At 47.9% G+C, this 60948-nt stretch overlaps 2 protein-coding genes and 1 non-coding gene across 3 annotated transcripts; all 3 read left to right on the top strand.

The window, feature by feature from the left end:
• Positions 1 to 611: 611 nt before the first annotated feature.
• Positions 612 to 6835, top strand: ECHS1 (enoyl-CoA hydratase, short chain 1). The gene is made up of 7 exons (XM_060240993.1): positions 612 to 1550; positions 2075 to 2202; positions 3020 to 3119; positions 5107 to 5211; positions 5650 to 5769; positions 6162 to 6229; positions 6430 to 6835. Exons 1-7 carry the CDS (start codon positions 1460 to 1462, stop codon positions 6493 to 6495), a joined length of 678 nt encoding a protein of 225 aa, XP_060096976.1. The 5' UTR covers positions 612 to 1459; the 3' UTR covers positions 6496 to 6835.
• Positions 6836 to 12470: 5635 nt separating this feature from the next.
• CHUK (component of inhibitor of nuclear factor kappa B kinase complex) lies at positions 12471 to 50559 on the top strand. The gene is made up of 21 exons (XM_060240989.1): positions 12471 to 12605; positions 12766 to 12860; positions 15618 to 15732; positions 17881 to 17950; positions 21851 to 21939; positions 26482 to 26571; positions 26715 to 26839; positions 29537 to 29644; positions 30270 to 30405; positions 30992 to 31186; positions 32049 to 32151; positions 33871 to 33994; positions 35499 to 35650; positions 36462 to 36523; positions 38509 to 38618; positions 39450 to 39499; positions 40077 to 40173; positions 40920 to 41067; positions 42172 to 42296; positions 47158 to 47257; positions 49832 to 50559. The coding sequence occupies exons 1-21, from the start codon at positions 12474 to 12476 to the stop codon at positions 49856 to 49858; spliced, it is 2253 nt and encodes a 750-aa protein (XP_060096972.1). The 5' UTR covers positions 12471 to 12473; the 3' UTR covers positions 49859 to 50559.
• A 4846-nt stretch (positions 50560 to 55405) lies between these two features.
• On the top strand, positions 55406 to 55512 carry LOC132574528 (U6 spliceosomal RNA). The gene has a single exon (XR_009555608.1). It is a non-coding gene; the product is annotated as a U6 spliceosomal RNA (small nuclear RNA).
• The last annotated feature ends 5436 nt before the right edge of the window (positions 55513 to 60948 follow it).

The following is a 60948-nucleotide window of genomic DNA, read 5'->3' as shown; positions in this document are numbered from 1 at the left end:
TGCCGCTCGCTCACAAAGGAGACTTTTTGCTCACAAGACCCTGGCGGGCTCCCTTCTCCCCCTTGCGCCCCGCTGCCAGCAGGCCGGGCAGTAGCTGTGCGTGTCGGGGCTGGCGCCGGCTGCAGCCTCCCGGCCTCCGCTTGTGAAAAGGTCCTTCTGCAGCAGCCGGAAGGGGGCCCCGGAGCTGGGCGCAGGCCGCTTCTCGCCTCGGAGGCCCGGGGAGGGAGACCCGCACCCGGGAGGGCGAGAAGGAGCCCGCGGCTGAAGGGGGCTGGGCGAGAAGGGGGCCCGCGCAAACAGGCTGGCTCCTCCCCGGAGGCGGCAGGCGGGGCCAGGCTTGCAGCTCCCCTCCCGCCATGGCCGCCGCCGCCGCCGCTCTCGCCCGCCCGGCCTGGGCCTGCTGGGCCGCCCGAGCCCCGGCCCCGTGGAGGCCGCCGCTCCGCCGCTTGCTGGCCGCCGGTGAGCCCTGCAGGGAAGAGGGAGGGAGGGAGGGGGCTGCAAATGCGGCCTTGGTGGGCGACGCGCTGCTCTGCTGGAGGGGAGGGGAGGGGCCCAGGGGAGGCACACCTGGCAGGTGTGGTTGGGGCCTCTCTCACGACATGGCTGTTCCTGGGCCCCTCCCCCTTCAGAATGAACAGAGCTGAGGCTTGGCAGGTTGATGCAGGGCACTGTTGCCCAGGTGGGTTTGAAGCCAGCCACCCTGGCAGTGGGGCTGGGCTCTGCTTGCTGCTGGCCACTGGCAGCCCTGCGGACAGTTGCCCACTGGAAAACTCTCAGGAAAACAAAAGACTTCACGTTAATAATTGACTTTTGTCCTGGCAAAGACAGCCGCCTTTCTCACTGCCCACTCTTGTGTCTGATGTACAGAAGTTTTACAGGCCCAACATTTCTCTTTGGCTTTGTCTTAATCCAAGAAAAAAGGTTCAGCAGCTTACTGGGCTGCTGTTACAAACCTTCACAGCTCTTTTTGCACAGTTGAATCTTAACTGGCTCTTGAAGAAGAAGATGATGATATTGGATTTATACCCTGCCCTCCACTCTGAATCTCAGAGCAGCTCACAATCTCCTTTATCTTTCTCCCCCACAACAGACACCCTGTGAGGTGGGTGGGGCTGAGAGAGCTCTCCCGGAAGCTGCCCTTTCTAGGACAACTCCTACAAGAGCCATGGCTGACCCAAGGCCATTCCAGTAGCTGCAAATGGAGAGTGGGGAATCAAACCTGTTTCTTCCAGATAAGAGTCCACACGCTTAACCACTACACCAAACTGGCTCTCTTGGCTCCCAGCGTCATGCAAAGGGGAGGCAGAGTTTGAAAAGAAAGCTGGAAGTGACTGATTGTTTCTCCTTGGCAGGCGTGCAGTTCCAATACATTGTGGTGGAAAAGAAGGGAGCCAAACAGAACGTGGGGGTGATCCAGCTGAACCGTCCCAAGGCCTTGAATGCGCTCTGCGATGGCCTGATGAATGAAATCAACCAGGCCCTGAACTCCCTGGAGCAGGACCCTGGCGTGGGGGCCATCGTCCTCACGGGCAGCGAGAAGGCCTTCGCAGGTAGGAGGGGGAGCCCCCACCCTGGACCGGGATCCTTTTGGGGGTGGGGGGGTGGCATGTTGGGTTTGCTGTGCTGGGCAGGGCAGGGCTGGGCCACCTGCAGCGAGTGCTGCTTCTTGGCCTGGGTGACATTTTGGGCAGCCGCACTCTTACAGCATGTCAAAGAGAGCCCTTTTCCGGGCCCTGACTTCAGGTTGGGATGATGCATTTGAGAACAAGAAACAACAGTGTAACTTCATTCCCCATATGTGTACCTTGAGGAGTCCACATTATCCCATTAGGAATGTCCTTGCCACAAACTCCACAGGAGGTTTTCAGCAGTCTCAGGAAAGCCGAATCTGAGTTCAGGGGTGCTTTCTTGCCTCCCCCCCGCCCCGAGCGTGGCACTCTTCCACAGCTCCTTGGCACAGGTCCATCCCCGCACGGGCAAAGGATGGGAGCCGAGCGGCTTGAAAGCTGCCTGTTGTGCCTCTTGAGCCACTTCCTGCTCTTTGTGTGAGATTGAAACCCCAAGCCTTTTGTAGCTGGAGCAGATATCAAGGAGATGCAGGACAGGACCTTCCAAGAGTGCTACAGCGGGAACTTCCTGGCTCACTGGAACAAAGTCTCCACCACCAAGAAGCCGGTCATAGCCGCTGTTAATGGATATGCTGTGAGTTTTTGCATGGTCTTCTTTCAACCTGACCTCAGCCTGCAATTAAGGAGATTTCTTCTTTGAAAATCTTCTATCTTACAGTCAAAGGTTGTTTGTTTGTTTGTTTGGTAGATCTCGGCGGGCAGCCATGTTGGTCTGAAGCAGGGGTGGCCAAACTGTGGCTTGGGAGCCACATGTGGCTCTTTCACACATATTGTGTGGCTCTTGAAGACCTTCCTTCCTTCCTTCCTTCCTTCCTTCCTTCCTTCCTTCCTTCCTTCCTTCCTTCCTTCCTTCCTTCCTTCCTTCCTTCCTTCCTTCCTTCCTTCCTTCCTTCCTTCCTTCCTTCCTCTCTGTCTTGCAGCTCTCAGCCATCTGACATTTATTCTCTATGGCTCTTATGTTAAGCAAGTTTGGCCACCCCTGGTCTGAAGCAATAGAACAAAGTAGGAGTCCAGTAGCACCTTTAAGATCAACAAAGTTTTATTCAGAATGTCCGCTTTGGTGTGCATGCAGACTTCAGATAAGGAATGAGGCACAGTGAGCAGAGCTACATATAGCTGATGGGCAGTGGTTTAGAATACAAAGGGGTACAAAGTTAAAATCCAATGGCAGGATAGTAAAATTAACAAATTGAGAAAACCTTTGATTTTTTTTTTTGTTCCCTCCTTCTGGCCCTTCTTTCTGAGGCATCATCCCATCAGATAAGAAGGCGGGGGAGGGGGGTTCATGCAACTTCTAAAAGAGCAGTTCGTCACGGAACGCTGCCACCTTGACTTTCTTCTTAGATTATAGCCCTTCTAATAATATATATATTTTTTAAATGATCCAACAGCTTGGTGGTGGCTGTGAGCTGGCCATGATGTGCGACATCATTTATGCAGGAGAAAAAGCACAGTTTGGGCAACCAGAAATCCTTCTGGGAACCATTCCAGGTAATGCTCCCCTGGGGGAAGAGTCAGAGTCACAAGTCCCCCCTTGGTTTCTTATTTTGTAATCTACGTTTAAAACATTTGTTCACTCCAGACACAAGGTGGACAACATCTGGGCAACAGCTATAAAAGGGCAGCAGAACATTGGCTTGCCTCCTGCCAGCCTGCCCCTGCTGGTGCCCAGCACAGAATCCCTACCTAATTGCTCACAAGGGCAGGGGGCGGGGCTTGTGTCACTCTCACTGCTTCCAGGCAGCTTCACGAAGGGTAGAGATCTGGTGCTGCTGACTGCATTGTGTGCTCTCTCCTCCAGACTGGGGAGTTTATAGATACGGACCTTTCCACACTTTCCTTCAGACTTGCAAAGCCGGGCACAAGCCTGTAGAAAGAGGTGTTTATTAGAGGAAAACAGGAAAGTCTTCTCTTTGGGAAGGGGCTGTGGCGCAGTGGTGGAGCATCTGGTTGGCACGCAGAAGGTCTGCGGTTCAGTCCCCAGCATCTCCAGTCAAAAGGTCCAGGCAGGAGGCGATGGGAGAGCTGCTGGAGAGCTGCTGCCAGTCTCCTCAGTCTGAGATTGATGGACCAAGGTGGAGGGCTGTGGCTTTGAAGGTTAATATCAGGAAATGGATTCGGTATGCTACAGGCAGCCAGTGCAGCGCTCTCAGCACAGGCTGAATGTGCTCCTGACGAGGAAGCCCCATTAGAAGTGGAAAGGTCCATATCTATAAACTCTCCAGTCTGGAGGAGAGAGCACACAATGCAGTCAGCAGCACCAGATCTCCACCCTTCGTGAAGCTGGCTGGAAGCAGTAGAGTGACACAAGCCCCGCCCTTGTGAGCAACTCGGTAGGGATTCTGTGCTGGGCACCAGCAGGGGCAGGAGGCAGGCAGGCAGGCCAATGCGCAGGATGCTGCAGCCAGGCTACTCATCAAGAGCACATTCAGCCTGTGCTGAGAGCGCTGCACTGGCTGCCTGTTGCGTACCGAGTCCGTTTCAAGGTACTGGTATTAACCTTCAAAGCCCTATATGGCCTAAGACCTACCTATCTGCGGGACCGCCTTGCCCCACCTGTTCCCCAGAGAGCACTGCGAGTAAGTTCTCAAAATCTTTGGGCTGTCCCTGGGCTAAAGGAGGTTAGGCTCAACTCCACCAGAGCAAGAGCCTTCTCGGTTGCGGCCCCAATACTTTGGAACACCCTCCCAGAAGCCATCAGGGCCTTGCGGGATTTATCGCAGTTCCATAGGGCCTGCAAGTCTGAACTGTTTCAGATGGCATAGAACATCTAATGTGAGAGGGCTGCCACCGCATCTGGATCCATAGCACTTTTATTACTAACTGCCCAGGATCTGTGCGCACGAGAAAGAAAATATTATATGATCTGCCTGAAGTAGCACCATTGCTATTTATCTGACTTTTATTGTTTTATTATTTTAATATTGTTTTGTTTACTGTCTATTTGATGCTGTTAGCTGCCTTGAGTCTGTATGGAATGGGCGGGATATAAATATAATGTAAATTAATAAATAAATTAAAAGGTTCCGTAGAAAACAGCTTTGCATGTATTTCATGGCTTAGAGGGAGAGCCTCTGCTTGGCATGCAGAAGGTCCCAGGTTCAATCCCCGGCATCTCCAGTTAAAGGCCCAGGCAGGAGGGGATGGGAAGGACTTTTGCCTGGGACCCTGGAGACCCCTTGTCAGGCTGAGTAAGCAACACTGCCCTTGATGGACCTCTGTCGACTTCTAGGAGGCAGCTTGAGCTGCGTTTCTGGCCGCAGCAGCCGCCCTGCACTGGAGAAGCCCGTTATGCCGGCCAGTGTTCCCAGGGCGCAGAAAGTGGTGGTGGGTGTCAGTGGGGAGGACAGGAAGGCAGCCCTGCGTGTGAAACCAGGCCAAGCCGCTGTAATCCTGGCTGGCTCTCCCTCTAGCTCCTTGTGCACACAGCCCTCTGTAGGGGGGTCTTCACAGCGGCCCCCGCATTCCTCCCTCACAGGCGCTGGTGGAACCCAGAGGCTGACCAGGGCGGTGGGCAAGTCGCTGGCTATGGAGATGATCCTCACCGGGGAGCGAATCTCTGCTCAAGAGGCCAAGCAGGCAGGTAATGTGGGCTGTTCGGCTCTCATCAAGTTCTCAGGAGGCTGGAGGAGGTCAAGACCTTGCATGGGCTAAGCCCCGTCACAGTCATCAGCTGAGCAGGTGGTGCATTCCTCTCATCCTGGGACCAAACCTTGTTGGCTTCTGTGCTGGGCAAAGTGCAGAGAGCTTCCTGGATGTGGGTTTGGCCTCTCTTGGCCATCCAGTCTGTTTACGCTTCCATCTGGTAAATCTCAGGCCCAGCTGTCGCTGCCATTTCTGCATGCCAAGATGGTGGGGCAGCTGTGGCTTCTGAGCTGGTTAGCGCACATGAGATGCAGCGCACCTTGCCTGCCTGTCACAATCTGGATTGTAGGGAAGGTTGCTGAGCTTCTTCCTGAGACCTGCTGGCACAGAAGCCCCCTGCTGCACGGGTGTTAACTGGAGCATCCCCCTTCCTTAGGCCTCGTCAGTAAAGTCTGCCCCACGGATAAGCTGCTAGACGAAGCCATCAGCTGTGCAGAAAAAATTGCAGGGAACTCCAAGCTGGTGGTCGCAATGGCCAAAGAAGCCGTGAATGCAGGTAACCCCCCGGGTGTTAGATGGTGTGGAGGGGCTGCTCGTAGGTTGAGGGGCTTTGCCGCAGGGTCCCACGGGGTCACTGCCAGGATAGGCGCCTGTGCTTGCAGTGGAACCTTCCCTTCCTGCCCTTAGGGGCACACAGGCAGCGTTGCCGGGGAGCACGAAGGGCTGCAGTCAGTTCTGTCGCTGGCCTGTGCAGGCTGCTAGGGGGGTGTCTGTGACTGGTAAAAGGTCACCCAGCAAGAGCAGGGACTCGAACCTGAGTCTCCCAGATTAGCAACCAGCACTCTAACCATTTCTCTCTCTCCTCCCTCTGGCAGACAGAAGGGGGCCCTTCTAAGATCCGGATTCCTCTGAAAGCAGCAAGGTTAACCATCCACTTTTGCTTTTCAGCCTTCGAGACGACACTAGCCGAGGGGAATAAGAGGGAGAAGATCCTCTTCCATGCTACATTTGCCACAGTGAGTAGTTTCACTGTCCACAGCAGGGCACAGGAACAGACTCCCTTGTTGGTTTTGCTGCTGGTTTCCAGCCATGCTTCCCTCAACACTCCCCCCCGGGAGAGAGCTGCCACAGGCAGGCGTGTTTCCTCTCCCTCCTCCCCACCGCCCGCTGCCTTGGTTCCTCCCCTCCTGTGACAACTCCTGCTTCACCGTTTCAGGATGACCGGAAGGAGGGGATGAGTGCCTTTGTGGAGAAGAGAAAGGCCAACTTCACAGACCACTGACCCTGTTCGGCAGAAGGAAGGCCGGCTGCAGAGGGGGCTGCTGGGAAGACGTGGGGCTGGCTGGCAACTGGTGCTCTTCACTGAGATCGTGGCTCACTCTCCTAGCACCTCTGGCCTCTTCCAGGCCCCACAGGAGGAGCCAGCCTGCAGACCCTGCCCTCCAAGGGCTGCCTTAAACTTGCTGGGAAACGGATGTGTTCTCCTGAGATCAAGAGAGGAGATGTGGCAGATCCGTCGCCTGTAACCCCAATGATCTGCTTCATCAGTAAGGAAAGAATTGGCAAAAATGATTGTCCTTCGTTGCCATTAAATCAGCTTTCCAGGAATGGCCTTATCTGAAGATGCCTTTGCCTGTGTCACTGGCTCACCTTGGGTGTGCGTTTGTGTTAGTCATATAGTAGTAAATGTTGCTGTGTTAAACACAGTGGCAATTGCAAGGAGTTATAATGTGCATTCCCATGTAACTTCCTGGAGTGCATTTGGAGTTTGGGTCTTTATTTGTGGGGGGTGGGGAGGCTTGCTTCTGGTTTCTGGGAGCAGCCATAGCTCAGTGGCAGAACATCTGTGGAAGGACTGGGCTGAGACAGAGACTGCGCTCACAGACTGCCGGTGGAGGGTGAAATGTTTGACTCCTCTCCCATCCCAAGAAAAACTCCCAACTGAAGGCAGAAGGTTCTAGACACAATGTCAGGATTCAGATTTCTTTCTTCCTCATGAGTCACCCTTCAGTCATTGCCAGAGCTTTGTGCTCTCCCAGTCTAGTGCTTAGAGCGTACTTTTATCCAGAAGCACGAATCCACTTGGCATGCTACAGAAAACACAACAGAGACACAGCGTGTTAAGTCAGAAAACAGCTAGTTTTTCACTGAACAGAGGACATGGCAAGAATTCAGGGGTGCAGCACTTAATGACAGGGCCTCTGCCTTTCTTTCCAGAGGTGGCCAAGTCTTACACTATCCCTGAAACGCTGCCTGCCTCCTGTTTCAAAGCCATTCCACATGGGACATTTGCAGCTTATGTTGGTTTTTTGCCTATTGCCAGTTCCACCGTTCTCTTGGTCTTTCTTGCGAAGCTCCACAGTGACTGAGCAATGGCGGAGACGAAAGGAAGCAGCAGATTCTTTGCTGTCACAAGGGAAAAGGTCCTCTTAACCCCTCACCAGGGCTGTATGAAGAGAGGGACAAATCAGTAGTGATGCTGCTTTTGGACGTTAAGCGAGGTTGGCCACAGTTAGCGCTTGGGTGGCAGACCACCGAGGAATGCTGAGGCTGCAACAGCAACCTGCCTCTGCTCCCCTTTGGCTTCAAAACCCTCATGGCCCCTGGGGTCACAAGTCAATCGCAACTTGACAGCACAAAATTGTTATTCTACCAGGTGGGGCCCCACGAAACGGGGTGTGTGTGTGTGGAAAATCCCATCCTCCCTCCCCATTGCTGAGCCAGCACCTCCAGGCCCCGCCGCTCCCCTTGGGAGTCTCTCCAAGCCCCGAGCAGCTCCCAGCGTGTGCCATGGCAGCAGCAGGGCCCCCCAGTGGCTCCCATGACCGGGTCCAGAGCAGCTCTCGACTGCCCTGGTCACTGCAGTTCACTGCAGCCAGCTGGGTGACCTTGGGTCAGTCACTGCTCTTGCAGAACTCTCAGCCCCGCCTACCTCACAGGGTGTCTGAGGTGGGGAGAGGAAGGGAGGGCAATCATAAACTGCTTTGAGAATCCTTGAGGTAGAGAAAAACCAACTCTTCAACTTGCATCTGAAATAATTGGTAAGGGGGCGGAATCTATCCCAAAAATGGTGATGTAGGCCTGCCATTTTGCCTGATTCTGCCTCCACCACTGGGTTCATGGATTGCCTCACAATATAGCTTAGCCAAGGGCATGTTTTTGGGTGACGTAGATATGATAAAAAGGTGCCTCATTATTACTTTCAATTATTTCTCATTTCTCCTCAAAGTTGTAGATGGCTGCTTTTTCAGGAAAGGGGCTGTGGCTGAGTGGTAGAGCATCTGCTTGGCATGAAGAAGGTCCCTGGTTCAATCCCCAGCATCTCCCGTTAAAAGGGATCGGCAGGAGGTGACCCTGGAGCAGACAACACTGCCCTTGAAGCTGCCTTATACTGAATCAGAAAGTTGGCCCATCATGTGCTCGTGGTTTCCCAAAAGTAGAGCAGGCTTGACTACTATGACTTTTATGATATTGTAAGCCGCCCTGAGTCCGCTTGCGGAGAGGGCGGGATATAAATATAAAGTAATAAATAAATAAATAAATAAATAAATAAATACTAAAAGGCAACTGAGCAGAGAGCCCTGGTCTCCCCAAAGGAAGGGCCAAGCCATATATGGCCAGAATGCAGCATGCGTTCAGGTCAAGCCCCTGTGGGAGAGGTGGGAGTTCATCCATTTCCTGTGTCATTTTCATGGTCCAGCTGGCTCGTGTCCCTCTTTGCTCTGTGGGGTAATAGATGCAGGTGCTTCCACTACAGCCGGATCCTGATGAGAACAGCACTGCATTGCCGGTTTCTGGGATGTCTAGGCTGCCGTTAGCCATGGGCTAGCTAGGGAAAGAGAGGGCCAGGTATGCTGGGCTGCGTAAGAAGCCAGAGAGAGAGGGAGGGCACAGACAACCACTGCCAGGATGCTCCTGAGTCCGGAAATCTTCCATGACTAATTAACCACACAAGTGCCAGTAGCTGCTGGGGCCCACTGGCCACTTTCGCTCCACAGTGACAGAGTGGATACAGCAAGTTGCTGCCCTGAGATCCCCCAACTGCAGCAGTGCTCTTGTGTTGTCCCCAATTGCAGGGCTGTCCTGCCTGCTGCTTCTAAGCTAATATCCTGAGCAGTGGCTGCAGAGAGCATCCAGTTGTGAGTGTGTATTGCCCTTGTTGGTGCTGGACAGAGAAATGGGTGCCCAAATCCCTGTGTGGCCATGAGGCTGTTGTGAAAATGAAACGTGATCACCCTGAGCCCGGGAGGGAAGGCAGAACACAGAGAAATAGAAGACTTCTTTTGTAACCACTCCCACTGGGCCAGGGAGAGGCAAACCACCTTCCTTGTTTTGTCTCTGGGGGAGATCCTGAGCCTGCAAGACGTTTCTTAAAGGGGAAGCAGACGGCATCTTGAGTACACGTGTGTGAAGGCAGGCACATGGCCACAAAATGCTGGTTCTCTTGCCCTCCTCTGTCCTACAAACACTGACTGGGCTTGCTGGGTGGATATTCCACCACAAGAATGAGTGGATCCATTGTGAGATTCAGCATTCGGGTTTCTTTTTTACTACTTGTTTTTTAGGGTCAGCTTAATAAACGGCAGTCGAGGGAGAGCTTTCAGCCATACGTGGCGGGGGAGTGCTGGGGGTTGCTGTGGCAACAGTTCTGGCTTTGAAATAATCCGTGTCCTTGTTTTTAGTGATGAAGTTTTGATTACAGCAGCAGCATTTAATCTGCTGTTCACAATGTACACAAAATTCAGGTCAAATACCTGCTCCCCCACCAGCCATGTGTTAACAAGTAGAACATAAACCCCAGCATTTATGGGGGTTGCCAACTCTGGGTTGGGAAATTTCTGGAGATTTTGGGGGTGGAGCCTGGTGAGGGTGGGGTTTGGAGAGGGGAGACCTCAGCGGGGTATAGTGCCATCCAGTCTACCTTCCAAAGTGGCCATGTTCTCCAGATGACTTGATGACCTCTTGCCTGGAGATCAGTTGTACCTGGGAGGTCTCCAGCCATTAACTGGAGGCGAGACCCAGACAGGGTAAGCAGCAGCAGAATGGTTCAGGACTATTTATTTAGAACATTTCTCTCATGCCTTCTTTCTTCAAGCACAAGGCAGGATTGTTGCCAGGTGGGGCCTCTTGTGGTTCCATCTGTACTACTTTTCTAACCAGATCCAGGTGGGCAGCCGTGTTGGCCTCAAGCAGTTGAACAAAGCAGGAGTCAAGCGGCACCTTTAAGACCAACCAAGTTTTATTCAGAACGTAACCTTTCATGTGCTCTCTAAGCACACTTCATCAGACGAGGGGATCAGGTATACCTGTTTGTGACATTCATGGAAACTGGACCTTTCCCACTGTTTTCTTTGAGCACTTCCACATTCCTGCTCCCACTGCAAGAAGAACCCACTGGATGAACTTCTGCATCCTGCCTGCCTCCCCCCACTCCCATTGGGCCTGCTGCTGTGCTTTGCATTTCTACTCTGAGCCGCAAACGTCTTCACAGCGAGCTTCTTCCACAAACAAACCAGTCACAGAGGGTTACTTCAGTTCTATAGATCAGGGCAATTGTTCTTTTCAAGCAGCAAAATTCACCCATGGTTGCTGAAGCAGCCAAAGAGACTGTAACTCACACAGTTCTGCAGTGGAATAGTTGAGGAAGAAAAAAAGGGTGGTACAGGAGCCAGAGTATAAAAAGGTCAAGGTAGTGCCTTGCGCAAGCACCAGTCCTTTTCAACTCTGGGGTGGCGTTGCTTTCACAACATTTTCACGGCAGATTTTTTACAGGGTGGTTTGCCATTGCCTTCCCCAGTCATCAACACTTTCCCCCCAGCAAGCTGGGGACTCATTTTACGGACCTCGGAAGGATGGAAGGCTGAGTCAACCTGAGCCCACTACCTGAAACCAGCTTCCACTGGATCGAAGTCAGGTTGTGAGCAGAGGGCTCCAACAGCAGTACTGCAGCTTTACCACTAGGGAGCCAGATAACTTCAGTTTGCTTGGAAATTTTATGAGACCCCACTCTGCGGGACATGTACATCCAGCCAGTCTTATCCTACTTGCTTGCCATGTTTGGATCTGACCATGCGCACACGTCTCCTTGCCAGATTTTCAGAACACTCAAGGCAGACATCCCCTGGTCGACCAACCTGTATGCATTGGCTAGCAGTAACTGCCTCGGGTAACTGCCTCGGTAGTAGTGTTTTTCATGCAAAGGAAATGGATCATCACTGAGTGGGATCTATCTTGTGGAGCTTCACAGTTCTATCCTGCATGCTTTTCAAGCCCTTAGGACAAATCATTCGTAGCTTGGGGCTGGATGCCATCAATATGCAGATTATACCCTCTCTGTATATTATCTCCTGTTGACTTGGTAGCGGTCCCAAATAAAGACGGGCACAAACCAGGAAACAGCGAGTGTTTATGGCTGAACCCCAAGCCCCAGGCTTATTTACAAACCAAGTTGTAAACCCCGTTGACTGTGGTTCCTTTGAATGGGGTTTGCAGAAAGCCCAAAAAAACAGCCGAGTCTTTCAGCTCCCTGCAAAAAGCCTTGGGGAGCTGAAAGCAGGGTTTCAATGGCTCTGAGCCATTTAAACCAAACAGTGGAGCCGCTTGGCTGTTATCAGGAGCTATATGGACCCTGCATATTAGTCCCATTCTCCTGTCACTCCACTGTCTGCCCATCATTTACCCGAATCAGCTGAAGACACTGGTTATCATGGCCTTGGACCCTCCTATCTGCGAGACCGTCTCTCCCCCTATGTTTAGTTATTCATATTTATCTATCCATCCCACCTTACTCCTTAGATTTAGGGCAGAGAGCATCCATTTTGCAATATCAACACTGCAAAACTATACAGTTAAAATAGATCAGGCGATCCTGGCTGCTTCCAGCCAGTCTGTTTCCCTGATAGCGCCGCCACGCCAAGGGCCAGTGGGAGAGGCAGGACGAACTCCCTTTGGAAGAACTCAGTCTGCCTTTCAGCCTTATCGGTGCCTTGGAGAGAGCAGAAGCAGCGGGCCAGGGCCCCGGAGGAGCCGCAAGGGGAGCCAGCCCAGCATTTCCACAGAGAAAGCGGCGCCTGCCTGCCTGCCTCTTCTCCCTCCCCCAGCTGCCGGGAAGGGCGGCCCGGGCCACGGCCTCGCAGGCGGCGGCCCCGGGGATGGGGGGGGGGGGCGCGGCGGGGGGCGGGGCGGAGGCGGGCCGAGAGCTCCTCCCCTTTCCCTCCGTGGGCGGCGCCTGGCGGGAGCCTCGCGAGAGTTGGCGGGCGGATGGAGCGTCTGCCGGCGGGCGCCGCCGTGGCGGTGGCGGGGGGTCCTCCGGGCGCCCCCTGCGGGCCCTGGGAGATGCGCGAGCGGCTGGGCACGGGCGGCTTCGGCAACGTCTCCCTCTACCAGCACCGGGTGGGTGAGGCCCGCAGGGAGGGAGGGAGGGGCTTGCCAACTCCCGGGGGGAGGGCCGCTCTCGGCAGCGTTCGACTCCCAGGGTCTCCAGGCTCCTCCTGGGGGTTGGGAAGCGCGGCTGCAGGCGTGTGACCCCTCTCTCTCCTCTCCCGCCCGGCAGGACGTGGGGACGAAGCTGGCCATCAAGGCGTGCCGCCTGGAGCTGAGCCTGAAGAACAGGGAGCGCTGGTGCCACGAGATCCACATCATGCAGAAGTGAGTCGGTCGCTGGTGGGCAGCGGGAGAGGGGCGCTCGGGGTCCCCGCGGCTGGGCTGATGATGGGCAGCCTGTGGTCTGCTGCGAAGAGGGGCAGGCGTGGGAGCAAAGCGCATCCTGCACTAGTGTTGTTTTCAAGGGGAGGGTTGCTCAGGCCAAAAGCTCACTTTTCTAGATATAGCCACTGTTTCCTCTTTTTTCTAAAGAGAAATTTCTCTTTCGTTCCTCCTTGTAGTTTTTGGTCACACCACATGGTGGAGCTCTGTGCTCCCGCTTGAAAAGTCATCCTTTGCAGGGTTTTGCTTTTGTTTTTTTTAATACTGTGCATCACAAGAGGGTGGGAAGGTTCCGAAGACTTGTCTTTCCTCTGATCATCTGCTAAGTGGAATTCACAGAACTTCCCTCCCTGCCTTTCCCTTCTTTTGATCAAAGCAGAGTTCTCCCCACACACATGCTGCTGCCCAGAGACGGATGCCTGGGGACATGGGCATGAAGTGTGTTGGGGGGGGGGGGCAGGGAGACTGGCTAGACACAGCCTAGTTCTAGTAACTGCATTTAATGAGGACAGCTTGAAGAAAGAAAAAGGGGTCCTTCACCTGCTTGAGCCAGTGAGCACCTTTAGAAATATGATAACACATAACAAAAGGGCTGCTGCGGGAAGTGGAGTTGGTCTTAAAGCTGCTCTTGTCTGCTGCACAGAATGATTGCCACAGCCACTCAGGGAAGATCCCTGTGCTAGAGTGGCAGCTGCTGCCAAAACAGCATTTGCTAAAACCTGCACAGCCAATAAAATCTCCAGTAGCTAATCAGAAAGTAACTTGCTGGGCAAAAGCTACTTTCTAAGAGCTCTTGGGGCTCCAGTAAAGATGTTGGCTTGCCCCATGGCATCCACAGGCACTACATTGGGGGGCCCTAACCAGTGTTCCCTCTAAGCTGCAGAGTCATGAGAGCAAAAATTCCACTTTGTGAACTAAAGCTGTGAGCTGCTGGCATTAAAGTTGTGAGTTGCTGCATAAATTATTGTGCTCTGGGGTCATCCTTTCGAGCTATGACAGAAATGTGTGAGCTGGAGGCTAAAGATCTGTGAGCTAGCTCATGCTAACTCAGCTTAGAGGGAACACTGGTCCTAGCCTATTGCCTGAGCAAGAACAGGTGGGCGTGGGGCAGAAGGCACCATCTGAAAGAACAGGCCTGCTTTGTGCAGCTCAGACAGACTTCGGTTCTGGTTGTGCAGTCAGAGTTAGTGTAATAACTGCAGCATCCTCATAGATGAGATGCCTGGAAGAGAACCTGCCGTGGGCACCCTGCCTTCTACAGTCAGGCCACAGATCAGCCATCGAAGAATCAGCAATTGCATGGCATACGTGTCTCTTGGGAATGACCCTCTGTACATCCAGGAAGTTCTTTTTGGCACGTTACTGACATTCAGTGCTTAATTTTCAGTTTCTGTTTCAGGGAGCCATGACAACATTCAGAAAGGGATTAAAGATAGTGCAGCCGGTATTGTAATGCCCCTACAGAGATCTATGTGGTCTCACTTGCAGTATTGTGTATAGTTTTGTTCAGCATAGAGTGGGAAAAAGCACAGGAGAGAGTAACCAAGGTGATGATGGAGTTGGAGCACCTTTTCTATGAGGGAACTTTAGAAAAAAAGTTCCCACAGTTAGATGTTTATAAAATTATACAGGGGGTGGAGCATCAGGGCAGAAAGAACATAAGAGCCCTGCTGGATCAGGCCAGTGAGGGTCCATCCAGTCCAGCCTCCTGTCTCACACTGTGGCCAACCACAGTTCCTGTGGAGGGACAACCACAGGGCACAGAGACCAAGGCCTTCTCCTGAGAAGCACATAAGAAAAGCCCTGTTGGATCAGACCAGTGGTCCCTCTAGTTCAGCATCTTGTCTCACACAGGGGCCAACAACTGAGCAGAGAGACCACTGATGTTGCCTCCTGGCTCTGGGATTAGTGCCTCTGAATGTGGAAGTTCCCCACAGTCACCACTGATAGAAAACTTATTAAAGAACTGATTTTCCCTCCCCCATAATGCTAGAACTTTGGGGTGGCCAATGATGTTATGGTGCAAGACAGTCAGGAAATATTACTTCACTCAGTTAGTAATCAAATTCTGGCATGCACAGCCAGTGGACATAGTGGTGACCCCAAGCGTCGATGGTTTTGGCACAAACTGGACATTGCATTTTACATGCTGTAACAGGCCCCTCCCTATTGCTGTTTTAGAGAGCCAGCCAGTGTAGTGGGGAAGTGTGTGGACTCTAATCTGGGAGAACCGGGTTTGATTCCCCACTCCTCCACATGCAGCTGCTGGTGTGTCCTTGGGTCAGGCACAGTTCTTGAAGAGCTGTTCTCTCAGAGCTCCAGAGGCCTCCATGCACGAGGCAGGATGCTGGGCCCTCTCTGGTCTGATCCCACAAAGCATAAAGGCATAAAGCGTAAAGACTTGAGAAAAAAGTTCACTCCTTTTTTAAAAGCACTACCTTTCACAGGAAAGATAAGTAAACTGCAGATTTGTATTCTGCTAATTTTGCTTTTTCCATTTTCTTAGGAAACTGGTAATGCTGTCATCCTGCTCAAAATCAGTTTTCCTAAGAAATACTAGTGTGATTTGTGGAAAGTGGAAATAACTGTTCCATTAATAATCCCATCAGCAAATCACCACAGACAGAATGAGCCTGGTTCCCCCTGCTCTTTGTGCAGAATTGAGCACCTGTGCCTTTTTCCCCCCGCCCACTTGCTTAGGCTGAACCACCCCAATGTCGTGAAAGCCTGTGATGTGCCTGAAGAAATGAATTTCCTTGTAAATGATGTCCCCCTTTTGGCTATGGAGTATTGCTCTGGAGGAGATCTGAGGAAGGTAATGGTGGTCTGTCTGTTTGGCCTCGTGACTGGCGGGTTTGGACTCTGAGCTGGTCTGAGTTTGCAGCTATGCAGAAGCCCAGTGTCACTAGAAAGGGGTCCTGTGTAGTTTTCCATTTTGATCCTGGCAGCCTTATTGTGCAGAATGCCGAGCCTTGCTGGAGTAGGGGGGGATGTATGTCAGAGCCAGGCTAGGTGTGATGGAGCAGGCATGTAGGTTTGGCTGGCTGCTCCACTGACCTGTAAAGCTGGGGGTGAGGCTTAACTTAGCCCTCCAACAGGGCCCATAGATGAGGGGAGCCCAGTCCTCCTTTCGCTTCCTTGTCTTAGCTCACCACAGGCTGTTGCTTTCAGTTGCTTATCCCAGTCCAGCTCTGAGACCAAGCAGGATTTTGGGGTGAAGGGATTTTAACACTATTATTTTGTTCATTTGTACTATTACTGTCGCTTTCTTCATCCGTGGCCCTCCCTCCCTTACTCAAGAGGCTTACACCATTCTCCTCACAACATCAGACTCTCTCCCTGTCCCACCCACAGCTTTAAGTGAATGATTTTTTTTGGTCAGAGACTAGCTCAGAGGTCTACACAGGAGTGTGGTGTGTGTGAAGTGCCAACAAGTTGATTCTAACTTACAACCATCCTCTGCATTAATGACTTCCAGAACATCCTATCGTCGCTTGGGTCTTGCCAATGGAGGGCCATTGTGGCTTCCTTGATGGGAGTCCATCCATCTCTCTTTTCCTGCTGCCTTCAGCTTTCTCCAGCATTCTTGCCTTTTCTAGTGACTCTTGTCCTCTCATCATGTGACCAGTATTATGTGGATATATGCAAATACAATCCATTAGGCTAATATGATAGGCTCTAGCAGCTGCCCAGAAATTGGTCTCTTTATCTTCCAAGGCTCATTGTCTGAAAGGAGAAAGGAAATATAACGATTCTTCTGATGTACCTGGATGTTTTGGGGTAATAGTGTAAGAGTTGGCCAGTTACTGATCCCAGTCAACTCAGTGCATATCAAAATGGTTAGAAGTTTATTAGAGATCAATACAGAGCAGTGGATCTTCATGCTATGAAGCCATTGCCGAGAATAGAGTAAGATTCCATTTGAGATATGAGCTGTGTCCAGAATATTTTTATTTATTTTTATTTTTATTTATTTGTAATTTATATCCCGCCCTTCCCACCAGGTGGCTCAGGGCGGCTTACAACATAATAGAATCTAACATAAGAGTATAAAATTAAGCATAAAAGTTTAAACATTTCACAAACATAGTTAAAATCTAAACATTTCACACAGTGAAATGTGAATAGTGTGGAAATGGGGTTCCATTTTTCAGCGGTATAACTGATGAAGAATTGTTATGAAACATCTTGTATACTTGAGAAGGACGTATCGGCTGTAGAAATTTCTCTGGGACGTCCTCTGCGTTCTCTTTGGACTTTAGGAGGTCTTTTGGACACTATTATATGAAGGAGCACAGAGGAGTCTCTTGTGGGACTCATGTTTAGTATTGAAGAACGTTTCTTGTATTGAGATATTTATTTCTTACTACTTGTATCCAGAACTTTTTTTTGTAGAAAAAGCCCAGCAGGAACTTATTTGCATATTAGGCTACACACCCCTGACATCACCATTGTTTCACACAGGGCTTTTTTGTAGAAGAAGCCTAGCAGGAACTCATTTGCCTATTAGGCCACCTTTGAAACCAAGCCAGATGGAACTGTGTTCCTGCTCAGAAAAAGCCCTGCTTGTATCTGAATTGTGACTACCAACTCTATTTCACTATCTGTATTTACTGTTATTACATTTCAATAGACTGATGTCTACTAGTACTTGTGAATTTTTGAGGGTTTTTTAATGGTCTACCCTTGCATTTTCCATATTTGCACCTTATAGGTGAACGGGGCAGAAGCATGAGCCATAGTGGGGAAAACTAGAGAAAAGGTTAATGAAGGAAAATAACAGAAAAAACCCCATTGTGTTCCCCCCCTCCCCTGAATGTTCCATTTTTTCTTTCAAATAACTTGTGTGCTCTCCAAGCAGTAGTTTATTCTAAAATGTTTAGGCGTAGGAAATGTTTGCTTTGTAACATCTTAGTAAGACATTTTTGCTTTTCATATTTAAATGTGCTGTTCTTTCTTGTAGCTATTAAACAAGCCGGAAAATTGCTGTGGACTCAAGGAGAGCCAGATTCTTTCTGTTCTTAGTGACATTGGTACGTCAGCCACTTTCTTTGGGGCCTGCTGACCAGAACCCTTTATGTTGCATTTGGTCTGCTTGTGACCTCAGAGATTTGAGTTTTAAAATACATGCTGTGGGGCTGAATGCACTCTGAATGCAGACATGGTTTTAATTTTGTGAGCATTCCTTATCACGTGACTATCGTTGTTTGTGCTGTTGATTCAGATTTCGTTATTTGAACAGAAATATGTTTGGGGTTCAGAATACTTGTTATGAAGGGTGGGAAACAGGAGTCTTTATCAAAAGATTCATGCAACAGTTTTGACACAAGACCTGGTCACCATTAAGGAGGTGTCGAGAGTTTCTTCATACCTGGTGTAAACCTTGTTGAAGGACCCTTTCTGTTGATTCTGGCAATGCAGTGTGTGCCTTTCTAGTGGCAAAGTTTAGAAGTATGAACTAGTAAATTACAACAGAATCTTAGTAAGCCACATTAATGGCCCTGCATTTATGCACGTGTGTGAGAGAGAAATTAGCAAGATAATCTGAACTGTCTTAAATCTTCTGAGTTTACTTCAATTATAGTAGTTTTATGTTGATTTGATTGGTTACTTATTTTTAAGGCCAATATGAACTGCTTCCACCATTAAGTTATAAGCCTTTTTAGAAATTCCCCAGTAGCACATAGAGGTGGATGGAGTTGCTGCTCATTACTTCTGATGGCATGGACACTGTCCAGTCAGTTCCAGTAGAACTCATCCCAGATGTCAACCCAGTCAGTTCTAGTGGAACTCATCCCCGTTACTTGTGCGATGCTAATTTAGAGGGCTGATCCAAGAGAACTGTGTTTTCCCTGAAATGCTTTGGGGATTCTGTACTGGGGACATGCAGGATCGTTGCAACAAGTGTGCTACTTTCAGGAGAGACGCATGCATCCCATGCAACTCTGAACAAATGTACTTCTAAAAATCCACCTGGAAAGGTTCTACAGACATGAAACACTGGTTTGAATGAGCACTGTATTATCCAAATTGAAACCTCTCTTGCTACATTAGAGGGATCATGTTGCATGTAGTTTTTGTGAGGGGAAGGCAGACCCATCAGCAATGAGGATCCAGTGCCAAAGAGCCCAGTTCCTTTTGTTGTATCTACTAAATTCAGCAGATAGAAGGAGAACACTAGTTCTGACAGCGTTTCTCAGCCTGTGGGTCACGAAGCCTCTGAAAATGAGCCAGGCATCTGCCCTCCCATTGAGCTCATTTGTATCTTGGAAACCAAGAGCTGATCCTGGAAAGAATATCTTCAATCTCCTAGATTAACTGTATATTTTAGGGGGGGGGGTCTCTCTCTCTCTCTGCACCTGGAAGGCCAGAGGATATTCCGAAGGTGGCTGAATAGAGCCTGCCCCTGTCCTCCTGACTGCTGGTATTCCTTTGGAGGTCTCCCATCCAAGTACTTGCCAGAGTTGGCCCTGCTTGGCTTCCAAGATCTGATGAGATCGGGCTTGTCTGGGCTATCCAGGGCTCTGTAGGGGTTTTGAATGGGCAGTCTTATCTTACATTCCTGAAATGAAACGAACTGGCAGAGACTGACCAAGAGAGAGATCTTGGGGTCGTGGTAGATAACTCACTGAAAATGTCGAGACAGTGTGCGATTGCAATAAAAAAGGCCAACGCCATGCTGGGAATTATTAGGAAGGGAACTGAAAACAAATCAGCCAGTATCATAATGCCCCTGTATAAATCGATGGTGCGGTCTCATTTGGAATACTGTGTACAATTCTGGTCACCGCACCTCAAAAAGGATATTATAGCATTGGAAACAGTGCAGAAAAGGGCAACTAGAATGATTACAGGTTTGAAACACTTTCCCTATGAAGAAAGGTTAAAATGCTTGGGGCTCTTTAGCTTGGAGAAACGTCAACTGCAGGGTGACATGATAGAGGTTTACAAGACTATGCATGGGATGGAGAAAGTAGAGAAAGAAGTACTTTTCTCCCTTTCTCACAATACAAGAATTCGTGGGCATTCGATGAAACTGCTGAGCAGTCGGGTTAAAACGGATAAAAGGAAGTACTTCTTCACCCAAAGGGTGATTAACATGTGGAATTCACTGCCACAGGAGGTGGTGGCGGCTACAAGCATAGCCAGCTTTAAGAGGGGATTGGATAAAAATATGGAGCAGAGGTCCATCAGTGGCTAGTAGCCACAGTATGTATATATGTGTGTGTACACACACATATATTGGCCACTGTGTGACACAAGGTGTTGGACTGGATGGGTCATTGGCCTGATCCAACATGGCCTCTCATGTTCTTATGATGGCACCAGGTGTTGGGCCTTGGCATTCAGCAGAAAGTTAGGGCCCTGAGTCAGCAGCACAGCATCTGCTTGGTATGCAGAAGGTCCCGAGTTCAAACCTGGCATCTCCAGTTAAAAAGACCAGGTGATATGAAAGACCTCTGCCTGAGAACCTGAAGAGCCATAGGCTGTCTGAGTGGACAAATACTAACCTTGATGGACGGACAGTCTGATTCACTATAAGACAGCCTCATCTCTACATCCTGGAGTGCCACTGAACTGATTTTGAGGGACCACCAATTCCATGCAGTCTGCCCATTCATCTCTCTGCCTTCCAGTCAGTATTATGAATGCAGATGCATTCAGAGCTTTGGGCAATTGTATGTGTGTAAAAATGTGGCCTGAATGGACAAATACTGACCTTGATGGACCAAAGGTCTGATTCAGTATAAGGCAGCTTCATGTGTGTTCAGAAAATCACCATCTATAATAGGAAATGTGAACAGAGAATGGCTTGGTTCTCATGGTAAACCTCTGCTAGCAGAAGAGATCTCCCGTTCGGAGAAAGGGTCTTTCTTTCCTGCTGCTGCAACTAGATGTGGTGCTCACAGGGGAAACATGAGGTCTGCAGTGCAAGGGAGGGGAGAAGGGAATGTAAATCACTTACTCAGAGTCAACTCCAGGATCCAGTTTGGCACCAGGAACTCAAATGCCAGGCTTCCTCCCAAGTCTCAAAAGGCCAGAGGCAGCTAAATCCTTCTCTAGAAAGTCTGCGGTGAACACCATGGACTCCCAGGGCAGGTGCACATGAGAACCAGGCTGCCGTGCATAAAATGATATTATGTCTATTCAAAAGAATAATTGGCAGCACATGGCTCAGAAGTCATACAAGACAGAAAATAACAAGGCTAGTTTCAACAAGCTAACACTGTCCAGAGCTGTGCTAGATGGCACCCACCTTCGTTTCAACAGGAAGGCCACAAATCAGCATTGTCTGCCTCTCTAGCAGTTGCAGGTCATGGTCCAGGCCTAGAGGCCATGAAAATCTCAGCTAGCTTCTCTCTAGGACCACAACTGCATTACAGTTTTGGCCCAGCATGTCAGGCGATGATGGCATCCAATCAGAACGTATCTCTGAGAGAAACCTCTGGAAGATTATATCACTTCTCCCAGTCTCCCCTCTCCCATCACTGAGCACAGGTTCTCATGAGAAACGAATTAACTCTTCCATCTTTGGCCTTGAGGCTGATGAGAAGCCTGCAGGCCAGCTCAAGCCCCTCACTGTTCCTTAACCCTTGGGGGGGGGGCTGGTGGGGAAGATGCTCTGCTTCACAGCAAGCAACAAAAGAATCTCGGAAGCATGGAAGGGAGAGTTTCAGCAAGAGAATAAAATGAGCTATATGGCCCCTTTTCCCCCTCTCTTGTCCTACTAATGAAGGCCCTGGGAAAGCAGTAAAGATAGCGCAACACCCACTAGTAATTGCAGAACTCCATATCAATGTGGAGCACACTAAGGAGAAGTGATTTCCCCCCAGCCTTACCCACTCTTGTTTTGTTGTTTTCAGTATTCTTTGGCAAATCAAAAGCAAAACAGATCTAGATCTGTCTAAAAGATCTTCCTCCAACACTTTTAGGATCTGGCATCCAGTACTTGCATGAAAACAGAATCATACACAGAGACCTGAAGCCTGAAAACATTGTTCTTCAGGATGAAGGAGGAAAGGTAAGTGTGGCCCAGTCCTGCCTCTGGGTCAGAGCTCCTGCCTGGGAGGTGGCAAGTGGGACTCCACAGTCTGTCTTTTGCAGGCACATTCGGGGGGGGGGGGGGGCAGGGGAGGAAACGAGGGATAGACCCATAGACTGGGTGTGGCCAGGGACCCATCATGTTGGGCATGGTTGGCTGGCATTGTCCGTCAGACGTTGGAGCTCAAAGTAAACGGACCATCATTTGTTGCAAAAGTAGTAACGTTTATTTGATATCTCAAAGTTCTGGATAGGCAGTCATTGGAACTGATAGCTAGCATTGAAACATACATGGGTTTTAAGGCCTTACATCAAAGCATTCATAAACAATCCTACATTCTCACACTCTAATGTCGCAAGTAACACTCTCCCTACTCCTTATCGCTTGCGGCTCCCTTTCTCACGGAGGAGCCCTGCTGGCTCTCCTTGAGGCTTGCTATCTTCAAAGGCCCATTGCTTTGTTAGTGTTATGCAGAGGAGTTCACAGCATGGGTTAGTAACATTTCTAAGACCGTTTGATATGCAAGGTCTTTTGCTTTACAGTTAGTATTAGGAATTCAAAGTGGAGTTAGTCATGTCAAAGAACCAGCTACAGAATACATCTAGCATAATAGCGCAGTGATACTCTCCAGTGTCTGACAGTGTCTGCAGCCCTGGGTGGGGAGGATGTGCCTTTGGGGTGGTGGGTAGGCCAGGCCTCTGGGGCAGACTCAGCTGTTAGGGAAGGTCTTCAAGGAAGGTGGAGGGAGAAGCCAACGGAGCCGGAGGCTGACCAGCAGGAGCTGGTGCACTTTCTTGTAGAGATCAAGGCAACTTTGTATGTGAATGGCAATAACAACATATGTATTGCCACAGTGCATCTGGAGTCTCTTTTCCCTGGACCAATAAGGATGGAGGCTCACCCCCCCCCCCCCCGCCCCGCTTGCTGAAGGTCCCTGTGTGAGAAGTGCCTCAGAGGCTGCTGTCTGCAGTGAGTGAAGAGCCTGGATCTGGAAGCCTTTTGTCACTTTTTGATGACATGCCTACCCTTGTTTTCCGTCATCATGTGCCCTACCACTTACTATAAGACAGTGCTTCAAACCACTTTCTCAGCAATATATCATGATGTTCTATGGGACTGTGGCAAATCTGCTAATGAAATCCTGATTGCTTCACTTAATAGAAAGGTGCCAGTCTCATTTCTGCTTTCCACTCAAAGCTTCTCTTATTGGGAATTGTGGGTTGAGCAGCTGCCCCAATGCTATACCCTCTTCATACAGAAGGCACCATATCTCTCCATCTCTGCCCACTTCCATAACCACCTGGAGTGAAGAATCACTAGTGCTGCAAACTGTTTTCCCATCTCAGATTTTCGGGATGCAGTGTTTTATTATTTATTTTAGTATATTTCTATTCCGCCCATTCCCCACAGGGCTCAGGGCGGAGTACAACACATGATAAAACAATAAAATACACTTTGGTTTTTTGCCATCATCACAACTGACTCACTGTGACCCTCAAACCCTGGTGTTGGCAAGACAAGAGAGGTTCAGAGGTGATGTGCCCTGGCCTGCCTCTGCGTAGCAGCCCTGGACTTTCTTGGTGGTCTCCTATCTAATTGCTGACTAGGGCTAGCCTGGGTCACCCCAGACTTTAAAACATAAAAATGACACTACTATAAGTACAGTCCTTGTTGACCACAGGCAGCTATTTCTTCCCTATACCTGAGGACACTGGGCCATACTGAGCACTGTCTTGCCCTGGTATCACTTCATGGAAGTTTTGGGTTCCTTTGGGAGCTTCAGGTAGGCTCTCCCCCGCCACTCCCTGAGAGCTGGCCTCCCTCCACCAAGGTGTATCCTGCCAGCATTACCCTGTGCTCTGGCTTCTGTACTGATGGGGTTGGGGTGACTCTTGTCCAGGTTTTCTGAGTCCAAAGGCTGAACCATGTGCAGTTCTGCTTAGGTCCCCCCAGGCACCAGTTGCCAAGTCCAGACTAGGAAACTCCTGGAGATTTGGGGGTGGAACCTGGGAAGGGGAGGGATCTCAGTGAGGTACAAGGCCGTAGAGCCTGCCTTCAAAAGCAAACATTTTCTCCAGGAAGGAACTGGTCCCCGTAGTATGTAGATGAACCTAGAGGCTGGCATGCCTGTCTCTGCTTTCTGGATTTATTCCAAAAATTTGTTTGTTGACTGTCCAGAAATAATCTTGAGGCAAATTGCAAAATAAAAACTGATTCAATGTAAAAGCAATAAATGACAGATATTAACACTAAAGCCAAACGTAAAACAAGCTGAGCCTGCTGGGGGCATAAAAACAATATTAAAATAATATTCAGCAGCCTAAATGTCCATGGAGCAGGTTAGAAGGTGCCTGTGAAAAACTTGACTAAAGGGAGCCCTTCAATCTAAAAGCTGGGGTTAAAGATAAACATTTTAGACTCACCTCTGAAGGAGAGTAAAACAGGCAGCAGGCTAACCTCTGGAGGCAGAGCTCCACGCAGAAGAAGACTACAGATTTATACCCCACCCTTCTCTCTGAATCAGAGACTCAGAGAGGCATACAATCTCCTATATCTTCCCCCCCCCCCCCCACAACAGACACCCTGTGAGGTGGATGGGGCTGAGGGGGCTCTCACAGCAGCTGCCCTTTCAAGGACAACCTCTGCCAGAGCTATGGCTGACCCAAGACCATCCCAGCAGGTGCAAGTGGAGGAGTGGGGAATCAAACCCGGTTCTCCCAGATAAGAGTCCGCACACTTAACCACTATACCAAACTGGCTGGTGAGTTACCACCATTGCCAGTAAGAGAACACTTATAAAAATGGGGCAGCATTAATACTAGGACACGAAAGCTGCACAGGGCAAAACTCGTACTGGAAGAAACCAGAGAGGAAACTGCAGAGTTCCTTAACGTGCCCCTCTGAATTCCTGCCACCATTTCAATGACCCGTTAGGTCAGATTCCCGCCCAAAGCAGTTTCACTACCTGCCATCTCCAAGGCATGAAGATGCCCCTTCCTCCCTTTGCCTCCTCATGTGGGATTGGCTCTTGCCCACGTTCCAAATGCCCTGGGCTGTCCTGAGGCTTGGAGGGTCTTTGCGGAAACGTAGGCCTGCAGGGAAGCTGCCTGTGTGTGAGGGAAAGGCCTCTCTGCTTATTTATTAAGACATTTCCCTGTGGTCCAAGGCAGCTTATAATAATTAAGAACAGTATTAGTCTAAAAGCAAAAATAAAATAACAAACTGATCTCTGCCCCCCCCCAAAAAAAGATGTTTGCCAATGTAGACCCTTTCAGAAGCCCTGCCAAACAGACAGGCCTTTCAGTGCCTCCTGAAGATCTCCAAGAAGCCCCTACCCCCCAATGGAAATGGCCGGGGGACTCTGCTCAGCGCTCGACAGGCCACAGATGGCTGCCTGGGGATCCCGGTGGGCGCCCAGGGACAGATGGGTGGGGTGACCCTGAGGCTCACGAGGCCACCAAACCCTTGTTGCCTGCACCTGGTCACTGGGTGGCAGTTCTGGAAGGCTCTTTGACTCCAGGGACAGCATCTTCCTTTGGAGCAGTTGGCACTACACCTTCCCTCAGAGACATTGTGATCACCTCCTCAGCCGCACCAAGCTGCAAGGGGCAAACTGCATTTTTCTCCACATCTTGAACAAACAACACATCTCTGGCAGATCTTCTTCCCCATCAGCAACATCCTTCTTCCATATTACCACAGATTTTTTTGGGGGGGGGCGGCTTTCTCTGATGCACTCTTCCCCCGCTGAGAAGCAGCAGCACTTTCAGAGCCAGACAGCCTCATGCAAGAGTCGGGGGTCTTGTCAGGAGATGGGATTGAAGCAGGAAGTGTGAGCTATAATTAATCAGGAAAGCACCTGCAAATTCCTAGTAAGTCTGCGGTGGTAGATGGTGGAAAGTGCTAGCCAAGTCACAGCTGAAGTAGGGTGACTTTGTAGGTCTTCAGAGGAAGAGCTGAGCAGAGGTGATTTGCTGTTGCCTGTCTCCACATAGCAACCCTGGACTCCCTTGGTGGTCCCTCATCCGAATCCTGAGCAGGGCTGACCCTGATGATTGGCCTGGGCTATCCAGGGCGGGAGCTAGGGAAGAGTGAACTTTTCAGTCTCACAGAAAGTGGTTGCAAGTTCTAGTCATATACTTAGCTTCTGAGAATCTAAGAGGTTAGAATGAGTGCCACTGAGAAGGTTAGTGTGAACTGCGGCACAGCTGGGGGGGAAGTGCAGGAAGATACGGATGCTGACACACACAGCTGAACAAGGTAGTCACGTGACAAGGCATCTGCTAAAATTAGGAGCAAAAGCAATTGCAAAGTTGACTTGTCAGACAGGAAGTTATTTAGGACTCTGTTGACATGTCCCAAAGTAGGTCAAGAAGAGGAAAGAATAAAAAACTGAGGTGATGGTGGAATGGAGGCAGAGAAGGAATATTTGGAGCACAGGAGGAGAAAAACTGGTGTTAAAAGTAGCAGAAAGACTTACGTTGCATAGATGAATACTGTTGTGTTTGTATTTTTTTCCAGGTAATTCACAAAATCATAGACTTGGGATATGCCAAAGATCTGGATCAAGGAACCTTATGCACGTCTTTCGTTGGGACTTTACAGTATTTGGTAAGATTTTCAAAATGGCTTGTGCATTTGGGCAGAAACTGCCACAAAGTTTTTTCCTTCACCCAGTGTGCCTACTTTCAGGTTGAAGCAGCCCCCTCCAGAGAGTTCTCACTTTCACACCTTTTATTGCTGTTTTATTTAAGGCTCCAGAACTCTTTGATAATAAGCCCTACACCACTTCTGTAGACTTCTGGAGCTTTGGGACTGTTGTCTTTGAGTGCATCACGGGATTCAGACCATTTCTGCACAACCAGCAGCCTTTTACCTGGTAAGATTCTTGGGTCTGGGACTAACTGGGGTATTAGACCACTGCTTGCATTTCCCATGTATGGAGGAGGGGGTGTGATAAACATGCATCTGTCCCCTCTCAAGTATTCGGAGTTCCTGAACCACTGTGCTAAGAATGGTGTATAAAACTTGGACAGCTTCCCTGTTAGAAAGTTCTGCATTCAGAATGCCCCATGATTTTGGAAACTTGGTTCTCAAGCACATAGAGGCCCACTTTGGATTGGGAGTGCATGTAGAGGGGCTTCTGCCTCCTCTCCTCAATCCAAAAATGGCCCTGAGGAACCCACTGTGGAAACTCATAGACAGCCCACCGTGACGGACCCTGAAGCTTCTTATTTGCAATAATCTCCATGGAAGAAGAAGAAGAACATGCTATTGAGTTGTGGCCAATATATGGCAACCCTTCTCTTGGGGCATCCCAGGCACAAAAGGAGGTGTTGGGGGGAGGTATTTGTGAGTTTCCTGCATTGTGCAGGGAGTTGGACTAGATGACCCTGGAGGTCCTTTCCAATTCTATGATTCTAGGTGGTTTGCTGTTGCCTTCCTCCACATAGCAACCCCTGTATAGAATCACTGATGAGGGCATGCTAGGTGGGGGCTAGGGATCACTCAGAATTACAACTGCTGTCCAGGTGAGGGTGGAGAGAATGCCTTCATTTGGGTGTGTGGGAAGACAGCAAGGGGCACTCGCCCGGAGCCTCCCTCTAGAGCCTGTTGTATTTTTCTTTACAACGGGCCTTACTCCTAGTTTGGTACATAAGTTGATTCATGTGCTGGTCAAGAAAATGTGAAGGCACCATGACACAGACTGAGGGCTATGTGTTTGTCTATAAAACTATAGTCTTCCCCAAAGAAATAACTACAACTGCTATGAGGCAGTGCAAGGATAGAGAGACAGCAACATATAGTGGTCAGTATCAGCCTACTTCTCTGGGAAGCCTAGGTTAAAAATCCCCAGTCTACAAAGGAAATGTGCTGGGTGAACTTCATGTGGACACACACTCTTAGCCTAATCCACCTCACTGGCTTGTTGTTATTCCTCATCTAAATGCTTCACATTGCTTTCCTACTGAGAAAGACTGGATCATGAAGGCATGAATACAGTGAAAAGGGGGAGGCAAACCCAGTTGCACCCAAGAGGTCTCTGGCATAACAAGCCAACAAAACACACACTCCCCCCCTCCCCCCGGTAGCAAGGCAAAAAGCTCATACCTTGAATAAAACTTTGTTGACCTTAAAGGCGCTTTGTATCTCTCCCATGTGGTCAAGGGAACTGGGCAAAGGAAGCTGTGGCTTTTTTTCCCCTGGGGATGAGGAGGGAGAGGGTTCTCAACCAATAGAAGGAAGAGAGGCTAGGTTCATAGCTCTGCTGTGCAGTTGAGAGAGCATGGCAAAGCAAGCTCTCTCTCCCCCTCTTCCTCCTCAAGGGAGAAGCCTCAGCCAATAGAGAAAAGAGAGGCTTTGCTCTGTAGCTACTGTGTGATTGAACAAGCTTGGCGCAAAGCAAGCTGTGATGCAGAAGGAAGCAAGAGGGAGAAGGAAGACTTACCTGCGGGCCTGATCCAGCTCCTGGGCACCCGTTTGACACCCCTGCCCTAAACAGTCTGGGGCCAACAAATCTATGGGAACGCCTCTCCTGGTATACCCCTCAAAGAGTATTATGCTTTGGGAACAACTTCCTGGTGATCTGTGGCTCAAAAGAGATCTGGCTGTCAGCCTTTTTGACCCTGACGATGACCTGGTGGAACTCTCTGCCAAATGATACCCGAGCCCTGCAGGACCTACTGCAGTTCCACAGGGCCTGTGAGACAGAGATGTTCTTCCAGGCTTGTGGTTGAGGACAGCAGCAGTTGAACACTGAGCCTGGCCTCCTTCATCTCTCCTTCCTTCCAATGGGGTAGGGACACAAATACTTTTTAAACACCATCTGAAACAGTTCTTACTTTAAAATGTTAATCTGAATCTGTAAAATCTTATATATTGAAATATAATGTATTGTCCTGCCTAGGGGAGAGTGGTCTGGAAATCAAATAAATAGATTAACATAGCAACGGTGCAGAACCTGATTGAAGTGTTGATAAAGGTTTATTTAGGAACTAACATACTTGATAGTAAAGAGGAGATAGGGCCTCTAGCTGAGAAAAAGTAAAACTGAGTTTAGGACTTCCAAAGAGGAGGAAATTGCCCTAAGAGTAGCAGAGACAAAAATGGAAAGACACTTCACAGAAGAGAAAGTGCTGCCCTCTCTATCCTGGCTGTCTACTTGCTGCCCCTTTCAGGGTCTTCTTCTTTGTGCACCAGACAGTGTCTGTTCCAACATTTACAGGGCAGCCCCAGGAGTCCCTGTTCCCCCACGTATCCTTGGCCTGGGTGGAGAAACTGCCGTGCCACATGCCTCATCTGGAGCAGGGCCTCACAGCAATTCACCAAGAATTACAAATGCTTCTAAAATGGTGTCAGCGGTCACAGGATGGACCCGTGGCCACCATCACATGTAGTTTGGCGTTTAGGCCCAAGCTGCCTAGGGAAGTGGAGCAAGATCTCTTTGGTTGTTTCAAGGGAGGGCTGGCCAGTTGTGCCACAGATAGATGCCCTTGGATGGAATAACGTTCTCTTCTGCAGTCTGTGATTGGTTGGTGCTGATTCTGCCTTTTGTCTCTACCCGCTCTTTCTCTAGGCATGAGAAAATCAAAAAGAAGGATCCAAAATTCATCTATGCCTGGGAAGAGATGAATGGGGATGTTCGATTTTGTGCTCATTTGCCGCAGCCAAACAGCCTCTGCAGGTGACCGTCAGTCTCCTTCGTTCCTTCAGATTGCTAGAAGTCTGTGCTGCCAAAGTGTCTCTCAGAAGGCATTTCCTGCGGGGCAGGGAGGGGTGGGTTTAAATATCAGCATCTTGAAGAACACTGTATGCGCCCTTTTGAAATGGGTGGGCTCTCCCTGCTAGGTTTAAGTGACTGGTGAATTGTTTCCATTAACCCATTTTTGTTCTGTTTCTAGGCTGCGGGTAAGAGCCCTGTGATCAGGGTTTGCTATGTTGTTGTTAGATTAAAATCCACCCTGGGGGAGGGGAAATAGAATAAGGTGCTCTTGGTGGTGGTAGTGTTTTTAAAAAAAGCCCCTCCCTTGCATATTTCTCCAGATTGGAACCCCTGTTTGGAAGCTGTGATTTATTCAGTGTGGAAAAATAGATTAGTGCTCTTGCCCACCCCTGGAGCAGCTGTCTTTCCTTGACTTGAAAAGAAAGCCTTGAGAGGGGTGCTGATCACAGCGAGGGTGTGGGGGGGGGGTTGGTTAGGTCCTGGCTGTCTTAAAGGAGCAAGGTGCCAAGTCTTTTCACTGTGCTTTTTCTTGTGTAGAGCATTTGCTGCTGCATTTACATGCTTTTTTGTCTTTTTTTTGCTGTAGTGTAATTGTGCCTGAGATGGAAAGTTGGCTGCAGTTGATGCTGAACTGGGATCCACAGCAAAGGGGCGGAGCTGCAGACCCAGTGAGGGGTCAGTTGAGATGTTTCCAAGTAATGGATCTTCTGTTAGGCATAAAAGTAAGTGACAAAATAATGCCCTTGGATTAAATAGAGTCAATAAAAAGTACAACCATTTCCCTTGTTTGAAAAAAGAGATCTTTCCCCTTTAGTGCTGGCCCATGGGGAAACCCTCGTAACTGTGTTGACTTGGGGGGCAGGGAAGCAGGTGCAAGGGAGAGAGAAGAGGCACTGCTAACGGGAGGGAGGCACTGTTCAAATTAACACCTTTATTGCTTTATTAATGCACCGTTATTAATTTAAACTCCGAGAAGGCTGACAATGGGAAAAAATAAGTCTTTGCAACATTTTTGGTTGGCAATAAAACTATGTATTCTGCCTTATTTCCTTGAATAAAATTAATAGCATTCAAGGTATTTTTCGCTGGTTTTATAGCTGCAGTTTGTTAATCCTGCTGCTAGTTTTTTGTTGCTTTTAAAAAACCTTTGGAATGTTTATATTTATTGTAAGCTGTATTGGTGAGTAGGCAAAAGGGCAATCTATGAAATAAATGTTGGTTTTTCCCTTTGGAAGAACAGTTGTTCTTTGGCAAAAGCCCTAGTAATCCAGCAAGCCTTTCCCTCTTCCTTTCTCTTCATCTCTTCAGATTGTCCACATCTTAAACATGACTTCTGCCAAGATCCTGTCGTTCCCATTGTCCCCTGAGGAAAGTCTCCACTCCCTCCAGTGTCGGATTGAATCTGAGACCGGCATCTGCACTGTCAACCAGGAGCTGCTGCTGGAGATGGGGATTTGCCTGGACCCCCGGAAGCCGGCCTCTCAGTGCATCATCGACGGCGTGGTGAGAGCCCCTCCCTTGTCATGCTGACACATGCTGAGCTGCAGCAGTTCTCATTCAAGTACGGTCAGTAGCACACCATCACTTGATCAGAATGGAGGTGTTTTCTCTTTGCTCTTTTTGTGTCCTGCCGGCCCACGGTCCAGGAGTATCCCTCTCTCGTTCCAGTGCCGCAGTTGCAAGACTCTGCTGCTTCCCTCTGAAGCAGAGCCCTGAAGTGCTGCAAGGATAAAAAAAATGGGGAGGGAGGCTGGCCCCAGCTTCAGGTCACAACAGAGGAAGGTGTAAGGCAAGATGGAGCTGGCAGCGGCTCCACCATCTGATTCCTTCCCAGAAGCTGGCAACATGAAGCTACGTTTGAACACGGACTGAACCTGACCTGGACCCCGCTGTTCCCTCTCAGCTGCGTGCTGCTCATTCACCCAGGAAGCCGCCCCCTGCCAACAGCAGTCCAGAGCCACACCAGGACTTGCCCGGCCCATTGCCCATTTTAAGATCACAGCAGTTATGTTCTGCTCAGGATGTGAACTGTTCTGTTTGGGGGGGGGGATTTAAGGGAGCATTGCCTGGGCCCCTTCCCTTCTCTGTTCCCATTCTTACACCTTCGCCTGCCCCGGAAGGAGATCCCTTCCTTCTCTCCCTCCCCCACTCCCGGATTTATTTGTGCTCACTTTCTGGGTCTGCTTCTGCACCTCAAACAAAGCCTAGCATACTCAGTGACTTGGTTTTTCACTGCTGGCGTGTATTTCTGAGACAATGTTCTCTTTTTAATTTTCTTCATTAAACACATAGTGATTGAGTTACAGACTCTTCTTCAAGGCTTCGTGAAACCTTTTCTGATTTTAATCATTTCTTTCTTTGCCAGAGGGGCTGGGATAGCTACATGGTTTATCTGTTCGATAAAAGCAAAACTATCTACGATGGTCCCTTTGCTTCTAGGAGTCTGTCTGAATGTGTGAACTGCATTGGTAAGTAGATGGCAATGTCAACCTAAACAGTTGGTTAGTTAGTTAGTCACAGGGGTGTAGTTCTGAAGACTGATGCTGAAATTCCTAAAAGTTTTATATCTGTTTTGATGCACTGGAGTAGTTTTCATGTTGTGATCCAAAGATTTCACACAATTAATCCATAGAAGTTGCTAAAATAAGAAGAGCTTTGTTGATTGGACCAGAAGTCCATCTAGTCTTGTGGAAGCATCTCATTTTCCTTCCCCTACTGGTTCCTCCCCACTCCTCCACTTGCACCTACTAGCATGGCCTTGGGTCAGCCAGAGCTCTGGCAGAGGTTGTCCTTGAAAGGGCAGCCACTGTGAGAGCCCTCTCCAGCCCACCCACCTCACAGGGTGTCTGTTGTGGGGGAGGAAGGTAAAGGAGATTGTGAGCCGCTCTGAGACTCTTCGGAGTGGAGGGCGGGATATAAATCCAATATCTTCTTCTTCTTCTTCTTCTGTCTTCCACTGACAGAAACCAAGGCTTGAAGACTGGCAATACTATTGTGTTGTCTAGCAACCCTCACAAAGCCCTCTGAAAGGGCATTCGTTACTTGAAGCTACAGGCACTGTTTCTATTATTTTGGAAATGTTATAACCCTACCAGTGATTTTAACGATTTCACCATTATGCTGCAAACCTGGGGCTTTTTCAGATTTCACTTAAGAAGAGCATATATGATGGCCCATTGTAATGCACTTCCAACTGCACAAATGAAGGGCCATATCCTGGGTATCCCTGCAACTCAGTGTGTTTGTGACTGCCCACTAAAGACTGCAGACTTTCTTGCACATAGCTTTTTTCATTGTCCTAAATTTAAAACAGGAAGAGAAAAATTTCTGACAAAATGGTTAACGAAATGTTCACCCTTTTCTACAAGATTGAGACTCTTGCTAAATAGCCTGTGTCATGACTATATAGTAGATGTGGCAAACTTCTGTTTTACTGTAATTTTAAATTTGTAATTTTATGGGTGTTTTAAACCTAATAAATGATAGATTTTAACAATTTCACATTATGCTGCAAACCTGGGGCTTTTTCAGATTTGTAGAATGATCTGTCTTGCCTGTCATGGCTCCAGTCTCTGGATCCCCAGAACTGAAGATTAGAAATGCTGATGTAACATAGGGATGTACTGCCATGCTAGACTAATGGCTGTCTTATGTTTTAACAATTTATTGATAACATATGGTTACAAAACTTTTCTATGCTAACCCATATGATATTTCAACCCCCCTCCCGCCAATATTTGACTTCCCCGAAGTTATAAATTTAAATTCAATTCTAAAGGTACCACTAACCAATCAAAGTTCAATAATTTTTCTTCTCTCGTTAATACTAAAAAATTGTCCAATGTCTTTTTACATTCCATTCTTTCTCCATATATCCTTTAAATTTCTTCCACTCCTTTTTGAAAATATCTAAATCATAGTCTCTTAAAGCTTTAGTTAATTTGTCCATCTCACTCCACGATAAAACTTTCACAATCCAATCCCATTTCTCTGGTATTTTTCCCTGTTTCCACAGCTGTGCATATAATGTCCTAGCAGCTGAGAGCAAGTACCAAATTAAAGTCCTGTCTTCCTTTGGAAATTTTTCTAATTGTAATCCAAGCAGAAAAGTCTCTGCAGTTTTCTTAAAATCATAACCCAAAATGTTGGAGATTTCTTGTTCTTGTTCCTTTTCCCCTTGCATACAGTACAGGACAGCAAAATCCAGTTGCCCATTTTACGACTGCGTAAGATATGGGCTGAAGCTGTGCATTACGTGATGGGGCTAAAAGAAGACTATAGCCGACTGTTCCAGGGGCAGAGAGCTGCAATGTAAGTGCCAGTGTTAAAGGCCATAAAGATCAGCAGGGAAAGAGGTGGCATGCCTGTAGTCGCTCCTTATTTCTGTAAATGGTTAACGAAATTTGCATGCACCAGTGCAATTGATATTTAGGAGTGTTCTCCAGAATTTGCCAGCACAGGAAATTCCAAAGCAGAGCAATTGTGTTTACCTTTCCTTTGGGTAGCGCCTTGCCATTGTGTGTATGTCTGCAGTAAGTGCTTCCTGTCCCATGCACGGGACCAAAGCTTGCTGCAGGAAAAGTCCCTCGCTTTGGAATGCTGTTGGGCATTTCTGGGAGCCCTACAGCTTCTAGTGAATGGACCAGGCCTGCCTGATCCTGATGGGGCTAATCCAGTTCATAGCAGTGATTCTAGACTTCATGCAAGCCAGAACTTTTGAGTGTCCAGAAAGATAAGAATTCACATTGTCCGGGATTGCTGGTATTCCAAGCTCATTTAAAGCAACTTTGATACTCTGTGTCCTTCCTGCTGTTGTGACCTTTGTATCCAAGGCACATTTTATGGTTACTGTCTGTACGGAAATGCAGCCCAGAAAGGGACTGTGCAAGGAAACGCCTTACCACAAGCACAGAATTACCCAAATATCTTATTGTAAAAAAAGGAAATCAGAATGTACATGGCATTTACATGTGAAAAAGGGAAAGGTTTTTAAAATACGGAAAGTCTTGCAAGCTTCTACTTTGACTAATATTGGATCTCTAGAGTCAGATGGATCACAAGACTTACTTGCATTGCCAAAATATTTCTGTTCAAAGAGTTTCAGAACCAGGTTGGAGGCCCATGCAGTTCAAGACAAAGCAGCCAGAAGGGGACAGAACCCCTCCCCCCATCTCTTCTAGGGGTTGAAAACTCTTGCAAGAAAGAAGCACCTTTGAAGTCTCAGGGCTCCTCCCCTTAGGTGGCAGGATTGAAAGACTCAATACCCAGCAAGAGAGTGGAGAGAAGAACAGTCAGCCTTTAAGAACGGGGGCAGACTCTTTTCCTCCCCCCCCCCCTTTTCACTTACTGTGGGCTCTCCTTTTACTCTCTCCCATATATATGGGGAAGAGCCTTTGCTTGGCCTGCAGAAGGTCCCAGGTTCAATCCCTGGCATCTCCAGTTACAAGGACCAAGGAGTAGGTGATGTGAAAGACCTCAGCCGGAGACCCTGGAGATCTGCTGCCAGGCTGAGTGGACAGTATCGACCTTGAGGGACCAGTGGCCTGAGTCAGCTTCATGTGTGTTCACTGGTTTCTGGATAATGTGTTTTTCTTACTGACATTGGCCTGAACAATGACAGGAGCTGTGATCCTCCGTGTTAAGTTTTGTCAGGTACCTCCCATAAGTTGGGTTTGGGGAGTAATGAGAACTTTCCTAAGCAACAGAGAGAGATAAGTAAAGAAGTTTTCCTTGTAAGTTACTGCATGTATCTTTTAGGGCCCATGCAAACATGTTAGGGCACACCCCCACCCCCACACTTGTCCCTCTTGCGCAGGCTGAGTCTTCTGAGGTACAATGCCAACTTAACCAAAATGAAGAACAACATGGTGTCGGCATCGCAGCAGCTGAAAGCAAAGCTGAAGTTCTTCCAGCAGAGCATCCACCTTGACTTGGAAAGATACAGTGATCAGATGACCTATGGGATTTGTAAGTGTTTGGGGGAATTCATGGCCTGAGCTCTGGGGTCACCTTTTGGAACATTCTGGGGACAGCCACTGTCAACACCCCAGCATCTCCAGTGTGGCTGCAGTGCTGCTTCATGTAACTCCTGGGGATTTCTTCCACTCTTGACTGGGAGGTGATTTCCTGCAAAGTATCTCCCAGCTCCCAGTGACAGCAAGAAAGCATGGGGTTCCGTTTGCACACCTCAAGAGTGGTAAAAATGATGTGTGAACCATATCTGACCTGTATTCATTTCTGGCATGGAGTTCTTGAAGAAGAAATAGTTAGAGATAGGAGCAGTTAATTTGATAGTACCATGATGAATCAGTCACTGTTTAACTGTTGTTAGCTGCCCTGAGCCCGTTAGGAGAGGGCGGGATATAAATTTGATAAAATAAATTAAATAATTGCCTGATTCTGTTATGTCAAAGGTAGACAATATGTTCTGTGTTTACAGGGCCAACTTGAGTCCTGTTCCTTCCTGGGGTATCTGTTTGGCTTGATGGCTGCATTATAAACATGCAAAGAGCCAGGCTTGGTTGTTCTAGCGCTGTGTAATAGTGACAGTTGTGTTTTGAGTCTTGAGGTGGGGCTTTGTTCATTGACAAATACTGGAAGGATCACAGCCGTCAGTTTTCGGCTGGTTTCTTGAGTGACGCTCCTCTAGTTTTCCAAACGCCTCTAGTTCCAAAATTCACTGGCATCCCTACTTCATGCTCTTAAGGTTGTAAAATGAATGCCTTCTTTCATGTCGCATGTAGGTTTCCTTAAGTTAATGTAAATATGTTCCTTTAAGCCTCCGAAAAAATGCTGAAAGCTTGGAAAGAAATGGAGGAGAAGGCCTTGCAGTGTGAACAGGTATGTCGGAGATGATGACGGGAGATTATGGGCTAAATAGGAAAATGAGGACAAAAGGGTTTTAATAAATGGAAGAAATGCATATGATGCAAGCACCAGCCCGCTGCCCCGGGCACTCGCTGTTGCTGCAGATTTATTTTCTTTTTCCTAAATGAGGCAGCTTCTCAGATAGACAAAGAAAGGCCATGTGTGCCTCTGAGTGATCTCCTCTTTCCCTTTGTGTGTCTGGCAGCCTCTCTTCCTGCTCTTTGTAGGGCCAGAGCTGATGCAGGTGACTCTTTTCCAAACTGTACTTGAGGAAGGGTGAGAAGCTGGGAGGGGGGGTGCTGCTGCTGCCCCCCCCCCATGCCCTGTGCCTGCAGGGCTTAGGTTCCAAGGGGGAGAGACAACAACACTGGCTGGAGGCCGGTATGGCCCAAGGCTTCCGACAACCCTAAAGCAGCGTGGGAAGGTGCCCTGTCCAACCTCTGCCCAGAAAGCTTCTCCCATGTGCCTCTTTCTCCCTTTGCCCCAACCTGTGCCTTGGTTCTCAGGAAGGAAAACTGGCTCACCCACACCAGTCTGCCACACCATCGCAAGGACCACATGTCTGAAAATTCAGGCAGCCTGTAGATCCCGTGTGTGTGTGTATACTGGCAGAGCTTTCAGAAGAAGCTGGCAGAGCTGATCTTTTCCCACCTCCTCCTTCCTCAGGCAGCCTGCCGTTTTCCGGGAAACTCTTCTTTGGATTTTGGCAGAGCCTAGAGAACAAGAAGCACCATGGAGCAGGAGGCTGCCTATGCTGAGGGAGAGTCAAGTAAAATCCCCTCTTTTTCTCTCCCACCAATGCAGATTGTAAACTGAAGAGGGAAAAGGAGGTCATTTTGCTCGTTCCCCCTGCCCTGCAGTTCATCTTGCTTGTGAAGCTCTGCTGTTCCTTGGAGAGGGGTCTCGGGAGGAATGACAGGGGAGGGGGAGTTGGGGAAGGATTCCAGTTAGAGAGCCAGTTTGGTGTAGTGGTTAAGTGTGAGAACTAGCTTTGATATCTGGGAGAACCGGGTTTGATTCCCCCACTCCTCCACTTGCAGCTGCTGGAATGGCCTTGGGTCAGCCATACCTCTGGCAGAGTTTGTCCTTGAAAGGGCAGCTGCTGGGAGAGCCCTCTCAGACCCACCCACCTCACAGGGTGTTTGCTGTTGGGGGAAGAAGATAAAGGAGATTGTAAGCCACTCTGTGTCTCTGATTCAGAGAGAAGGGCGAGGTATAAATCTGCAATTCTTCTTCTTCTTCCTTCCAGCTCTTTCCATCAGCTCTCCTAGGAGCTCTGTCCTTTTACCTTTTCTAGCTCCTAAATGCAAAAAGACAACCAAATACACACAACAGTTTCTGGATGGACCATCTGGGCCGAATTGTTGGACAGGGGCCTGTGTGATTGGTGCTTCATCTCTGCAGGGCTGTATTCTGCTTTCTGTATCTGGTGCAAAAACCATGTCCAGGGCTTTTCTTTGGGAGCTCCAGTTTTGTGGAACTCCACAAGTTGCTGAAACCAGTTGTAGCCTTCATATGTAGAAAAACTGTGAATGTATGTAAGTGACAGTGGGATGTGAATCCGTTCTCACTCTTTTAGCTCTCTGTGAAATTTTGCCCAGCCTTGTCAGACCTCGGAAGCTAATGAGGGTCAGTGCTTGGGTGGGAGGCCCCCGGGGAGTCCAGGGTTGCCATGCAGAGGCAGGCAAGGGCAGACCCCCCTCTGGCCCTGAAAGCCCCATGAGGGGCCGCCACAAATCAGCTGCAACTCAACACACCTTTCCACTGCTTTATGCTGGATTTAATGCGGTTTTTTTCTTTAAAAAATCTGTATGGAAATGGATATTGTTGTGCTTTGAGTTTTATGGGGTGCATTTAAATGAATAATAATAATAATGCTAATCTGATCAATATGTAGATATGATGAACGCTTTCTCTGCTTGTAGTCGGGCCTGTATGGTGTTCCCTCTCCTTTTCAGGCTGGAGATATTGGCTACCTGGACGACCAGATCATGGCTCTGCATACGGAGATTGTAGAACTGCAGAGGAGCCCCCATGCACGACGTCAAGGCGATATCATGGAAAATCTGTAAGCGCCTGAGGCATTTTTTCTGTGTAACAGCTTTAATATATTGGTGGTTTCCTTTTATTGATATGCAGGGTTGCTGCTTCCTAGTAGCTCAAGGACTCAGTGCCTCTTTACACATTACGAAGTCTTCTTGTTTGTGAAATGCTGAAACCAGGACTTTTAAGCGTGACTGTTCAGTGGGAATTCTGTGCCACTCACCCAAGCTCTGTCTCCTCATGTAGGCAAGAGGGGCAACTGCCATCCATCCTACACTGTTACTTTCCTCCACAGAGTGCTGCTGTAGCTGCTGCTGTCTGTTGCAGAACTTACATGCAGCTGCATATTTCACAAATAGAGCCATGCAGCAGAGCAGGCCTCTGTGTTTTTCCTGGCACGTTGCAAGTTTTGCAGTCCTGCATGAAAGGCTCAGACGCTACAGAGGAAAGATAGTTTAAAAAGCCAAAAGTGTTGGGGATCGTTTGAGAATGTAAGGATGTGGATCTGGAATCCTGACCAGAATCATCAAGCTTTCATTTTCAGTATGCCCAACAGGCATCCAGGGGCATTTAACCTCACTGCGAAAGCAGGCATATTTACTTCATGCATCATCCCATACCTAGAGCAGCAAACAACAAGTACAAAATCCAGCAGCAAAACATAAAGAGGTATATTTTTATAGCTAAACCACTCTCTGTTTGGCCCAAAGGGAAAAAAATCTTTTGTTTTGGAACTAATATTCCATCTACAGTCCTTATTGGAAGAAGAGCAGATAGAAGCAAAGAACTGTCTTCTGTAACAAATTTAATTGGAGAAAGAAAGTCTGACTGTGTTTATAATCTTCTCTCTTTCCAGTGAACAAAGAGCTATAGAACTCTACAAGCAGTTGAAGCCCAGGGCCCCAGGTACGGGACTGCCTCCTTCTCTGAACTGTCTTAGGATCTGGGACGTAGTTGGTGCTTATAGGGGAAGGTTTCCAAAGGACAGCATGGCCAGGCAAGTGGACTGTGGCTCCCTTGAGTGATGTAGCCGTCAGGCTGAGCTGTAGCAAGCAGTCAGAAATAGCAGAACTCTGTTACTGAGCCAGGGTTTGGCGGTCTTCCATAGTTTGCTATGAGGTTCTTAAGTGAAATGGCTTTCCTAGTTTAAAAAAATTGCATTGTGTGTGTTTTCTTGTATCCTTACAGCTACAGCAATGCTGCTTTCTAATCTTGACTTTCCACCCTGGCTTCTAGTTCAGTCCTTCATTGTTATATGCCTTTATAAAAGCATTTTGAATAGTCCATAAAACACCCTGCTGTGAAGAGCGGGCACGAGGCCATAAGGAGACAGGAAAGAGAGCAGACGTTGCTAGCAGTCAAGTCAAACTTTTCAAAGGAGCTTTTAGTTTTCACCAGTTTGTTTATTTTTTTTTCAAAGGGAACTTCTGATTGCCAGTGACTTTTAAGAGTGTCCTGATCACATGACATGTATTCTTTTCAGATCATTCCTACAGTGACAGCACAGAGATGGTAAAGATCATCGTGCAGACTGTTCAGAGCCAGGACTGGGTGCTCAAAGAACTCTACAGACATCTTAGGTACAGCTCATGGCCTCTTTCCGCCCATCGGAATTCTGCTTTCACCTCTAAACACTTGCTGTCTATTTATCTCGTTCTGCATACTCCAGCAATGGAGCACAGGCAGTCTCTACAATGGGAGAAGGAGCCTGGTACATCCAAACTTAAATTATGCCTAAAACGTTGTAAAGCTCTGAGGTTCTGGTACATAGAAAGGCCTTGTTGTGGACCAATAAAATACTCCACTTTATTAATCCTAAGTCTCATTTGGTAGCTGTAGCACTGGAAAGTAGTAAAGCTACTTTGAAACTTTCAAGGGTCCTCTGTGTGTGTGTGGGGGGGGGGGTGTGTGGACAGGATGGGATGTGTTGTCTCTTTGATGGAAAGGAGAAATCTGGTTTGAGCAGCGAAAAACTCTCCCCAAAGGCCTTGTGCATGCCGTTTGGAAGAAGGGCCCAGTAGTATCCTGGCTGTGGCAGGTAAAGGCAGGTGATTGGAACAAGAGTAGGCCTGGAGGGGCAAGAGGTTAGGGGGTCAGAGGCCAGAGTGAAAGAGGGCAGTGTGATCTCTGCTTTTTGGTGGGCGGGGGGGGGGGGCGTGCTCTGGCCCCAGACATGGCTCTGCACTCCTGAAGTGCCCACAGCCTTGCTGTGCTTAGCGTTCCTCTGGCAGCTGCACTCCAGAAATCACCTGTGTTTCGGTTCTGCTTTTTGGACAGGAGTAAGTGGGTGCCCAGTCAGTGACTTAATTTTCTTTCTGTCTCCCAGCAAACTGTTAGGTTGTAAGCAGAAGATAATTGATCTGCTGCCAAAGATTGAAGTGGCTCTGAATAATATCAAGGAGGCCGACAGCTCCGTGATGCAGATGCAAGGGAAGAGGCAGAGGGAAATCTGGCATTTGCTAAAGATCGCTTGCGTAAGTGTCCCTTCTCTCGTTTCAGAAGCAATGACAAGCCCTTGTTGGCTTCCAAAATGCTCTGCGGATTTATCGTGACCTGCCGGCAGTTCCAGCAGTGAACTGACTGAGTTTTGGAATAAAGGTCTCCAGGAAGATATTGATTAGGTTGCTCCCTGATGCCCTCAGCACCCTCATGTCTCTGTAGCTCTTTGGTATCACGAGAGTCCTCAAAAAGATCGTCTGAGGCTGCTTAGACGGTTAGCAGGACTGGTGACAGAATTGGGGCGAAGCCGTGAGAACCTGCTATAGAGCGCAACTGAAGGCCTGTGAGTTGAGATGGGCATGAAGCAAAGTACGAATCATAATTCGTGCCTAAAATAGCCAATTCATGGTTCATTCCAAATCAGTTCCGGTACTCGCGCTAGGCCAGAAACAAATGCCATCCCATATCTGAAGGTAAAATGTCCCAGTTTCCCTTTGTCGGGAAACTAAAGGCTGCTTTGAATATAGAACGTGGTGAAAAGCAGGTGTGTGAGTGGATTTGCCCTTCCACTTATACTGTGTGTTGAAGCATCCGAAGCTGTCCGAATTTTTGGTGCCTTGAATTAGTAATTTCATGATGACTTAGAGTAGAAGAGCCCAACTGAGTGCCCACTCCTCCAGTGCCTTTTCTGGCAACTGTCAAGTGTTTTTAGAAAATAGGTGGGCCTTTTGCCCAGTGAGGCTTCTGATTGGACACTTGAGATCTGATTGGCTGTGCAGATTTTTTAACATGTAGCTTTGGCACCAGCTGCCCCCACAGCATAAGGATCTTCAATGGCTAACTGAAGGTAAGCTATGTTACCATTTTGTGGCTAGCTATGCCTGCTGCTGCAGCCGTTTTTGGAATGTGCCCACCATGCTGGGTCAGAACTCCAAAGGTCCCACACAGGAGTAAAAGGGCTCAGATTTAGGGTTTGACGTGTGGCCTGCCATCTTATAGCTGTGTTAGCCATGTATTTTACTGCTGTCAATTTTTATGATACGGTTTGCCAAAAGCCAGCAAGCATGGATATAGTCTCTTGTGATTCCATTCCACTCACCTTGGACTTCCCTCTTGCTTTCTCGTTTTCTCCTTTGTAGACTCAGAGTTCTGCTAAATCCGCTAGTTCCAGCGTAGATGCATCCCCAACATCCACATGGCTTGCCCAGACATCTCCAGGAAATGCACTTCAACCTCTTTCTTCTGTGGCAGCCTCTAGAAATGAGTAAGCTGAAGGGAATGTGTAAATCAAGGGGTTTTTTATAAACATCTTAAACTCTGAGTAATTTATTCTCCTGCTAGAATGAGGAGAGGCTCTTGCTCAGCACGTCTTATATGAAGAACGTCTCCAATGTACCATTTACCAGATGGTTCTAAAGCACTCATAGAATCATAGAGCTGGAAGGGATCTCCAGGGTCATCTAGTCCAACCCCCTGCACAATGCAGGAAATTCACAAATACTTCCCTTTAAATTCACAGGATCCACATTGCAGTCAGATGACCATCTAGCCTCTGTTTAAAAACTTCCAAAGAAGGAGAGCCCACCACCTCCTGAGAAACCACTCTAGCGGTTAGGAAGTTCTTCCTAATTTTGAGCCAGAAACTTTTTTCATTTAATTTCAACCCATTAGTTCTGGTCCTGCCTTCTGGGGCCACAGAAAACAATTCATAGAATCATAGAGTTGGAAGGGACCTCTAGGGTCATCTAGTCCAACCCCCTGCACAATGCAGGAAACTCACAAACACCTCCCGCCTAAATTCACAGGATCTTCCTTGCTGTCAGATGGCCATCTAGCCTTTGTTTAAAAACCTCCAAGGAAGGAAAGCCCACTGCCTCTCGAGGAAGTCTGTTCCACTGAGGAATCGGTCAGGAAGTTCTTCCTAATGTTGAGCCAGAAACTCTTTTGATTTAATTTCAACCCATTGATTTTGGTCCTACCTTCTGGGGCGATGGAAAACAATTCCACACCATCCTCTAGATGACAGCCCTTCAAGTACTTGAAGATGGTGATCATATCACCTCTCAGCCACCTCCTCTCCAGGCTAAACATCCCCAGCTCCTTCAACCTTTCTTCATAGGGTCTCCAGACCCCTCACCATCTTCGTCGCCCTCCTCTGGACCCCTTCCAGCTTGTCTATGTCCTTCTTAAAATGTGGTACCCAAAACTGAACACAATACTCCAGGTGAGGTCTTACCGAGCAGAGTAAAGCGATACCATCACATCACGTGATCTGGACACTATACTCCTGTTGATGCAGCCCAAAATTGCATTTGCCTTTTTAGCCCCCGCATCACACTGTTGTCTCATGTTCAGCATATGATCCACTAAGACCCCTAGATTCTTTTCGCACATACTACTGCTAAGACAAGTCTCCCCCATCCTATAACCATGCATTGGATTTTTCCTACCTAAATGCAGAATTTTACATTTATCCCTGTTAAAATTCATTTTATTGATTTTAACCCAGTTTTTCAGCCTGTCAAGATTATCCTGTATCTTATTTCTGTCTTCTTCTGTGTTTGTAACCCCCCCCCCCCCCAATTTAGTATCATCTGCAAATTTAATAAGCATTCCCTCTATTCCTTCATCCAGATCATTGATAAAGATGTTGAACAAAACAGGTCCCAGGACAGATCCTTGAGGCACTCCACTTGTCACTCCTCTCCAAGAGATGAGGAACCATTCACAAGCACTCTTTGGGTGCAATCTGTCAACCAGTTACAGATTCACCTAACGGTAACAGGATCCAAATCACATTTTACCAACTTGTCAACAAGGATAGTATGTGGAACTTTATCAAAAGCCTTACTGAAATCAAGATAAACAATGTCTACAGCATTCCCCTGATCCAACAAGGTAGTCACTTTCTCAAAAAAAGAGATCAGGTTAGTCTGACATAACTTGTTCTTGAGAAACCACGCTGGCTCTTAGTAATCACATCCATTCTTTCTAAATGTTCCAGGACCAACTGTTTGATAATTTGTTCTAAAACTTTTCCAGGTATAGACGTCAAGCTGACAGGTCGGTAGTTACCTGGATCGTCTTTTTTTCCCCTTCTTGAAGATGGGGACAACATTCGCCCTCCTCCAATCTTCTGGCACTTCTCCTGTTCTCCAAGAATTCTCAAAAATAATAGCCAGAGGCTCAGAAATTACATCTGCAAGCTCTTTTAGAACCCTTGGATGCAATTCCTCTGGCCCTGAAGACTTAGTTTCATTTAAAGGAACTAGGTGTTTATGTACTATTCCTATGCTGATCCTAGGTTGGAACTTCATGCTCTCCTTATATGTTCCGGTTTTGCCATGTTGAGCACTGTTTCCCTCAGTAGAGAAGTAGGAATTGAGCAGTTCCGCCCTCTCTTCATTACTCATTACAATTTCACTTTCTTGCCCTCGCAATGGGCCTACCATGTCCTTACATTTTTTCTTACTCTGAACATAAGAAAAGAACCTTTTGTTATTTTTAGCATCTTTGGCCAGCCTAAGCTCATACTGAGCTTTAGCTTTCCTAACTTTTTCTCTACAAGCACTGGTGATTTGTTTATAGTCATCCTTGGTTATAAGGCCCTCCTTCCAATTCCTAAAGGAGTCTTTTTTATTTCTCAAGTCTTTAGAGAGCTGTTTATGGAGCCACTTCAGCTTCTTTAGGCTTTTTCCATTCTGCACCATCCTCTATATGACAGCCCTTCAAGTACTTGAAGATGGTGATCATATCACCTCTCAGCCACCTCCTCTCCAGGCTAAATATCCCCAGCTCCTTCAACCTTTCTTCATAGGACTTGGTCTCCAGACCCCTCACCATCTTCAGCATCCTCCTCTGGAGCCTTTCCAGCTTGTCTATATCCTTCTTAAAATGTGGTGCCCAAAACTGAACACAATAATCCAGGTGAGGTCTTACCAGAGTAAAGCGATACCATCACTTCACGTGATCTGGACTATACTTCTGTTGATACAGCCCAAAATTGCATTTGTCTCTTCAGCCACCGCATCACACTGTTGACTTATGTTCAGTGTATGATCCACTAAGACCCCTAGATCCTTTTCGTGCATACTACTGCTAAGACAAGTCTCCCCCATCCTATAACCATGCATTGGATTTTTCCTACTTAAATGCAGAACTTTACGTTTATTCGTTAAAATTCATTTTATTGGCTTTAGCCCAGTTTTCCAGCCTGTCACTCCTCCCTGTTGACTGGGATAATTCTTTTTAATTTGCATTTTCCTGTTGCTTATACACAAAATTTGCATATCAGATGAACCTTTTCTTGATGCAAGCTATGATAGTTGGGTGCTGAATTTCCTTTTCATAAAGTTGAGGCAATAAGGGCCATCTTGCTAAATGGAAGTTAGTCCTGTGTGCTCTTTCTTAAAAAAATTAATTAGAACTACCTGCTAGGGTGGGCACGAATCTAAATTCCTGATGATCATTTCTGGTTTGTGACTTGCAAGCTGGAAGTTTGTGCCCATCGCTATCCATGTGGTTTTAGAGGTTCATGGGGTTTGTGTTGGGAAGCAGAAGGAGCAGCCAAGATTGCTGAAACGGATTGTGTCTACTTCCCCTCACTTCCAGGTGTTCCCTTTAAATGACTTTGCAGGTGGGCGCTGTGCGTGAATGAAGGCCAAGCTTGCCACTTGGTCTTCCAGGTAAACTCACCACTTGGCCTTCACTTGCAGCTTGGACTTCTCTTTAAATGGCTTTAGCAAGGCCTCAGGAGCCCACCCCAGCAGAAAGGAGGGAGGGGAAATTATGAACCAATCAGTTCAGTGACTGTGGAGGTTCGCGGTCCAGGGAATGAATCCCTATTTCCCTGGTTCGTGCCCATCCCTGCCGCCTACTTCCTTGTATAGCCCTGCAAGTCACGTGAGGTGAGGAGTGAGGACTACTTTGTAAACTTCAAAAAAATGTTTAGGTCAAGAGAACCTAGTACAAACCTGCCTAAAAATGGGCATACAAAACTGGAAGAATTCTCCTTTTCTCTTTCAACCCTTTGTATTGTTGCAATGTGGCTGTTGGAAACTGGAATGCAGTTGCACAAATCTGCAATCTGAATGCTTTTGCCCAGTAAAAGACATGCAGCCGGGTGAGGAAAAAAAAGAATTTATTGCAGAGAGCCAGTTTGGTGTAGTGGTTAAGTGTGTGGACTCTTATCTGGGAGAACTGGGTTTGATTCCCCCCTCCTCCACTTGCACCTGCCAGAATGGCCTTGGGTCAGCCATAGCTCTTTCAGGAGTTGTCCTCGAAAGGGCAGCTGCTGTGAGTGCCCTCTCAGCCCCACCCACTTTACAGCTAAGCCAAGGCCTGCATACCAAGCTGCTCCACCTTTTCAGAGTGGTCAAAACCTTATTTACCCTTGATGACACACTGGCACATGTTGGCACATATACATACTAATTGGCTCTAACATCCAGCATAATTTCATCATGAGAGTCAACTAAAAAGGTAAAAAAGGTAGTCCCCTGTGCAAGCACCAGTCGTTTCCTACTCTGGGGTGACGTTGCTTTCACAATGTTTTCATGGCACTTTTTAGTCAGCTACACACACTACTAATACATTTTATCAAGTTGGCATCAATTCATTGGCTACAAACTGGTGTCGCAAAAAATTCGATATGCTTGCATCTGTCTTGACCGGTTAAATCCGATTTGGGGTCTAAGAACCCCCATCTCCTATTGTTACTTAGAAACACAGTAGAGATTCAGTAAGGCATAGTGAAGGTTATGTTTCTGCTAGAGATAAGGATGGCATGTTGGCTTTCTTGGTCTCAGCACCTGTGCTGTGAGACTAACTCTTCTGTCTTTCTCAGCCAAGCCTGTGTGTTAACTCTTAAAGATGTTACTTAAGCATGCTTGTGGCCTTCCCAACTAAACTGTGCCCTACAGTACGGATATTCCCCAAATAATGCTGTCCGTCTTCCTGCTGGTGATTGTCAAGAGTTGCTAGTAGAAGTTACAACGCTTGGAAAATATGCATATTTAAAGTGGGACCTTTGATTCAGGAGTGTTTGTAAGCCGGTGGTTTTTGCTTTTGCTCTGCCTGAAAGATTTCTCTGGAATTCACAGCTACCCTTCTCTGCTTGTTGTCAGGGCTCCCTTTTCACAGCTGATTGAAGAAAATCTGAGCTACCTCAGCAGTTTTAGCTCTGTGATACAAGATGCCGTGGGTGACCGGAATAGCAGCGTGATGGTAAGGCTGAGGATTCCCCTGCGTGAATGGAAGCACAAACTGGGATTCTTTTCTCTTTTTTAAAAATCTAAAATCAATTTAAAACCAAGGGGGTTGGTTCTCCAGCTCCCTTGAGGTCCAAATGCAAGGGAGCGTCTTTCTCTTCCTACTGCAGCGAAGCAGGGGCAGCTCTTCACAAATACATCTCTTTCCCTCTGGTTTCACTGCAGTGAGACAAATGGCTGTTTCTATTTTGTATGAGAATATTTTGAATGCCTCCCCGCCCCATTGCATACGTTTCATTGGGCCAACTTGTAGGGGGGTAAGAGAGAGAGTCCACCTCTAAGCTGTGTGCACGAGCGGCCGTAATCTGAAACTGCACAAGATGGGATCTGCTGTGCTCAGTAGGAGGAAAAATTAGAGGGAACATTGGGATCCACATCCAAATCTCCAGAACCTTCTCAACCTGGAGTTGGCATCCCTACCGGCATGAAACTTCTGTTAAGTCCCTTAGAGATAGATCAAGATGGTTCACCATGTTAGTCTGTCTGTAGCAGAAGAAAAGAGCCCAGGAGCACATTAAAGACTAACCAGAGAGCTGAAGAAGTGACTGCAGTGACTCACAGAAGCTCCTCCCCTGCCCCAAATTTAGCTAGTCTTTAAGGGGCTTCTGGACTCTGGCACTTTTCTGCTGTGAAGCCCCTTGTGGGAGTGCCTGCTGCCCAAAAGCGTCCGAAAGTTCAGTGAATAACTTTCCCTCTTCCTTTCTGCTGCTCCAGAATAAAAGCTTGTTTTCTTAGTCTTACCAGGGGTGTTGAACCCATTTGTTATGAGGGCCAGATCTGACATAAATGAGACCTTGTTGGGCCAGGCCAGGTGGGTCATAAAATGTAATGCCCAGGTAGAGGAGATATAAATTTTATAAAGCACACAGACAAACACAAAGATTTTTAAAAGCTTAAAACATGCACTCTTGCAATATTGTGGTCAGTATCAAAGAAGGCTCTCCCTCCTCACCTTCCTCCCCAAGAGAGGAGCCTCAGCCAATGGAAACAATAGAGATTTTGCTCTGCAGCTCCCGTGCAATTGAGAAATCCTGACAAAGCAAGTTGTGACACAGAAGGAAGCAAGTGAGAGGGAAAAGGAAGCAGACTTGTTTAGGGGCCTGATAGGAGCCTTCTGGGGGCCTGATCTGGCCCACGGGCCACATGTTTAACACCCCTGTCTTACAGTGTTGATCTTTCATGTCAGTTTTATAGGAAACGAGGATGTTGGCAGCTCCCTTCCTGCTGTGTCCTTGGGTTGAATCTCCATTGTTTTTCAGTTGTGGAAGATCTTAAACAATTTTGTTTCTTATAAATTTGTTTAATTCTTATACAAATTCTGTTGCCCTGACCTGGATGGCCCAGGCTGCTCGATCTCATCATACTGCAAAAGCTAAGCCAGTTTGGTGTAGTGGTTAAGTGTGTGGACTCTTATCTGGGAGAACTGGGTTTGATTCCCCACTCCTCCACTTGCACCAGCTGGAATGGCCTTGGGTCAGCCATAGCTCTGGCAGAGGTTGTCCTTGAAAGGGCAGCTGCTGTGAGAGCCCTCTCAGCCCCACCCACCTCACAGGGTGTCTGTTGTGGGGGAGGAAGGTAAAGGAGATTGTGAGCCGCTCTGAGACTCTTTGGAGTGGAGGGCGGGATATAAATCCAATATCTTCTTCTTCTTAAGCAAAGCAGGCTCAGGCCTGATTAGTCCTTGGGTGGGAAATCTCCAGGGAAGTCCAGGGTCTCTATGGAGAGGCAGGCATTGGCACGTCTCTTCCCTTGAACGCCCTGCAGGGTTGCCAGAAGCCAGCAGCAACTTGAGGGCAAAGAAAGTGGGTATTTGTCCTGATGGGGGTGGCCCAGCCTAGCCCAGTGTTCATCAGGTCTCGGGATCAGCTCTGGTTTGTCCTTGGAGAGGAGCCCACCCAGGAAGTCCAGGGACAGTGGCAAACCCACCTCTGTTTGCCTCCTGCCTTGAAAACCCTGCAGAGCTGCTGTAAGTCAGCTGAAACTTGACAATGCTTCACACACAGGATTCTGAGTGATTCTGCCTTGGTTTTTTAATCATATACCTGGCCATTTTCAGAATGTGTATTTTAAAAAAAATTCTCCAGAACAAAAGGACTTATTTGAGGGAAGACACCTGGGTCATGTAGCAGCTGCACATTTTTGTGCCAAACGTAGGAGGGAGGCATAGACATTTTGTGACCCCTTCCCCCAAGTCAGCACAGTCACCATGTTTTTTTAACAAAACGCACCGACAGAAGGTGTGCAGTTGGCTTGCTCCCTTCTTGGATGCCTGTACTCTTTCCTAGCAATGTGTGAAACAATAATCCCTCTAAGCTGCAGAGTCCTGTGAGCAAAAATTCTGCTTCGTGAGCTCCTGGCATTCAAGTTGTGAGCTCCTGCATAAATTAGTTTGCTCTGGGGCCATTTTTCCTGAGCTAAGACAAAAACGTGTGAACCAGAGGCTAAAACACTGTGAGCTAGCTCGCACTAACTCAGTTGAGAGGGAACACTGGTGTGGGACACAACTGACTGGTGCCCTTTTTCCTTCTAGAGTCTTGATTGGAGTTGGCTCAAATAGTGGAGTGTGGCAAGCAGAACGCTGAGAGCAGCCTGCAGGAGGCAGAGGATCATCGCCGCCATTTTGCAGGGATTATGGGCTGCACCTGGCCAGAGTAGCTCACGGCTGCACAAGTCATCCCCCTGCATCCATATCTGAGTCGTGGTCCCTGCTCCTTTAAGATCAGAGCTCTACAACTGCTGTGACGCCAGCCACAATCCCCCCCCTCCACTTGCAAGGGCACTGCTGTCCCTGGATCAGAGGCTGAGCCGGTGCCTCTGCCAGGTCGCCTGGTGACCTGTGGCACCTCTTGGAACATGGCTGGCCCACCTGCCCGCCTCCTGAGCACAAAGAGAGATCGCGCCGTCTGGATGGAGCATCTGCTGCCTTAGAGCCCAGGATGGAAACACACCGAAAACAGGACATGCTGCCCTGTAACAGGAACAGATCATGGACTCTGACTAAGACGGAGACGAAAGAGAAGGCATGCGACGAGAAGCCCACCCCCATAAACAATTCAGCGTGAGCTCTGGGTACCAGTGCTGCCTCCTCTCTTTCGTCTCGAGATGATGGGTGCTTGTCTTCCTTTAAAGCATCACTGGGTATATTTTGTTGTATATTAGCTGTGTTAATTTTTTTGTATTTTAAAATGATTTATTATGTGACCTTACCTGAAATAGACTGGGTTAGAAACAAAAAATAAAACTTCCCTCAGCACTGGGCTCAGTTTGGCTCTTTCCTAGCGGCTGCTTGAGATGCCGCTGTAGACTTTGCAGTCTTCACTTTGGGGCAAGAAACACACAGGGTGTCTCTGGCTGAAGATTTTGTAAGATAAAGAGCCAGCCACTAGAGTAGAGGAGGCTGGCGCAGGAAATGAGGAGGCTGCATGCCAGTGCAACAGGCAAGGCCTCAGAGCACTCATCGTTTTTACTGTTTTGCTGCATGATGCAATTTCAGTTGCACTGTGTGAGCAGTAGAGGTAAGATCGGAGCCCAGGAGCACCTTAAGAGACCAAGGAGGGCTCTGAACTTCAGAGAGTCTGGACTCCTGGAAGTGGGGACAGGCTAGAGATGGAACCACTTTCCAGGGGTCAGGAGGTACTCCTTGTGAGGAAAGGCTTGAGGCATAAAGGTGCATCAGCAGCTATGAGAAGCTGTCTCAGAAAAGGCAAGAAAAGCCCCCAAGTGATGCTGGGGAGCCGCTGAGCCATAAGGCAGGAAAGAGCTGTCCACCACTTCTTTGCAGTGTCTGCCTGAAGGACTGAATAAATGCCTGCTGGCTGAACTGACTGGGGAATCCTTAGGGGAAGGGGGCCAGTAGACTCTCAATCCTTACCCAGCTGGGTGCTCCTGGATCAAATCTTGCTCTTCTACTGCAAATCCACAAGGCTCCCCTCTGAAAGTTAAAGGCAGGTACCCCAAGCAGCACAAGGAAACTTCTAAGGGCCTTCACAGACACCTAATCCTCCTACCTCCACTCTTCCCCCAGATTTACACCTAGAATCAGAGTTGGAAGGGGCCTCCATCTAGTCCAATCTCCTGCACAATGCAGAAAACGCCCAAATACCTCCCCCTAAATTCACAGAATCAGTATTGCTGTCAGGTGTCCATCTAGCCTATTTAAAACTGCCAATGAAGGAGAGCCCACCTCCTCCTAAGGAAGCTTGTTCCACTGTCAGGAAGTTCTTCCTAATGTTTAGATGAAAATTCTGATTAAATTTCAGCCCACTGGTTGTGGCTCAACCTTCTAGGGGAACAGAAAACAACTCCACACCATCCTCTATATGACAGACAGCCTTTCAAGTACTTGAAGATGGTTAAACAATTCCTTTAATTGTGGTGTCCAAAACTGAACACAGTACTCCAGGTGAGGTCTAATAGATTCATGATGGAATTCACACCAAGCCTCTTCCTCAGGTCTCTCACCCATAATCTTCCCATAAGAAGAATTCCTGGGATGATTTCCCCTTCACATATCTAAAGAAGTGAGGCATGACTCACAAAAGCTCACATGGAAACAGATGTTGTTAGTGTTTAAGATGTCCCTGGACTTTTGTGACTCTGCTCCGTTTGTGGAATCTAGATTAGAAGTTTCCAACTGAGAGGGGTAAGGAGGAGGATACTTATACTAAGTGCCCACCCCGGGATGAGTGGTCTTCCCTCAAGATTCTTCCAGCTCTGCAGCAGTTCAGCAAGGGAGGGGGCAGCCAGAGCAAACCCGCAGGCACCAAGAGCCAAACATCAAGACTGTCTCAAGCCCAGGCTAGCCCCATCTTGCCAGATCTCAGAAGCTAAGCAGAGTCAGCCCTGCTCAGTACTGGTCTGGACCACCACGGAAACTCAGGGTTGCTATGCAGAGACAGGTGATGGCAAACCACCTCTGAATGCTTCTTGCCTAGAAACCCCGACATCATGGCCATGAGTCACCTGCCGTTGGTTGGTTTTTCGCACCAGCAAAGCCCTGGATCTTCATCGTGGTCTCTGTGCAGTCCCACACATGGGTTATCCTCCTGGATTGAACCCGACTTCGGAGAATTCAAAGCAATCTTATGCGTTAATTTTGGCGCATAATCCTTCTCGGTCTGGGGAGGAGGCATCCACTGCGCATGCCTAGAATGAGAGGAGGGCGCTCCACCTACCCAGTTTCTTCTTTACCGCCGTCCGGGATACACCTACCTCGCTGAGTCTCCTTCTCTGCAATCTCACCATTTTACTTCTGCATTTCAGCGTTTCTCTTCATCCCTCTCCTACTTCGTCACTTCGGTATCGTTAAAAAAAAAAAAGAATCTTTTATCTTCTTTCCTATTTCCCTCTTCCCCTCCCCCCGCTCCTGGGCGGATGGAAAGGAAAGATACCAAAATTACTTTTAAGAAGTGTGTCCAGTGCGGGGCCAAGATTCCATCGACAGACGGACATTCTTTGTGCCTTTTCTGTCTGGGGGAGACCCATAGAACGGATACTTGCCTTCACTGCAGCCAATTTGGGAAACAGGCTAGGAAAAATCATGCGGCTAGACTCAAAAGCCACCTTTTGGAGTCATCCCTATGGCCTGTGATGTCCCATGCTTTGGGATCCCAAACTTCGCCATCCTCCCTATCTGTATAAGCGGACGTGGCTTCCATGGCATTGGCTCCCAGCAAGCATAAGTCCGGAAAACACTCTAAGAAGTCTGACGATTCCAGGAAGAAGCACCACACGGAATCGATTTCTTGAAACCTCTCGGATTCAACATCTTCAAGATCGAAGCCGAAAACGGATCATTGGTCTTCGGATTCTAAGTCTCCCGCCATGACTTCAGCACCGCACCCGACTGTTTCCACTTCGACTTCAATGCCAATGACACCAACTTTACCAGAGCTCTCTACACCCGTCGACATCGTACCTGCTGAGATCATCCATATTCAATCTCAATCTCCATCGGTTCACAGGTCCCTACCAGAGCACATTCTAGAAACCGAATTGCAGGAATTAGCGTACCATTAGGGTCAGCGAGCTAACCTATTGGGAGCACATTCCTTTTGGGAAGTTTCTATGCTTCGCAAGCAGCAGACAGTCTCTCTAGTGTCTCCACTCCAACGAGAGCCTTCGACACCCAGGGAGCCATTCACTCAAGTTCTGCCTGAACGATCTCCATGTCATTGCAGGGAACGCTATTACTATTATAGCCCATCACGTTCAAGGTCACCATCCCCTCGCAGATACCGACGATGCTACAGATCACCTTCTTCTGATTCACATCGGTACCGTGAAGAACCATTCCAGCCTCGGTACCGTGAAATGGCTTATCAACCTACCTACCGAGAGCCTCGATACCACGAAGACACCTATCGACCTCGGTACCATGAGGATGTTTCTTTTACCCGATCCCATGGAAGTCCTTACCATCGTCCAAGGCATTATAGTTTAGTATCAAAACTGCTATCACCAGCCAGGTCTACATCAGCTTGTTCTGTCTCTTCGAAACAACAGCCTGAACAACCTTCTTTGTCTACTAAACCTGTGTCATTGCCTACCAAGTCCACCTATACGACTCCCATTGATGCACGCATTGACGCTCCTGAAGAATCTGAAGCCGAGCATTCGGACTCGTCCTAGTCAACAGCCTCCGCACCGCCCTCTCCAGTCTCTGACATCACCAAGCCAGCCGACCTCTCACCATCAGAAGGATCCAAGGCCTATTTGGATTTACTTGCCAACATGGCTAATGCCCTTAACATAAAACTTACCACTGAAGTACCTAGAGTGTCTGATATAGTCCATGACTTAGTTCATGCAGACCTGCCGGAAGGCTCCTTTCTTCCTATGCTTCCTGTCCATTCGGGGGGCTTAAAGGAGGCGTGGGATAAGCCCACATCTGTCCCACCTACATCCAAGAGGATTGAGTCTCTTTACAAGATTCATGCCCCGGATTCTAAATTTTTATTTAACCACCCGGCACCCAATTCCATGATCGTGCATTCGTCATAAAAATCTAAGCAGACACGCCATCCGATTCCACCTGAAAAGGAAGGGAAGAAATTGGACACATTATGGAGGAAAATCTACTCCCTCACCATGGCTACTTCAAAGATCCATAATTATTTAGCTTATTTTTCGGCCTACTCTTTTAATTTGACTTCTCAACTTAACACCATGATCCCTTCTTTACCAGACATGGCACAGAAGCAGGCATCACACATCCTACAGGAGCTCTCCCGGGTGAGGAAACAACAAATCAATTAGGTGCGTCACGCAGTGGCTTGCTCATCCAGGACCATGGCCACATCTATCACTCTACGCTGTCATGCCTGGCTCCGTTCCTCTTCACTGCAACCTGCAATTAAGTTCAAAATTGAGGACCTACCCTTCGATGGTCAAGGCCTCTTCAGTGCCACTACTGACGATATTTTGACCACTGTCGATGACAGTAGGAAAAGAGCTAAGAGGTTGGGAGTTAACCAACAACAATCTCAACCCAACCGACTGAGAGTCTGGAAATCATCATACTATAAGCGTCCCCGCTCACCTCGACAAGCTGATTTCTGGAAACGCAAGGCTCCCCCAGCTAAACAGCCATTCCATCAAAGGGCCCATCGTCAAACCACAAAAAAGATGGCCCCAGCATCAAAACAGTCTCTTTGACTCTCTTATACCATCTCTTAGTCGATCATAACATCACTTAGAAAGTACCAGACTACGTCCGTTCTACCCCATGTGGGAATCTATAACATCAGATTCATAGGTCCTGGCAATCACCCACAGGGGCTACACCATAGAATTCGATTTGCCCCCAAAGCTCCACAGGTTCATAAGTACTCCCCCCTCCCTCCCTCTCCAGAAAGAGATTGCCACCTTGCTGGACAAGGCAGCTATAGAACCAGTTCCACCGCAGTTCCATCACACAGGGTTCTACTCCTGTTATTTCCCGGTTCCGAAGAGGTATGGGGGTCAGCGTCCTATACTAGATCTTTGCAAACTCAACCAATATATTCATTATAAAAAATTCTGCATGATTATAGTCTATTCTACCTCTGATTCCAGAGCAGACCTGGATGGTGTCGATAGACTTTCAAGAAACCTACTTCCACCTGTGCTCGCTTCGGCAGCACATATACTAAAATTGGAACGATACAGAGAAGATTAGCATGGCCCCTGCGCAAGGATGACACGCAAATTCGTGAAGCGTTAAAAAAAAAAAAAAAGAAACCTACTTCCACCTCACCATCAATCATCATCACAGAAGATTCCTCAGGTTTGCCGTTGGGGACCAACACTATCAGTTTCTCTCTCTCCCCTATGGCCTATTGACAGCACTGAGAGTCTTCACAAAACGCATGGCGGTGGTAGCAGCTATGCTCCGCCAACAAAAAAATTCCATCTAGCTCAAACCAAAGAGCAAATCCAAAAGGACATCTCTACCTTTCTGTCTCTCCTGTCTTCGCTAGGTCTTCAGGTCAATCTGACGAAATCCAACCTAATCCCTACGCAGGACATTCAGTTTATAGGGGCACGCCTGTCAACACTATCACACAAGGCCTACCTCCCAACGGACAGAGTGCACCACATCCAATCCCTGGCCATTACTATCATCATGAACCGTACTCAAACAGTATTCATTTTCCAATGAATGTTGGGTCTCATGGCGGCCACCACTTCCGTCCTCTGCTTTGCGAGACTCCACATGCGCCCTCTTCAACTGTGGTTCGTCCAAACATTCCATCCACATCGGCAACACCAAATGACCCTACTCACTGTTCCATCCCACATTATCCCATCCTTGGAATGGTGGACGTTGGGACACCATCTTCTGACAGGAATGCCGTTCATTCAGTCACCCCCGTCTGCGATTGTTACAACCGACGCCTTGAAGTGGGGATGGGGAGCCCACTTCGGAATGCTTACAGTTCAGGGCCAGTGGACAGACTATGAGAAATCCCTCCATATCAATTGCCTGGAACTCTTGGCGGTCCACAGAGCTCTAAGGTCCTTTCTACCATCTCTTCCTCCATCTATGGTTGGGACCACTACATTACTTATTTCCATCGATTCCCCTCATCACAAGAACGTTGCAAAAAATCAAGCTAGATTGGACCAACTGCATTCTGATCACCCCATGGTGGCCCCGTCAACCTTGGTTCACCACTCTCCTCCTCCTTTCGAACAGCAGGATTTAATCTCCCAACAGGAAGGCAAAGTCCTGCACCGGGACTTCTACGACTGACTGCCTGGAAAATCAGTTTTTGAATTTTTCTTCTGACGTTCGCCATGTTATGCTCAATGCGAGGAAACCTTCCACTAGAAATGAAACGTTTCTCAGCATATGCTGCTCTACATAACTTTCACCCTGAGCTTTCTACTATAGCCCAGTTTTTGACTTATACGTTGTCTCTCTCTAACTCAGGGCTAACCTACTCTTCTTTGAAAGTGCATTTGGCGGCCATTTCAGCCTTTCATCCATGCATTGAGGGGTGCACCGTTTTCTCCCACTCCGCGACTAAGGCTTTCCTAAAAGGTATCCTGCATCTTCAACATCCAATCCGTCAGTTACACCCCACTTGGAGCTTATCTCTTGTGCTGAGCCAACTTATGAAACTGCCCTGTGAGCCGATGGCGTCTGTCCCCTTGCACCTTTTGTCATGGAAGACGGCATTGTTGGTGGCACTCACATCTGGCAGAAGAGTCAGTGACATTTGTGCTTTCAGAGCAGATCCTCCATATACTATCTTCCACCATGATAGATCAATATTACGCCCTGACCCTTTTCTACCTAAAGTCGTCTCACTGTTTCACTTAGGAAAACCGTCCACATTACCTTCCTTTTTTCAAAGTCCCACTGACGCTGGTCAACGGACCCTACACAATCTGGATGTACGCAGGGCCCTTGCTTTCTACATTAAGCAGACACGTCCCTTCCGCAAGGACAATAATCTTTTTGTAGCATATGGAACCCACAACCAGGGTCACAAATTCTCAACACAGAGATTTTCCAAATGGATTGTGGCTGCCATTACCTTATACTACTGGCTAAGCAGCCTGTACCCGAACAATTACGAGCTCATTCCACTCGAGCCATTAACACAGCCTTCTGCAAGGGCGTCCCAATGGAAGACATCTGTGCTGCTGCGGTCTGGTCTTCTTCATCTACGTTTGCCACGCACAACGCATTAGACATTCGTGCTCAGCGTGACGCGTCCTTTGGACAGGCTGTACTGCGTTCCATTTTTTACTGACGTCCCCAGTCTTCTATTCTGTAAGTACATTACTTCATGTCTTATATGCATAATTAATTTCTACCCTTTTATTACAGATCCAGCACCCGCCTCCAGGCAGATCAGCTTGCCAGTCACCCATGTGTGGGACTGCACAGAGACCACGATGAAGATAAACAGGTTTCTTACCTGTAACTGATGATCTTCGAGTGGTCATCTGTGCAGTCACACACACCCATCCAGCCTTCCCCGCTGCTGGTTTTTGCTCTCCTTATTTACAAATTTTTCTCTATACAGCGGTTGGAAGAAACTGGGTGGGTGGAGTGCCCTCCTCTCGTTCTAGGCATGCACAGTGAATGCCTCCTCCCCAGACCAAGAAGGAGTGCGCGCCAAAATTAACGCATAAGATTGCTTGGAATTCTCCGAGGTCGGGTTTGATCCAGGCGGATAACCCATGTGTGTGACTGCACAGATGACCACTCGAAGATCATCAGTTACAGGTAAGAAACCTGTTTTTGTTTCTTTGCGAGAGCCATTCGAGCCAAGCAGCGTTGGCCGGAGGAAAGTGGGCCAGCTGTGCTATCCTTTGCGCGGTCACCCTTCCCTCCCCACACTGGGAGCGTATGCGCTTTAGGAGATTCCCCTGTGCTCTCCCTGTCTGATAGAAAAATCACCTTCCAAAACACTTATAACTCTCCACACCTTTTTTTTTGCACTGAAGGTATTTTTATTTCACAAAAAGCTGCCTTTCCCAAGTGCAGTCCCCCCCCCTCACAGAAGCTGCAGTGTTAAATGCAAATGAGATGCTGTGACAGACAGGAGGCTGCCCAGCCCCAGCTGCCAAGCAGCAAATCAGGCTTGAGTCAGTTTCAAAAAGGCTGCAGCATCCAATCAGCTTGGAAGAAGCTGATAAGGGAACAGCTGGAGTTTCTCTCTCCACACACACAAAAGAAAAAAGGGGCAATAATATTTAAAATATATTACAAAGATGATCAAAAATCTTAGTCAGCATATAACATTTTAAATGTGAATTTTTAAACAGTCAATCTCAATGTGCCTTCAGCTGTTACAATTGCATCAATCAAGTGTTTAGCAATAAAAAGGGATTAAATATATAAATTTATATAACTATTCAGTGCAAAAATATCACTGCATTTACATCCTGCAATAGCAGTGTACTGATTCTTAAATTATTATTAAGATATTAGCATATTTTATATTATCTAATTGTTGTAGACAAACTATAATAAAAACTGGGTATCATAATTCAGAGATATTTCAAAAGGTATAAAAGCTAAATATAGATCAAAAACTAATTGAATGTTAAATGGATTATAATACTAATATTAAATATATTAGCTAGTTGATTAGTGTTTAAAACTAAAAAAACCCCTATAATAGACATTTCAATAACTTCAAGACAAAACCAGGTAAGAGTTATTTATGCCACTTTGCTTTATCTGTAGTAAGCGTAGTAGGTTTCCCACTTCTTTTCAAATTCTTTAATCGGTCTTCTATTTATGTAGTTTGTTAACTTTGTCATTCCAGCATATTCTGTCTCCAGTTTTCACTAGTCAGGCATTTTGCTTTCCATTTCAATGTCATTACTACTCTGGCTGCAGTTAGTGTGGAATGGTTTCTTTAGCATTATCAGGCAAGATTGCCAGCAACATGGTCTCTAGTTTCATAGCAAAGTCAGTTTTCATAATGTTCGGAATCTCAGCATGTATATTCTTCCATTTTTGCATGGCTACTACCTATGATAGAAAGTACCTTCTGCCTCTTTCCCAACAAGTCCCTGAATAGTTCCTGTCCATGTTTTTAAAAATATCTTTTGGAGTAATATACCATTGGCAAAAAATATTGTACCAATTTTCTCTTAGAGCTTTACTCTAACCCTGGAGGTCCCTTTCAACTCTATAATTCTATGATTCTATACTCACGGCAAATTTTTTATCTTCCATCTACAAATTTTCCCATTGTTGAAATATTATCTCCAAAATTCTGGATCCATTTCAACATGCACATTTAAAATAAGTAAGAGATTGTAAATTTGTCCTAATGGGTGATCTTTCAACTGAGTGATTATATTTCCAAATTCAGTTAAATCTCTCATTCAACCTATATCGTCTTTAGAGCAAGTGTGTCAAATATCCGGCTCATGGGCCAGAACCAGCCCACCCAGGGCTTCAATCAGGCCTGTGGCTCTTTTTTCCCTCCTCCTCCCCCTCCTGTCCTTACCCTTTGAAGCTCTGAGGCTGCCAAAGTTCCCTGCTCTTTCTGCCTTGTCTTTGCTGGCTGCAGCAGGAAGCTCTTGTAGGCTTGCAGAGAAAACGTGGAATGTATTTTCCATTAAGGTCTCAGTGCTCAGATAGATAGGCCCAAAGATCTTAATGGAAAATACTTTCCATGTTTTCCTTGCAACTTTGTGCCGCCATGTGTTTCAATGGAGTGGAGCTCAGTTTCACTTTCCAGCATTCCTATGGCCAGCTGAACCTGTTGCTTCCTGGAGTTGTGTCCTTGCAAATAAAGGGCTGATGCTTTGAGCCAGCTTGTCTCTGTTGAATGGACCTGAGAGCTGCTGCCTCTTGGGAACCCACAGCCAAAGGGGGATGTTACACTGGAGAGCCATTGCCAGTTTGAGTAAACCAGGCTGGGGCAGGGAGGGAGGAAGCTTGCAATGCCCAGCCATTTCATGTGACTCAGCTGGGTTAGAGGAAGGTGCTTGGAGCTGGGACAGAACTGTGCAAGTACTTGGAGTCTGTTGGAGAGGGGTTTCTGATTGCTTTTGTGTGTCTTTTGTGTGCTTGTTGCTGAGAGAGGAGGGCCTGTTTGCCTGGGGGTGGTTGCTGGCCCCGCCCTCTCTGGCTGTTGAGTCAGAAGTGGGGGCTGTGTGCCTTTAAATTGGAAGGCTCCTCCTCACCAGAGACACAAGCCAAAAGGCGAGAGAGTTAAAGGGCTTTTAGCCTGGGGGTCCTGTATGAAGGTGAGTAGTTCCTCACAAGTAGTCTCAACAGGGAGTTTGGCAGTGGAGTTTACAGAAAAGTCAGTTTGGGGGGCTCCAGGCCACTGGTGCCCAGCTGGCCAGCGGGGGGGAAGCCCCACCCGCAAATCCCACCACCAGTGCCCTCAGCTTCTTCCTTAATCCCCCCTTTCCCCAAAGCATTTAGAGGTATCTTTTAAATGCTTTGGGGGAGAAAGGGGGCATGCATCTGTGCTTGCACTTCAAGCTGCAATTTCACAGCTGGGATTGCATGCATGTGCCCTCCACACTTCTTCTCCAAAGCTTTTAAAGGTATCCTTAAATGCTTTGGGGGAGTGGAAGGCAGTACACACCTGCAGTCCGAGCCACAATCACAGCTTGGAGTGCAAACGTGTGGGCCCCCCTCCACAATGTGATGACATCTCTTTTGTGTTGACATCA

Source organism: Heteronotia binoei, chromosome 6, assembly GCF_032191835.1.
Source record: "Heteronotia binoei isolate CCM8104 ecotype False Entrance Well chromosome 6, APGP_CSIRO_Hbin_v1, whole genome shotgun sequence".
Taxonomy (NCBI): domain Eukaryota; kingdom Metazoa; phylum Chordata; class Lepidosauria; order Squamata; family Gekkonidae; genus Heteronotia; species Heteronotia binoei.
This window is presented reverse-complemented; position numbering and strand designations above follow the sequence as displayed.

Coding starts and splice junctions, on each gene's coding strand:
- ECHS1 (XM_060240993.1), top strand. CDS start 1,460: ATGAATGAAATCAACCAGGCCCTGAACTCCCTGGAGCAGGACCCTGGC. Junction 3,120..5,106: donor CCTTCTGGGAACCATTCCAG/GTAATGCTCCCC, acceptor CCTCCCTCACAG/GCGCTGGTGGAACCCAGAGG. Junction 6,230..6,429: donor TCCATGCTACATTTGCCACA/GTGAGTAGTTTC, acceptor TCACCGTTTCAG/GATGACCGGAAGGAGGGGAT.
- CHUK (XM_060240989.1), top strand. CDS start 12,474: ATGGAGCGTCTGCCGGCGGGCGCCGCCGTGGCGGTGGCGGGGGGTCCT. Junction 26,840..29,536: donor AACCAGCAGCCTTTTACCTG/GTAAGATTCTTG, acceptor CTCTTTCTCTAG/GCATGAGAAAATCAAAAAGA. Junction 40,174..40,919: donor GAACTCTACAGACATCTTAG/GTACAGCTCATG, acceptor TCTGTCTCCCAG/CAAACTGTTAGGTTGTAAGC.